Below are 65,092 nucleotides of genomic sequence, written 5' to 3'. Positions count from 1 at the left end.
GCACAAATAACAGCTCAGGGACCGCCGGGCGCAACGGAGTCTCCTGGCTCCACAGCTGGGGGAGTCGCCTCCGGATCCCGGAGCCCAGCAACTGTGCAGATGCCGAGGGCTGTGCCCACTGCTCAGGCTGCCTCAGCTCTTCTTGGCTCTATACTTGAATATTACTGTAAGTGTTTTTCTCTCTTCCTTCCTTCCTTCCTTCCTTCCTTCCTTCCTTCCTTCCTTCCTTCCTTCCTTCCTTCCTTCCTTTGTTGTTGTGTTTTTTTTTTCTTTTTGAGAAACAGAGAAAGGTCAATTTGTTGTCCCATTTATTTGTGCATTCATTAGTTGATTCTTGTATGTTCCCTGACCAGGGATCAAACCCACAACCAGGGAGTATCCGCATGCTACATTCCCACCAACCGAGCCCCTAGGCTAGGGCTGTAAGTCTTTTCGTTTAAATGGGCAGCCTGAGTCCCAGCTGATGTAGCTCAGTGGATTGAGTCCTGGCCTGGGAACCAAGGTATCCTGGGTTCAATTCCCAGTCTGGGCATATGCCTGGGTGGTGGGCCAGCTCCTCAGTGGGAGCCACCTGAGAGGCAACCACACACTGGTATTTTACTCCTTCTGTTTCTCCTCCCTTCCTCTCTAAATAAGACTTTTAAGAAAATAAAATAATGGACTTTAGTGGATGATCTGTACTACTCTATGGTTATGACATGCCAGGGCACTACATTTACTGTAACTGGGGTGTGCCTAATAGTTTTAAATGTCTTAGATTTTTTTTTAAATCACAGTTTATTAGGCCAGCAGGCATTGTTTTCTTATTAAACTGATGGAAGTAGCAAAATTTAGAGAAAGTGAATAGGAAACTTAGATGGTTTTATGATGTTAAGAATTAAGCATCCTCTTTAAGATAAGCAGCCTATTGATTTAATCATTGATGTTTTACAAGAGAAAATACCTTTTCTAAGACCCTAAGTATGTGCAGGTCTTAAAACTATCTGTGGGTTTCCTTAAAAGTTGCTTTTGAGGTCAGTTTTCCCTCTTAGATGTTCTCAGGAGTCGTGGGATAAAGGCATTTCTGGCTCTTGGCAGGGGAGATAGTGCTTGTTAACTATTTGTCAACTGTGTCAGTAGTTATAACCAAACCGTGTGCACCGGCCTGGCTTCCGCTCCCTTGTCCACACGCCTCACAGTGCCGACGGAACGCACTTCTTTGCCCTCAGAAGCCGAGCTGGAAGAGCCTCAGATTAAGGAGGTACAAATTCATAATTTTAAGTTCTTTATAATTACGTACAGCATCCAAGATTTATGAAAATAATTCTCCACACTTATTGTCTCTCTAGGATGGCATACATTATTAGCAGTATTTCTTTCTGAAAACATAGTGAAAGAACATCAAATAAGTGGGGGCTGACTTTTAAACTGAACACGACAGGCCGCATGGACTAGTTTTGGATGTACATATACGCAACTGCTTTGGAATGGTTCACAGGCTTTGCAGCATATTATCTTACTGATCTTTAAAGTAGCCGTAAAGTTTTGCCATGTTCCAACTCCAGCTCACGCAGGGAATGGAAGCTTTTCATTATGAAATACCAACAGCAATAACGAAAATAACAACAACAACAGACTATTTTCTGAAGATTTCCGGAAACCAGTCCAGATTCCTAACAAAGTCGGCCAAGACTTTTTAAAAAGTACGTAAGTGCTGCCACCCTGTGGATTCATTTGGTATTGCAGGACGGAGAACGAAACCAGTGGGACAGCTGTAGCTCACATCAGGGTTAGGTGTGTCCTGCTTCCCTCTCAGACTTAACAGAACCTGCAGAGGTAACTGAGTTCAGTGTTTCCTGGGCCGGCTGCATTGCCAGGTCCTCTAGGAATGAGCCACTCTAGAGACAGCGTTAAGTAAACAACCATACAAAGAGCATGAAGGGGGAGGCAGTACTAAACAACAGGTTGGCCGAATATTGGTATTTTTTCCCTTGGGATGGCTCTAGTTGGGTTTAGCTGTTTTTAACTTCATTGAAACAATTTTGTTAGATTATAGTGTACATGCGGTCATATCAGTGTGCATTAAAAAAAACTTATCAAAATTGGTAAATTTGCCCTGGCTGGCGTGGCTCAGTGGATTGAGCACGGGCTTGGGAACCAAAGTGTAACAGGTTCGAATCACAGCCAGGGTACATTCCTGGGTTGCAGGCCATAAGCCCCACCAACCGCACATTGATGTTTCTCTCTCTCTCTGTCTTTCTCCCTCCCTTCCCTCTCTAAAAATAATTAAAATCTTTAATAAAAATTGGTAAATTTTTGTGTACCTATTTTAGAAGTCAAGGTGGTAGAAAATATGCCACACTATCAGCATATTGTGCTGTATTATTTCAATAAAGCCAAACATATACTGAAACGAAAAAAAAAAAAAAAGATTTGTGCAGTGCCCGGCGGAGGTGCTGTGCGACTTTTCGAACGTGGGAAAAGTGGTTTGCATACTTTCATGTTGGAGATTTTACACTGGATGATGCTCCACGATTGGATAGACCAGCTGAAGATGATAGCGATCAAAGCGAGACATTAATTGAGAATAATCAACGTTATACCCCACAGGAGATAGCTCATATACTCAAAATGCCCAAATCAATAAAGTTATGGGTGAAAATGAAAAATCTTTTATTTTACAAAAAAAAAAAAAGAGCTTTTTGGCCACAGCAATTAAAGAGCATGAAAAGATGTAGTTGGGCTAGTTTTCAAGACCATTCCACCCATAAGTTATGCACTACTTTCCTAGACTCTTGCAAAGCCATTTGGGCCCGCAGCTAGGTCGACAGGATTTAGGTTATTTTTTTTCCCCCACACAGTCCAAACTTTTGAAAAGTAGGTAAGTGGTGCCGCCTTGTGGACACCGTTGGTATTGCAGTAGGCACCACAGGGACAAAAGGGACCGCTCTCTGTCTTCAGGTCGAGGGCTAGGTGTCTCCTGCTTCCCTCTCAAACCTAACAGAACTCGCACAGGTAACTGAGTTCAGTCTTTCTCGGCCCGGTTGTATTGCCAGGTCCTCCAGGAATGAGCCATTCCAGAGACGCCTTAAGGAAACAGCCACACAGAGAGCATTAATGGGGAGGAAATGCTAAGTACAAAGGGCAGAGCAGATGCAGGTGGGCAACTTTTCAAGACCCTCCCACCCATAAGTTACCCACTACTTTCCTTGACTGCTGCGAAGCCATCAAGGCCCGCAGCAAAGTCTACAGCTATTTAGGTTATTTTTTCGGTATTTTTGAAAAGTAGGTAAGTGGTGCCGCCTTGTGGACGCCGTTGGTATTGCAGTCGGCAGGACCGCGACAAATGCGAGTTGTCTGTACCGTGAAATCTCCGTTCTGTTCCGAACGTGAACAATTCGGTTCTTGACCCAAGTTATTAACAGCAAAAAAAATGTGTCATTTGTCGACCAAAACATCACTTCTCTGCCCGACAACATTTTCATGCTGATAGCTGGGGGAAATGATTCGGTTTTCGAACAAAGCCCTTCTCCAACAACTGTGCAGGAGGAAATCAGTTGGAGAACCGAGGTTCCACTGCACAGCGGCCCCGAGGAGGGGTAGGCCGGGAATCTTTCCAGACCCTCAGGCACAAATAGCAGCAGCTCAGGGACCACCGGGCGCAACGGAGTCTCCTGACTCCACAGCTGGGGGTGTCGCCTCCGGAGCCCGGAGCCCAGCAACTGTGCAGCTGCCGAGGGCTGTGCCCGCTGCTCAGGCTGCCTCAGCTCTTCTTGGCGCTGTACTTGAATATTAGTGTGTGTCTCTCTGTTTCGTTTCCTTCCTTCCTTCCTTCCTTCCTGCTTGCCTGCCTGCCATGGTTTGTTCTATGGTGTTTTCTGTTATTGTTTTTGAGAAACAGAGAAAGGTCAATTTATTGTCCCACTTATTTGTGCATTCATTAGTTGATTCTTGTATGTGTCCTGACCAGGGATCAAACTCGCAACCTTGGAGTATCCGCATACCACATTCCCAACAACCGAGCCCCTAGGCTAGGGCTGTAAGTCTTTTCGTTTAAATGGACAACCTAAGTCCCAGCTGGTGTAGCTCAGTGGATTGACTGCTGGCCTGGGAACCAAGGTATCCTGGGTTCAATTCCCAGTCAGGGCATATGCCTGGGTGGTGGGCCAGCTCCTCAGTGGGAGCCACCTGAGAGGCAACCACACACTGATGTTTCCCTCCCTCTGTTTCTTCTCCCTTCTTCTCTCTAAATAAGATCTTTAAAAAAGTAAAATGAGGTGGATTTAGTGGATGATCTGTAACACTCCATGGGTATGACATGCCAGGGTACTACATGAGCTGTGACTGGGGTTTGCCTAATAGTTTCAAATGTCTTAGGTTATTAAAAAAAAAACAATCTAAGTTTATTAGGCCAGCAGGCATTGTTTTCTTATTAAACTGATGGAAGTAGCAAAATTTAGAGAAAGTGAATAGGAAAGTTAGATGGTTTTATGATGTTAAGAATGAAGCATCCTCTTTAAGATAAGCAGCCTATTGATTTAATCATTGATGTTTTACAAGAGAAAATACCTTTTCTAAGACCCTAAGTATGTGCAGGTCTTAAAATTATCTGTGGATTTCCTTAAAATTGTTTTTGAGGTCAGTTTTCCCTCTTAGATGTTCTCAGGAGTCGTGGGGTAAAGGCATTTCTGGCTCTTGGCAGGTGAGATAGTGCTTGTTAACTATTTGTCAACTGTCAGTAGTTATAACCGAACCGTGTGCCCCGGCCCGGCTTCAGCTCCCCCATCGACACGCCTCACAGTGCAGACGGAACACAGTTCTCTGCAGTCAGAAGCCGAGCTGGAAGAGCTTCAGATTAAGGAGGAACAAATAAAAAGTTTTAAGACCTTAATAATTACCTCCAACATCCAAGAGTTATGAAAATAATTCTTCATACCTATTGTCTCTCTAGGATGGCATTCATTATTAGCAGTACTTCTTTCTGAAAACAAAGTGAAAGAACAACAAATAAGTGGAGGCTGACTTTTAAACTGAACGGGACGGGCTGCATAGACTAGTTTTGGATGTAGGTATACCCAGGTGCTTTGGAATGGTTCAGAGGCTTTGCAGCGTATTATCTTACTGTCCTTTAAAGAGCCTGTAAAGTTTTGCCATTTTCCAAAGCAAGCTCAAGCCGGGAATGGAAGCTTTTCATTACAAAATAACAACAACAGCAATAACGAAAATAACAACAACAACAGACTATTTTCTGAAGATTTCCGGAAACCAGTCCAGATTTCTGGCAAAGTCGGCCAAGATTTTTTAAACGGTAAGTGCTGCCACCCTGTGGACTCACTTGGTATTGCATGACGCAGAACAAAAGCAATGGGACAGTTGTAGCTCAGAACAGGGCTAGGTGTATCCTGCTTTCCTCCCAGACTTAACAGAACCTGCAGAGGTAACTGAGTTCAGGGTTGCCTTCGCCGGCTGCATCGCCAGGTCCTCTAGGAATGAGCCACTCCAGTGACACCGTTAAGGAAACAACCATATAAAGAGCATTAAGGGGGAGGCAGTACTAAATATCGGGTTGGCCAAATATTTAGGGTTTTTTCTTTTTTCCCTTGGGATGGCTCTAGCTGGGTTTACCTGTTTTTAACTTCATTTGAAACAATTTTCTTAGATTATAGTGTATAGCTGTCATATCAGTTTGCATTAAAAAAACTTATCAAAATTGGTAAATTTGCCCTGGCTGGCATAACTCAGTGGATTGAGCGCGGGCTGGGAACCAAAGCATTGCAGGTTCAATTCCCAATCTGGGCACATGCCTGGGTTGCAGGCTACGGCCCCCAGCAACCACACATTGATGTTTCTCTCTGTCTGTCTTTCTCCCTCCATTCCCTCTCTAAAAATAAATAAATAAAATCTTTAAAAAAGAAAACTCTAAAAAATTGGTAATTTTTTGTGTAGCCATTTTAATATTGAAGGTGGAAGAAAATATGCCACACTTTCAGCATATTATGCAGTATTTTTCAATAAAACCAAAAATACTACTGAAAAGGAAAAAAAAAAAAGATTTGTGTAGTGTCCAGAGGAGGTGCCATGTGACTGATCGAACGTGGGAAAAGTGGTTTGCATACTTTCATGTTGGAGATTTTTCACTGGATGATGCTCCACGATTGGATAGACCAGTTGAAGTTGATAGCGATCAAAGCGAGACATTAACTGAGAATAATCAATGTTATACCCCACAGGAGATAGCTGACATACTCAAAATACGCAAATCAATAACGTTATGGTTGAAAATGAAAATTTTTTTTGCAAAAAGAAAATGAGCTTTTTGGCCACGCCAATATAAAGAGCCTGAGAAGATGTAGTTGGGCTAGTTTTCAAGACCCTCCCACCCATAAGTTACCCACTACTTTCCTAGACTCCTGCGGAGCCTTCAAGGCCCATAGCAAAATTTATAAGCGTATTGTCCTTTTTCCCATAGAGGATGTTTTTGAAAAGTAGGTCAAGGTTGCCACCTCGTGGAAACAGGTGGTATTGCAGCCAGAGCAACAGGGACAGGTTAAGACAGTTGAACATTTCGGTTGTGGACAAAGTTTTTCACAGAAAAAAAAAAAGTCTCGGTTATGAAACTACCGTTTGGTTCCTGACCCGACAATCTTTTCATACTGCTACCTGGGGGGAAATTATTTGGTTTCCGACCAAATAGATTCTGGAAGAGCCTTGCGGAACGAATTAAGTTTAGAACCGAGGTTCCAGTCTATTCTCAGATTAGCGGTTAGGTCCGTCCTGCTTCCCTCGTGGACGTAGCAGCACCTACAGAACTAACTGAAGTCGGTCGTTCCTGTGCGGGTCGCATTGCCAGGTCCTCCGACCTCAACCTCTTCCAGAGCCAAGACTCAGGGAACAATGATAGAAGAGGACTCAGGGTGAGGATACAGCAAGGACAAAGGCCCGGAGCAGGAGGCTGTTTTTGCAGAGCCACACTAAAAAATAACAGACTGCCCTCGAAAGCCTCCTGGAAACCAATTAAGATTCTTAACCAAGGCGACCGCTCCCCCCCGCCCGCCCCCGGAAGGGTATATTTTTTAGAAAGCAAGTAAATGCTGCCGCCTTGTGGACACTAGTGGTATTGCAGGTGCAGAACAGGAACAAAAGGCACAATGGTCTGGAGCTCAAGATGACAAAGTAGCGGTGTCGAGCTTTCCTCCCAGACTTAACAGAATCCACAGAATTAACTGAAGTCGGTCTTCCCTGAGCCAAATGCATTGCCAGGTGCTCCAGCAATAAGCAAGGTCAAAGGGGCTCGGAGTCAGCATCCCCAGCCACTGGCTTCAGGAACTCTGGGTCACTCCATCAGGAGTTCCCAGCGGCACCCACGTGCCGGGCTGGCTGCAGAGGGTCTTCCGGGGCGGTTAGGACTGCGGGTGCCCTTCCACCGCACTGGGCCCCCGTGTGCTCAGCTCCAAGCACACAGATTCTGCAGCTGCGTGTTCGGTGCCACAAATCGGCAGGCAGGAATTCTGAGTCAGGTGTGTCCAGGGGACGTCGGGGTAGGCAGGACCCACCTGTGTCTGCGTGGGGGAACGCTGGGGTCTCTCACGCACGCAGCGTGGTCTCCTCGTGGAGCAGACACGGGGTGCTTGCTCTGCTCTGGACCGACATCCAGGCCACGCAGGGGCTGTGGTCCCCGCCCCGCCTCAGGCAGCAGCCTCGGACTGAAGGTGTCAGTGAGGAGTGTGAATATCATCTGGTGCTTTTCTGTGGCCAAGATGGGGCTGCACCCCACTCCTTCATGAGGGGGGCGGGCAGGAGGGGGCTCTGAGAGCTGAAGGACACGGGCTGGTCTTGTGGCCCTGGTCCCCGCTCCCAGCCCGTCAGCTGAGCTGAGCTGCAGGCAGGACTTGATCAGCCCCCACTGAGGGCTGTGTCCAGGCCTCTCCTTCTGCCTCACGTGTTCTAGAAGGTACTCTGGGAACTCGGCATTTAAAGTGCCTTTCTGGCCTTTTACCTCCCTGCAGGAGGACCCTGTGGGTGGGAGTCAGGCCTCTCTTAGGGCCGGGGGGTTTAAGTAGAAGGTGTGTGTGTTCTGACTTATGTGCCCCTCCCGTCCCCAGAACCCCAGGACCCGTCCCAACGGAACCAGGCTGTTCCCTGACAGAGACGGGAGTCCTGGGGACGTGCCTGTTCCGTCACAGCCCTTCCTGGGGTTTCTGTGGGTATCAGCGCCTTGGTCCCTACAGAATGCGGGGGGGGGGGGGCGCAAGGGAGCCCCCTTTACTGTTAGAGGAGTCAGCTCCTGTTGTGACCCCCAGAGATGGTGGGTGGCGTCGGATCGGCGCCGGAAACCCAGCCCAGCCTGGGGTTCGTGTCACTTAGGTTCTCATTAAAGCGCCGGCCAGCAGGGGGGTGGGGGCCGGTCGCCGTGATTGGACGGTAACCTGTGCGCTGTACTCGCAGCAGCCCCGGCCCGCGGGTGCGGTGACAGGCAGGAAGGACACAGGCCCCCGAGACCGCCGCGATGCTCCCGCGGGAGGTGGGTCTGTGGCCAGGTGGGTGCAGGCGTCCCCTCGAGCCCTCCAGGCTGCTCAGAGCCCGTCCGGCGCCGGCGGCGGCGGAGGACCGAGGCCTGACCTCGGAGCCACTGCCGGATGCCGACCAGCCCCCCGGCGCGAGGACAGGCGCCCTCCTCCCACCGTCTGCGACCTGCCCTGCCTGAGTCACGGCTTGTTTGCCTCTTGCTGGGAGGACAGCTCAGGCCCAGCTGCCCCTGGGGACACCAGCCCCCCCCCCACCCCCCGTGGTCGAAAAACACACCAGAGTGATTAAGGGCAAAGTTGTTTTCACGGTGTGGGGGAGGGGGCTCGGGGAGGATCCGCAGACAGTCGGAGGCGGCGAGGACCTGGCGAGGCTGCAGGTCCCTGAGCTCCCGGGCACCACCGCAGGGGCCCAGCGGGGCTGGCACCCCGCCCCCCCCCCCGCCCCCGCTCTTCGTGGGTTCGGACCCCCAAGTAGAAGCCCAGCTGCCGGCCTCTCCTGAGGGGCGGGAAGCCATTGCTCGGAGCAGGTCCCGGGGCCTCCTTGGGCCAGCCGGGCGTCAGGAGACAGGGGCAGGGAGCGAGCCTGTCGCCCTCCACCCTCGCCGAGGCGGTGATTCTTGGACTCCCGCGGCCCCAGCGACTCGCCTCTCTGCCCGCTGTCGGAGCCGCCCTGGGGCCCGCTCAGGGTCATCTTCCTGCCTGGCCTGGCCGCCCAGAGCTCAGCAGCGGGTGGGGCTCCAGGCCCCGGTGGCCTGGTCGGGCGTGTGCCCTGGGCCGGTCCCCTCCCTCAGAGCCTTGGGCTTCTGGTCGGAAATGGGGTGAGGGGCGCTCAGAGAGCACCAGGGCCCCGCCGAACCCGGGGTTACTGCTGGGGGCGGCCAGGCTCCCTGTCCTTCTACGGAAGGGCCAGTTCTGATGCCTCAGCCTCTGGTCTTGACCCCCAAGGAGTGGTTTTCAGTGTCCCCTCTGTGCCCAACACACACTGGCCAGGAGTGGCCACAGGGCTCAGGACACCTCGAAGCATCCCGGCCCATGGGCTCCTGCTCTGTGCGCCAGGTGGGCTTTGGGGGCGGGTCAGCAGGAAGGGGCTGTGGGGGGCAGGGCAGGTGCCAGGTGGTGGGACCCGGGGCCAGCCCCACACACCCACCCTGGGCCCTGAGCTCGGAGATGCTGGGGATGGACCCTCCGGGTCCCCCCTCCTCCCTCCCTCCCTCCCACCGGGGGCTAACAGAGCCCAGCTGAGCCGCCTGGGCCCAGGTGCAGGTGGGCGGAGGACACAGGGCCACCATCGCCTTGGGGACAGTCCCTGTGAAAATGGGTCTGCGGACCTCGCAGGGCAGGGGGGCGGGGGGGGGGGGCTGGCCGCCTGAGCAGGGGCCTGGACACACCTCCCCCAGGAGCCCTACTGGACCCGTCTCCCGTGGGAAGAGGGGGCAGGGTTCCAACCCTGAAATTCCCCCCACCCAAGAGGAAGCCAGGCTGCACTCTGACACGGTAGATACTTGTTTATATAATAATAATAATTAATAATAATAATAGTGTGTTATACAAACTGTTAGAATAAAAAAATACCTTTTCTGAGAGGGGGTCCCCAGCCTGCCACTGGCAGGGGCCGGGGTAGCACCATGAGGGCGCGAACGGGGGTGGGGTGGGGGTGGGGGTGGTGGGCACTGAGGTCTGTGCGGCTGTCAGTGGTCCGTCTGTCAGTTCGCCCGGCCAGGCGGGGGGTCAGCTGCGGGCGGCCCGCCGGTGGCGGCTGCGGCCGGGTGCAGGGCAGGACAGGCAGCACTGGGCGCGGATGGAGGGCAGCTGGCAGCGGCCCAGGAGACGCAGGGTCTCGCAGAAGGCGAAGGATAGGCGGTCCCGCTCGCAGCCTGGGGGGTGGGAGGGGCCTGGTGGGTTTGGCCTGTGCTCTGGGCTATTCTGGGAAGTGGCTGGCTTCCAAGCCCCGCCCCTAACTCCCCCCCCCCCCGCCCCCGCCGACCTTGCCCCCACTGCCGGCTGGGTGTGCTCAGCTGCCGCCAGGCCCTGCTTGGCCAGCAGACATCCCCAGGGCCTGGCCATCCGCGTGTGGCAGGCACCCGGCTCAGACAGCAGCTCCCAGCCACACATCTGCCCTGTCCCTTTTTTAACCCCAGGGGGCGCTTCCCTCCTTGGTCCCTGCCCCTCTCTGTGCTGTCAGCTGCCTCGGCTGCTGGTGACCTCACACCCCGGAGTTTCCGGGACTCCCAGAGGCCCCCCCACAAACCATCACAATATCCTGGGGACTCCGGGGTCTCAGCGTCTGAGTCACCTCCCGGCTGGCCCCAGCACTGACCTCCTCTGCTGGGACAGCTCAGGGCTCAGCCACCTGACCGACCCTCGAAAGCCACCCAGCCCTCCTGGCAAGGCCTGTCCTTGGTCTAACCCCTCGGGGACCTCGGCTCCCACCCTGCCCCCCGCTGACCCGACCTCAGCCCGAGGGGCCCAGAGTGGCAGTGACCCAACTGTTCCCCCAAGTCAAGTACCGCCACCAGCAGCCACCCGACCGGTGTGCACGGGGGCTGGGGTTGCTGAATGCAGAGGGCAGGGTCGGGGTGGGGGACTTGTCTGCAGGGATTCCCGGCAGACTGGGGCGAGTCCCAAGGTCCTGAGGCCCCCCCTCCACTGTCCCGGGGGCGGGGGGCAAACAGCTGACTCCCTGAAGCGACAGGCAGCCCTGAACTCGCTTCCCGGCATCACCTCAGGCTCTGGGGGAACACCCACACTTCCTGAGCACCCCCGGGGGCCCTTTGCTCACCCCCCGAGTCCTCATGGGTGCCCCTCCCCCACCCCCACAGAGGGGAGCTGTCAGCCCTTAGAGACAAGCAAGTGCAGCCCCAGGCCACACAGCTGCAGGGCAGCCCAGGTGGCCCCCAGGCCAGTTTCCTGTGTGGGCAGCGCTGGGGTCCCGGCCGCAGGAAGCGTGTGGGGTGTGTGTGGTGTGCGTGTGTGTGGTGTGCGTGCGTGTGTCCACAAGTGCTTGTGGCCTAGGCCCTTCCTCCAGGATCCTGGAAGGGCGGCACTGCTCACTGGGGCCAGCTGTCCTCTGGCCGGGGCAGGGCGTGGGGCCCTCAGGGGTGAGCCAGCCCACCTCGGAGACCCACAGGGAGGCAGCTGGCCCCACCTCACACAGGGACTTGGGGCCGAGGCCACTGTCCCGATCCCTGGGCCAGAGGAGGCCGGGCCCCCGCCCGCGCCCCTGTCCAGGCCTGGCACAGGCCCCTGCTGTAGGGGCCGCAGCCGGCTGACTCCCCACCCCCCACTCCCAGCTCTCCTGCGGGGGCGGGGGGGGGGCGGGCACACTCACGCAGCGGCTCCGCCGGCTCGCAGTTCTCGGTGCCGCAGGGCTGGGAGCCCTCGGGCCAGGGCTCGTGGGCACACTGGTCGCTGTCTTCCTCCGGCAGGCCCGTCTGGGTGTTGACGCACTTGACCAGACGCCGCCGGACGCCACCCCCGCAGGACAACGAGCACTGGCGGGGGGGGGGGGTGACAAGGAGGGACCTGAGCTCCCCCTGACCGGCTGCACCCGACTGCCAGTGGACTGACTGGCCCACCAGGCTCCGTTCTTCCCAGTTGGGGTCTGATGTTTTTAAAAAGCCCTAAAACACGTTTCATCAGGGCCCACCTGAGCTGGGCCCTGTGCTGAGGGCCTCACTGTTCCCTTAGAAAATCCCCACGACCTCCTTTTACCGCGGGAGACTCAGAGCCCAGCGCCACTCCGCAGCCGGGGGACGAGGACCAGAGCCCGGAACCTCCCAGCAGCGGAGGCCTGCCACCCGCCCGAGGCCCCGCCGTGGCCACGGGGCCCTCACCTGGCTCCAGGGCCCCACCACCCACTGCGTGCAGGGGTGAGTGTTGCAGGGCTGCGTGCTGTTGGGTCTCAGCGCCTCCTCGCACAGCCCCGGCTCCGGGCAGGTCACCAGGCGCTGCTGCTCTCCGCCGCCGCAGGCCTCGGAGCACTGGGGGCAGGATGCGCGGCGCGGGGGCGTCAGGGCAGGGCTGGGTCCCGCGTCACCCCGCTCTCCACCCCGCCCCCCGCCACCCCACAGGCCTCACCTCTCTCCAGGAAGAGGTATACCAGGTGAGGCAGGGCTGCACCCCACAGGGCTGGCGGGCAGGCGGCTGGGCAGGCCCGGCCTGGCAGTGGAAGGGACGGAGCGGCCGGAGGTCCTGCGTGTCCACACACTGCACGTCCCGCACGGAGAAGCCTCCGCCGCAGCTGCGGGAGCACTGGGGGCCGAGGGACAGGCGTGTGGGCACGCTGCGAAGCCACGGCCCGACCACGGTGGCATAAGGCCCGCATCGGGCCGCCCCTCACCGGGGTCTGGCTCTCCAAGTTCCAGGGAAAGGCCGGGGCTGCCCACCCACGATGGGCTGGAGGGAGACTCAGTGAGACTCAGGTCCCGGGGGTGGGGAGTACAGGGGAAAGGACGCGGCCAGCAAGGGCCGGGTCTGGGGAGGGTGGCACCAGCAAAGATGCGAGCACAGGACAGCCCGGGAACTCCCAGGGAGGTGGAGGCCCGCGGCTCTGGCACCCCCACTGCGGTCACTCACACACCTTGCTCCAGGTGCCGACGTGCCAGGTGGCGCAGGGCCGCAGGTGGCAGTGGCGGGCGGGCTGGGGCCGACCAGCAGGGGCGCAGTCGTCCTCCCGGCCCGAGCTGCAGCGCACGGACCTCCAGACCGCGCCCAGGCCGCAGGTGGTGGAGCACTGGAGGCGGGGCCAGAGGCCGTGAGGGCGGGGCAGCTCCCATCGCCCCACCCCGCCCGTCCAGGTGGGCGAGGAGATAGCGTCTGCTCAGCCGGGGGCTCGGTTTCCTCATCTGCAAAACGGGCTCCTCCACCCACCTCCCGAGGAGACAGCGAGTCCCCTGGGCGCCACGGCCCCGGCCCACGGGAATCACAGCTGAGGGGCCCAGCTGTCCCGACAGAACCGCCTGGGCAGGGAGTCTGTCCCTCCTGCCCACACACCGGGGACCTGAACAGAGCTCACTTCCGCTGCAGTGACAACTGGGGACCCTGTGTGTGCTCGTGGGGGACAGCTTGGTTCCTTGCCACTCAGACCCCTGCAGGCCCAGAGAGCCGGGTGCAGCCGGGAGGGGAGAGCCAGGTGGAAGGGCCACAGCGGCACACGGAGGAGCCAGGTGAGTCTCAGGAGCCCTGCTGGGCCCGGCTATGAGGGAGAGGCCTGGGCGGGGGAGGGCTGCCCCGGAACCCCAGCTCTCTGGGGTGAGCACCCGGTCCTGGGGGCATTTGAGCCCAAGGTGGGGAGAGGAAGGCTTCTGTCTGCCCCTCTCGGGTGCTGCTCTGCCTCCTCAGGGGCCCCGAGCTGCCCAGGGGAGGGCCTCTGGGGACTCCAGGGACACAACGAGACGGCCTCCCCGCCCACCCCCACCGTTCACAAGGGAAACTGAGGCAGCAAGGCCCTCGACAGCCCTGGTACTTGCCTCGCTCCAGTTCCCCACCTCCCAGCTGGCGTTCCTGGTCAGGGGCGGGTCCGAAGGGGGCCCCTCCCCGGCCAGGCCGGGGTCCAGGGTCTGGGCCTTGGGCACTCTGCTGCCGCTGGCGGGACTGTCCGAGGCTGGTGTGGGTGGCAGTGCCGAGCGTGGGGGCTCCTCAGGGCTGGGGGGCTGGGGCTGGCCCGAGGGTCCTGGACTCAGGGTGGCCCCCCAAAGCCTGTGCCCTGGGCCCGTGGGGGCGGTCTCAGGGAAGGTCTCAGGTGGGGCCAGGCTGGGCAGGCCTGGTAGAGCCAAGCCTGGGGCCGGGGACGTGGGTGTCCCAGGCCCCAGGGCGTGGTCCCAGCCCCGAGCCTCTGGCTGAGAGGCAGTGGGGCTCTGGGGCAGGGGCGGCGCCGGGCGGCCCTCGGGGTCCTCCTCATCTTCAGAAACCTCGTTGGTCACCTCCCACCGCGGGGGTGGCGGCTGGCTCGGGCCCTGCTCACTGACCGGGAACTCGTCGTGGCTCCCAGGGGCAGTGGGCGTCTCACTGACCAAAGTGGGGGGCCTGGGTAAGCTGGGGGGCTCCACCTCAGGGGCCAGCACAGGGGTGTCTTCCTCAGGCAACAAGTTGCCCAGGGGGCTCCAGGGTATCTGCTCCGAAGGTGGCGGCGTGGAGTGACCAGCCTGGCTGGGCCAAGGGGACGGATCTCCCGCTGCCCTCTGGTCCTCGTCCCTAGGAAGTTCTGTGGCCGGCTCGGGGGCCCTGGCGGGGGGCTCGGCGGGGGGCTCGGCGGGGGGCTCGGCAGGGCCACTCAGGGGTGGGGGCGTCCAGTCCCCTGTGCCCCCTGGGTCTGGGCCGGGCTCTTCGAAGCGCTCGTAGGACAGGTCCTCGTGGAACCTGATGAAGTTGTAGTCGTAGTAGAAGTCGTCCACGAAGACGGGCCCTGGGGGGCCCAGCTGCGAGGCGTCCTCCTCTTCCTCCTCCTCTTCCTCGATGATGTTGCTGAGTGGGGAAGGGGGTGGAGTGTGGGGGGCCAGGTGGTGGTGGGTGAAGCTGACCTCGGTGTACAGATTCTGGCTAAAGGAGCCACTGCCGGAGCCTTCAGGGTCCGGGGTCCGTGGGCAGGGCGGCAGGGAGCAGGCGGCCTCGCTGGCTGGCCGCTGGGCCTCATCGCAGGGGACGCTGGTGTCGTGGGTGCAGGTGACCGTTCGGCGCTGAGTGCCTGGCCCGCACGTCGCCGAACACTGCAGGGGAGGCCCGGGGGGGGGGCGGGGTGTCATGCCACGGGAGTGGGGGAGGGCTGGACTGGGAGGGCCCCAGCCTCCCACCATCAGGGCCCTCCCGAGGCGGTGCTGCCTCCCTGCAGCCCCCCAGGACTGACAGCGGTGCTGGGGGCAGGGCCCTCCCGTCCCGATGCTGACCTGAGACCAGTTCCCCACGGCCCAGGAGGCTGGACAGGGCACATGGTCGTTGCAGGGGCTCTCAGCGGGGGGCCGGGGCAGGTGCTCACAGTCGGGCGGCTCCAGGGCCCTCTGCTCCTCCGGCCCCACGCTCTGGATGCAGAGCACGGCCCGGCGGGAGAGGCCCCCGGGCCCACAGGAGCGGGAACACGGCTGCCACTCTCCGGCCCACCAGCTGCAGGGTGCAGGGTGCAGGGGGTGCTCGCGTGTGGCTGGCCGGACTCCCAGCGTGTCCAGTCTGGGCTGGCCCCCCACAGCCTAGTGCCCCTTTGCTCCCGCCACCCTTAACCCAGGGGACCTGCGCCCCCACAGGTCCCCAAACACAAGTGACCAGGGACGTCCAGCCCAGGTGGGGGCAGCCCCGGGGTGGGGATGCAGCCCTGGGAAGAGAGCCCAAGAACCCCTCCCTCTGCGCCCCTGACGTGGGGCCTGGTCCTGAGGGTCGGAAGCCCTGGGGGACTGTGATGTGGGGGGGGGGCTCACCGGGCGGGGCAGGGCTCCTCGCTGCACTTCCTCTGGCGGTCATCTGGCCGGCCCACGGGGTCACAGTACCTGTCGTCCACAGGCCCTGCCTGCCATTTGGTGCAGTATGCACTCTGCCTCTGCATGCCTGGGGGGTCACAGAGCTCGGTGGCACCCAGAGACAGGGCCACGGCCTCTCTGCCCAGGGCCCTCTCAGAACGGGACCCCCCACCCCAACCCCAGGCACCCACCCTGGGAGGAGCAGAGTGTGGGGTTCGACGGGCTGGGGCTTCCTAGCTGGGAGGCCTTGGGCGGCGGCCTCTCTGGCCCTCAGAGTCTCCATCTGTAAATGGGAGTGACTGTCACCCCTGCCTGGAAGCCTGGCGTGAAGATGACAGGCAGTCACATGCGTGTCTGGCACGTGGCCAGAGCTCCACAGGTGATGGCTGCTGCTGTCATCCTGCAAGTCCGAGGGACCCAGGAGATGGGCTGTTGGTGGCCCCACTTTACAGATGGGGAGACTGAGGCTCGGAGCAGCAAAACTCCAGGCTGACGGCGGCCCCAGCGATTAGCAGTGAGCTGGAGGCTGAAGCCAGGGTCCCTGCCCCAGAGGCGAGGGCCACCTCCTCACCTGTGCCACAGGTGACCGTGCACTTGGTCCAGGGCCCGTAGGTCCAAGAGAACTCGGGCGACAGGCCCAGCCCGTGGGGATCGGCAGCTCGGTGGATGGTGTACTCGTAGCTCACACCGGGGTTGCTCTCCTGGATCAGCAGCTGGGAGGCGAGGCGGAGGGGCCCGTGAGCACGAGACACCCATCCTAAGGGAGCCCACCCAGCCACCCCTAGGACCCAGGGCCAGTTTAGAAGTGGGAAACTGAGGCAGAGGCCCCAGCATAGGGGTGGGCCGGAGCCAGGCTCTGTGGCTGCCCCAGACCTTCTCTGGCCCGGAGGTCCCTGGGACTCCACCTCCGCTCCCCCACCCTGGCCTCGGGGTGCAGGCACCTGGACCCAGACGGGCTCCTCGGTGGGCCCGGGGGACGTGAGTCTCTCCAGCTCGCCCGTGCGTGCGTAGGTGAAGGTGGTGCCCGCCACCTCATAGTCCCCGTTCCACTGGATGGTCCAGTGGCCGTTGAGGAAGTACTTCTCGGGGTCCTCGCTCCGCAGGGCCAGGAAGCTGGTGCTCTCGGCCAGCTCCTCGACGCGGATGTCCCGGGCGCCAGCCGGGATCAGCGCCACGTCCACGTAGCCTGGTGGCCAGGGTGGTGTGGACGGACGTGAGCCGGCTGCTGCCCCCACCTCTGGCTCCCCCCCCAACAACTTCCTGCCAGCCCTGCTGGCCGACGCCAAGGATCCCACCGTGAGCTGAAGACTCTGAGCTTCCCCAGAAGCAGAGGGTTCCATCTGTCCCAGGTTGCCAACACCTCAAAGGGGTCGTCAGATGCTGCCCCCAAGACCCAGGTCCCATCACCCTGTCCCAGAGACCATGGTTGGTCTTCACCACACTGCTGGCCCATGCCCTGCTCTCAGGGCTGGCGTGACCGTTCTAAACAACAGTGTCGCCCTGGCTGGTGTGGCTCAGTGGACTGAGCGCCAGCCTGTGAACCAAAGGGTTGCAGGTTCCATTCCCAGTCAGGGCACCTGCCTGGGTTGCCGGCCAGCTCCCCAGCAGGGGGCGCAGGAGAGACAACCACACATTGATGTTTCTTTCCCTCTCTTTCTCCCTCCCTTCCTCTCTCTCTAAAAATAAATAAAAATCTTTAAAACACAACGACAAATGGACAGGGCCTGTCCCTACGACACCCTGCTCACTCCACGCAGACCACGTGTCCTCTCACTTCATAGTGTCCATCCCTCGCCTGGGACAGCTCCTCCTAGCACTTCACGTGTGAAACCACCCTGTGAGGTAAGTGCCGTGGTCATGACCCCATGGCACAGGTGGGGAGGCTGAGGCACAGCGCAGTGGAGCATCTGCTGGGCTGTGCATTGGGCTGGCGGGGGGTGGGGGTTCTGAACTCTGACCACCGTGCCGGGCGGCTCCTCCGGAATGAGGCCTCAGTGGCCTGGCCCAGCACAGACGGCCCCAGGGCAGCCCTGTCTTCCTCACACACCCCAGAGGGAGCCAGCACTTCCTGCCTCTGGGCTTTGTTTGGTGCAAGCACTTTCCACCGCCAAGCCACGGGTCCTGTCTCTGCCTTCTGAGTCTTCTATGACTCAGCTCAGCTGCCACCTCCTACAGGAAGTCTTCCCTGATCTCTCGAGGTCAAAGACTTCTTTCCCGGGGCTCTCACAGACCTCTGGGCCTCTCTCCGTGGCATCTGTGAGGCTAAAAGATTCTGTCCCCGTCTGACTGTGAGCACATCACCTCCTGTCCCTCTTGATATATAATTGGCACTTAAATAATGTATGCAAATCACCCTGAGGTAAGGGAGTGGAGCTGAGGGTCCTCTGAACCTGATGGGCCCAGCCTGGGCTCCCTGGGGCAGGAAGACGCCTGGGGAGGACAGGCCACGCCCCAGGGCCAAGTGTCCTGACTCCTGCTTGGATCCTGGGCCAAGCCCGGCGGCTTCCCTGCTCCCCCTCTCCAGCCTGGGTGGGGACACGAGGAAGAGCCAGTGGTCCCCCCACCAGGGGTCCCGCCCCGTACCCTTGTCACCGTCAGCCTCCCGGAAGGTCTCTCTCACAGTGTGACAGGTGGAGCCGTCACCGTGACACACGCCACAGCGGTCCTCCAGGGCGCCCGAGTCGATCTCGAAGTCGCAGCCCACGTTCTGTAACGCACAGAGGGGAGGCCCTGGTGCTGGGGTGTGGAGCTCCGGAGGGCGCCCCGGTCCACCCCGCTGCCTCTCCCAGCCCCAGTTTCCTGGGCTGTGAAGTGGGAGGTGGACCCCAGTGGCACAGGCAGATGGTGAGGTTGTGTGAGACAGACAGGGGGCAGGCTCCACGGAAGGGGTGGCGGGCAGGGGAGCTGGCACTCTGTGGGTGGCCAGTGTGGACAGGAATCAGCGTCCCAGGCCCTCCTGTTTCCCTGCCTCGGAGCCCAGGCCTCAAGGCCTCCGTGGCTTCCCCTCCCGGAAGCAGCTGGAACGTGTCACGGAGGTGAAGCCGCAGCTGGCGTGACTAAGAACCGCCAGCAGATGGTGGTGCCCAGTGCCAGGCGCCGAGCCCTGACTGTCCCAGATGGTAACCACCTGTGAGTGACCTCATGTGACCTGCTGATGTGGACACGGCCCCCTTTCCATTTCACAGGAAACCTTGCCTGGGGGCCATCCAGCCAAGAGGAGGTCCAGCTCCCGCCTGGGCTCTCATGTCCAGGCGGGGATGTGCCACAACGAGGTGAGGTGCCTTCATCAGAACCCAGGGCAGGCAGAGGGGACCGGGAGGCTGAGGCGCAAAGGCAGAGGTAGCGGGTGTGGCCTGATCCAGACGGCGCCAGGAGTGAGGGGCTTTGCTGAGAAGTGAGGGGGGAGCAGCAGAGGTGTCGCCAGCACAGCTGGAAAACCCAACGGGTGCGGCCTGGGGAGAATGCCCAGGGGACCAGGAGAGACTAGCGAAGCTGAAGCTGCTGTAGGAGGCACAGGATAAGCCCCTCCCGGGGGCGTGGCATAGTATGGCCTGGGGCGGGGCTTGCAGAGGAGCCCCTCCCAGGGGCGGGGCAGGTGGAGAAGCCTCCCTGTGGCTCACCTTGCAGATGCCATTGATGCACAGGTCGCGGCTGGCCCTGGCCCGGCCCTGGTAGCAGGGTGTGCCGTCCACCACAGCGTCCCGCAGCTTCTCGGCAAAGGACTCGTTCTCGGGCCGGCAGTGCAGCTCACAGGGGCTCTCTGGGGGCCCAAGTGCAGGAGCCATGAAGGGCAACAGGTAAGGAGTCACAGGCCACCACGAAGCCCACCTCCAGGATGGGCAGGGAGGGCCGCCTGGGGCGAGCAGCACAGAAATGCCGCAGGCGCAGCAAGGGGGGCCCCCTAGTGGCCAGGGCGCAGCAGCCCGGGCCTGAGTCCGCGGGAGCCTGCAGCACTCACCGTTGTTGACCACCGGCACCCACGTGTGCAGCTGGCCCTTGTAGAACTTGGTGTCGAAGTGGCTGCACTGGATGTGGCGGAAGGAGGGCTGGCCAGCCGGACATTTCTTCAGGTTGCAGAGACGCAGGCGCTTCCGTTCGCCCACACAGTATTTGCCCTTGTACTTGGGCCTGCGGGCAGAGCCGGGTGGGGCTGAGTGCGGGCGCAGATGCCTGCCCCCACCTCTGTGGACGCTGCCCCCTGCTGGCCGCCCACCCCTCTGGCTGTTCAAGCAGCTGTGGCAGCAGGGAGCCTGGCCCTGCCCCCAACCTGCTGTGTGACCCTGGGCAAACAGCTGACCTCTCTGGACTGGCTTCTTCATCTACAACCTACAACATGGGGCTGGGGCTGCCTCTGCGGAGGGCTATTGAGACGCTGCAGACGTGACCAGCACTGGCTGCTCGAGTCTCCCGCTGACGGGACCCGGGGTCCTGGGTGGCCCATGTGCTGGTGAGCATACCCACCCAGCTGAGACTGGGGGGCCAAGGCGAGGCAGGGGTCCCGGCCACAGTCCATGACACACACAGGGACCTGGATGGGGCCAGCTCTGAACCCCACGCCTGGGGGCAGCCCCAAGGGGAGGCTGCAGAATCTTCACGTCACTGTCTTTGATGGGGAGCCTGAGGCCCATGTCACCCGGTGGCCCTCCTGCTGACCACTCCTCTCAGCTGCCCCTGCTTTCCTCTCAGATCCACTGTGATACAACCAAGCGGCTCCTGTCTTCTGAGTGTGAGGTGGACTAGCTGTGTTGACCCCGCCCACGGCTCCACGGGGACCCTGTCGTGCAGCTTCCCCCGAAACTGAGGCCCCGAGAAGGGGTGAGCCGTGGAGGGGAGGCTGGAACCCTGCTCCATTGAGGGCCAGGGTCTAAGTTCTTGGCCCCTGTCCCCTCCTGCCTCCCTCCAGCCAGCTGTTGCTTTGTCCTGGGTGCTCTGCTGAGTCCCTCCAGTCTCTGGGCTTGGCCTGGGGTGGCTGGACACTCAAGCTTGGCCTCTGTGGGGACACTTCCGACAGCTGGAGACAGGGACAGAGCCAGGCTCCCTCAGTCAACTGCCTCTGCTCAGCACCCTTGACACCCTGGCCCCCAAGCCGGGCCCCACACTCACACGGGCTGGGTGCACTGCCGCTCTGTGCTCTGTACGCCCACCCCACAGCTCCGCGAGCAGGTGGACCAGGCGCTCCAGCCAGACCAGCCGCCATCCACTGCCTTGGGCTGGAAGCTCACGGGAACACACTCCCCGTTCAGACACCACTGCCGAGACAGAGGGAGGTAGGGCAGCCACCCCAAACCTATCAGTCATGCTCACCCTAGTAAGAAACGAGTGTGGGTGGGAGGCCTGGAAAAGCAGAGAGGGGGAGGACAGAAGGGGTAGGGGAGGTCCCCTCCCAGGAACACGGGACCCAGGGGCTGACTCGGAGCTGAAGACGCTGGGGAGAGTCACGGACTGAGGCCCCTATGCCTCCATTCTGCAGGCGGGCAGGAGGGCTAGAGAGGGCAGACACAGCGGGAAGTTGGCCCCTCCCACCAGCACAGATGGCCGAGGCCCCTGTACCTTGCTCTCTCCACAGGCGGTGCCATCCACGGCCGCGTCCAGCTTGGAGTGACAGGTGAGCCCCACAGAGCACCACAGCGTGTGACAGACATTCTGTGGGAATGTGGGAGAAGGACTCGGGCCACACTGTCACCCTCACCAGCGCCTGCTTGCCACCCCACGAGTCCCCGGGGCCCCGTCTGCCTTCTCTGCACCCTCTGCACCGCGAGGTGCCGCAGGGGACCCAAGGCTCAGCTCTGCCGGCAGGAACAGCCTCCGGCCCGTGTCGGATGACACGAGGGTGGGGTGACAAGCCCGGGGCCATCGCTTCAAGTGACCTTCCCCAGGACCCTGGAGCGTCTGTTTGGTTTAATCTTTTAGAATCAGCTCTGGGAGTGGGGCTTGCCCACAGTCCCCCAGTGGCTGACAGTCCCGCCAGCATTCAGGACGGCCCAACCTGTGGCCTCTCCCAGGGGTCTGCAGGCTGGTGCGCCCCGTTCCCACCCCGGTGCCCCACACTCACGTCCATGTCCTTGCAGAACACGGAGGAGGCCCCGTACTGGAGGCGGCACTGGTGGTCCATGTCATAGAGGACACCGGGCAGCACCGAGGGGAGCTCGATGACATCCTTGGGGGGTGGGTCATCCAGGCAGTGGCCCCAACCTCGGCTGCAGAGATGGGACAGGAGGATGGGGTGAGGGGAACAGCCTGAGGGACCAACCCGGGAGGCCCCCTGCGGGCCAGAGGGCAGAAGAGACAGGAAGGGCAAGAAGCCCATGCTTGCAGGAGCACTCAGCATCCTCGCCCACCCCGGCCTGTCCTGCGACCCCAGCACAGCCCGCAGGCCCCCAGCCGCACAACCTGCACCCACGCTCCAGGGCCAGGCCTCGGCACAGCAGTTCCGTCCCCTACAGCACTTCTCTCTCTCTACCTGCAGCTCCTCTCCTCCAGATCCAGCCTGAAGGCTCCTCCCCAGAAACCTGTGCCCACTGAGCCCTGCATGAGCCCTCCCACGGCCCCCACCCCTCTGCCCAGGGCCTGCAGGTCCCACGGGCATCTGGACAGCATCACGGCGCAGCCAATGCCCCAGGAGGGTTGTCCTGGGTGAGGGCCCAGGCCGTGGAGAGCCTGTTCCTCCTGCAACAAGACCTGGAGCCGTGGGGGCCATGATGGGCAGGGTGGGAGGCCAGGCCCAGGCCGCTGGTGCTCCTACGTGTCCACTCACTGGGCTGTCCCCAGTGCCACTCCCCCAACCCTGCTGGGAGCCCAGCCTCAAATGTTTCACCCCAAATGTAAGTTCAGGACCATGGCACTGAGGCCTGGCAGGGAGAAACAAGGGTTCTGGGGGTTCCCTGGCCTGCATGCTGGGACAGAGTGTCAGCTGGGGGGTTGGTGGGTCGGCTTGGCATAGGGCTCCTTTTCTTCAAGAAGGGGGCTGGCGGGCTCCCCCACCCCCAACTCAGACCCAGGCTGGGGGCTCCCAGGCCACAGGCAGCCCCTTTCCTGGCTGGGACCCAGAGCTGGCCGGGGGTCAGAAGGCTGATTCTCACTCTATACCCGACTGTGGATGCTGTGTGGCATCTGGCCATCCCTCTCCCTCTCTGGGCCTTTGTGCCCTCGCCCACAAGGGGCTGATGCTGCCTGCAGGACCTCCAGCCACAGAGGTGGAAACAGCAGCATCTGCTGGGGAGAGGTGCACCGGCGGCCGGCGGCCGGCACTTCCTTCCTCTGATCGGCTCCCCGCCAGCCAGGCTGGCTCCTCGTGGGGGGCCGACACGCCCGGAACCCCAGGCCTGTCAGCCCTTCCCCTCAGGCCCCTTCTTGCTCTAATTATAGCAGGCCGGTGGGCCCCCAAGGGGACAGAGCAGGCAGGGCTTGGCTCCGGCCTTGAGGACACGGCACAGAGCTGCCCACCACCTGTGGAGGGGCCTCTCCCCGCTGCTCCTAGTCCCAGTCAGCGAGCTGACGGTCAGTGAGGACACGGGACGCAGTGGAGGATGGGATGGGACACACTCCTGCAGGAACCCTGGCTCCAAGGGCGGGAGAGAGCAGGCCTGTCCCCCCCGACTCCCCGGCCACGCCCCGAGCTCTGCCTGGAGTGCCCTCTTCCTCCGGATGAGCCGTAAGTGTGGAGGGCGGCTTCGAGGCTCCTTCTCAGAGACGACCTCTCTGACCCCAGGAGGGGTTGGCGCCCTTCTCCAGATTCCTCCACACCCGCGGGGCCCTCTGCCCCCTGTCTGCCCCCCGGGGTGGGACGGGCCTCCTCTGTATCCTTTACTGCTGTTCCCGGAGCACAGGGAGTGACTCTGAGATCATGCGGGCATCGCTCGCACCAGCAGCTCCAAGGGCAGTAACCACCTACGTGCAGGGTCCGAGGAGAGTGCAGGAGGGATGGCCACGGCGGGCCGCCTTGTCCCAGTGCCTCAGAGCCTCCCTGGAGACCCAGGAACACTGCCTGCCTGACTCCACTTGGCACCGTCTGAATCTCGCTCATTCTGCCCCCGACCCGTTTGGGTGGGGTGGGGTGGGTCCTCTGCCTGCCATCCCACCCCCGGCTGAAAGACAGAGGGCACAGGGCCTAAGGGGAGGCCGGTGTCACGATCTCTGTCCACACACCCCACTCCTCCCACCTGCCCTGGGCCTTGTGACTCTCCCCTGCCTGCCTGGCCCTCTGGATGGTGAGGAGGGCGTGGGCTGACCGAGGTGGGTGAGGCTCCCCCTCCACTGGCCGCACGTGTCTGCATCGTTGGCCGGGGCCCTGGGACGCCAGGGGGCTCGGGCGTCCACCCTCTCCTCCCACCCTCGCCCAGGCCCCCAGCCAAGTGCCTCACACATTCCTGCTGCTGAAGGGAGACAGAGACTCGTCTGTCTGTCTGTCCAGGACCCAGGGTGCTGGGCGGCGCCCTGGGTGGAAACAACTGGAAGAAGCCCTGGGGCGCCGCTGTTCCCCTCTGCAGCTCCCGCTCTGCCCCCATGGGGGAAGGCGGCCCACGCTCCCTGGGGATTTTCAGGCCTGCTAGCTCCCTGCCCGGGCCCATCCCCGGCTCAGTTCCTCTCATCGCTGGCCTTTAGCGGCGATAACCACACGCGGTCCCCATTGCCTAACGCGCGTCACACGTTTGCTCAGTGAATCCTGACATTCCCCCGAGAGCCGGGGAGGGCGTGATCCCGTGCTTGAGGCGCCTGGGCACTGGTAACTCCTCTGCTCACAGGGCTGGAATTCTGGGCCACAGCCAGGTTCTGAACCACGCGGCTCAGGCCTCCTCTGCGTCCAGTCCCGCTCTCAGCCCAGCCCCCCGCCCGGCTGCCGGAGGGCCAAACCCCACAAGGAGCGGACCTCTAGAAAAGCATGGCGCTGTGAGATTTCCCCCCACCGCCTCCTGGAACCCCGCCATGCTGGCAGTGAAGGCAAAAACCCACGAGGACCAAGGGGAAGGAAGAGGCGATGCGGGGAACAGGTGAAAGAGAGACCCCGTGGCGAGCAGGGAAGAAACTCCGTGTAAGTAACAATCTCGGAAGACGAGAGAAAACACTGCTCCCGTGGAGGTCGCAGTGCAGTGGGAAGCCTGCTGCCTCCTGCGCGCCCCCTGCCGGGCTGTCCCAGGCCAGGGCAGGGCTCCCGCAAGGGGGTGGGGTGGGGGGGGGTGCTCACTCGAGAAACCTGGTGATGTACTCGCGGCTGCAGCGGGACCAGGTGAGGGGCACGGTGTCGTACAGGAGCTGTGGAGACATGATGAAAGGCCGTTTCCCAACCGCCTCGCAGTCATTGCCGCTTCCGTCGTGCTGAATGCCAAAGCTGCGTGAGAGCACAGGCCCCGGGGCCAGTGAGCGGGGGCGCGCTGGAGGCACCCATCCCCCAGGCCCGCAAGGTGCCCGCTCCCCCATCCGGGGGCTGGCTCATCCGCCCAACAGCTGTGTGGCCCTGGGAAAGGCACTTTCCCTCTCGGAGTCTCCATTTCCTTAGTCTAGAAAGTGGGCGTGATGGGGCTATTCTCCCACGGGGCCCCCAGGCGCAGCAGCCTGGCTGTGGCTGCCGACTGTGGCCCCTGCCGCCATGAACAGTGTGACGGGTCCTCCCACTCCCAGGGCCTCGTCCCAAGGCTGTGCCCCTGAGTTAAGGGCATCTGAGCGGCTGCCTCACAGAAAATGGGTCTCCCTTCTCCAGAGACCGTCCTTAGGAAGGACGTGAGGAGAACCTACTATGTGTCGGGCATCCTATGGAGGACTTTCAGAACCCCTACCTCGTTCAGTCCTCAAAAGCCCCGGGGAGGCTGAGGCCACACAGCCAGGAGGTGGCAGATTTGGGGGCAAGCATCCTCTCTACCGTCAGGGGCAGCTTTTCAAGGCCCTGCCTAGGTGGCTGTGAGCCAGGGAGCCCACAGCATCTGGGTGGTGACCCCCACTCCTTGACCAGTGGGACTGGCTGGGCCCAAATAGTCAGAGATGCTGCCACATTCACCCGCTAAGCGGCCGGCACAGGCCACGTTTAGGCACGAGCCTCAAGCAGATCTGTCACACGGAGGAGCCTTAGTCACCACCGCTCAACCCGCAGGGCCAGAGGGGGCAGGGTGCTGGCCTCGGGCCACACAGCAGGAAGTACGGATGTGTGGGGAGCCCCTCAAGCCAAATATGCGGCACCGGAGGGCAAGGTGGGAGGGGTGGCCAGTGCCTCTGACCCACAGGTCAAAGGAGACCTTTTCCGGCTGCCCGAGGGCCTCTCTCCTGTTCCCCAGGGAAGTAGCTGGGTTGTGGATGGGGACACGAGGGGACAGGGGATGGCCAGGGCACCCCTTCCTTAGCATTCTGATGCCTATGGGCCCAGCTGCCCAGTGCCCCCCGGTCGGGAGCTGGCCGAGGGGCTGTGGGTACCTGTGCCCGAGCTCGTGGGCCACGGTGAAGGCCAGTGGCAGGCCCGTGTCCTCGTTGACGCTGCAGCTGCGGAAGGGCTGGCACATGCCCCCCACGTGGGACAGGCCCAGGGTTTCGCAGGGCTGGTTCATGGAGGCGCACAGGTCTTTCCTGCACCGGCAGAGAGAAGGGCACTCAGGCTGACCTGGCCTGGTGCCAGGCCCGCGTGAGCCAGGGGCCCCAGGGAGGGAGCGAGAGGGACGCCCGCCCGCCACTCCGAGGCACTGGGCCTGCACGGCAGCCATGGGGATGTGGGTGCCCTCGTTTGCCGAGGCCCCACTGAACACCCTGTGGGCCTGGGGAGCGGACCCTGCACAGGTCTGCCACAGCCTGGCTGAGGGAAAAGAACCCCATGTGGAAATCACAAACGCTGCCTCTGCATAGACTGGCAGCCGAACACCCGGGACAGAAGCGCCTGGAATTAAACACACACGCAGGTGCGCGCAACCCTGGTGAAATCCGAGTGAGACCTGTGCCCGGCTCCGTGCCCGGCTCCGTGCCCATTCCTGGCTGGGCTAGCGCACCACGGAGACGCCAGACGCTACAACGTGTCTCGCTGTACCATTTCTGACACCGGCACAAGAATCCGCAATTGTTTCCGAACAGAAAGACCGGCCCGCACGCTGACCAGCGGACTCCCGGCAGAACGAGCCCCAGGGAGCAGGGCTGGGCTCCCTGAGCGGCGGTGCCCCCAGCTGGCGGCACCTGGTGAGCAAGATGGCGGTGTCGTGGTGCAGCGGGTGGGAGTCCCCCTTCATGTTGATGCTTTTCTGCCACTTGCAGAAGCTCCTCAGGGTGTTGTCTGCATGGTGTGTGACCTTTAGGTCCTCCTGTGGGTGGACAGCGAGGCCACTCATGCCTGCCCCAGCGCTCCGAAGGCCCGGCTCAGTCTCCTCCTCCCAGAGGCAGGACTTCGACGCTCAGAGAAGGCAGTGGGAGGACAGCATGGCACCCCTTCCTCCAGCAGGGACCGGGGGACAGGTGACACCTCCCGGGGCCGTGGAGACCCTCACTCCGCCTTCTGCACGCAGGCAGTGCGCGTGCGCATACGCATGCGCAGCCCCTCACCTCGTCGTCTTCCAGGAGGACCAAGCGCACCACGGTGAGGTGGATCGGGTTCCCGATGCTGGGGTCGTGGAAGATGCCGGCCACCTGCCCGAGAGCGGTCAGGCTGTCACCCTGGTCCTAGGACATGGGCAGCTGCTCCTCACCCCCAGCCCACATCCAGGCTCACAGGGTGGGGAGCTCCCCGGTGCACATGGGCCTCCCCCAGTTACCCGGGGGGTTTCAGGTCAGCCTAGGACAGAAGGCCACCCCCAAAGACAGAAGAGGTGCAAGGTGCCGGGAACAGGCCAGGGAAAGCAGTCTGCTCTTCTAAAGCTCCCGCGGAGCAAGAACAGCCAGCCCACAGCTGGGGACAGGCCTCAGGCTTCCCGGAGACAGGGATGGCAGGCTAGGCCAGCTGTGACCTGGCTTCTAGGGATTCCATCCACACAAACACAATTCCAATAGGAGTGACCCAAACACACTGTGTTCCGAGGACACGAGAGCCCCTGATAATGGGGATGACAGGTCAACACTGCTTCCCAAATGCCAGCAGCCTCCCAAAGCCTCACTAGTGCCCAGCTCCCTCCCAGGGACTCCCTGGACCCAAGAGGTTGGAGACTGTCCCCCCGCCTTGCTGGGGGCCTGGGCCTGGGGACCAGCCTACCAACCTTCCTGCCACGACCCCCGCCCCGCCCACTATTTGCACCGGCCAGTGCCACCCCTCCCCATGGCCACACCCACCGCCACTCACTATGTTCATAATGGTCAGCACGTAGCTCTCCACCTGAGGCTGTCCGTGGTACTCCACCATCTTGGCATCGGCCACCACCAGGGTCTCCACCCACTTCTCTTTGCTGACTGAGGGCTGGTGCAGATGCCTGAGCCGCCGGCGCCGCTGCTGCTCCGAGTGCTCCCGCCACCGCCACCAGGATGCCTGCTCCGGGGACTCTGCGGGTGCACGAGCAGCGCAGGGGAAGCTGTCAGGCAGGCCAGCGCCCAGGGCACCAGGGCCTCTGCTAAGTGAGCCCCTCTCAGGGACCGCGCTGGGGTCAGAAGCAAGAGGCCTGGATGCCCAGGGTGGCTCTGCCCCTGAGCTGTACCCTGTGACCATGACTTTGTTACTTCTGGTCTGGGACCCTGGGGGTCACCAACTGGACGTAGGAATACTCCAGTCAGCCTCAGAAGGTGAGCCCAGGGGCCAATGACATGGTGGACATAACACAGTAAAGCACTGTGCCCAGGAGACAGGAGGTCCTGGGCTTGTCTCCCCACGTGGCCACCCTCTGGGGGGTCAGTGCATCCTAGCACATGCAGGCCCAGGCCTATCCCCCAGCTACCCCCCCCACCGAGACCTGCTTCTCTGCACCAGGCTGAGGATCAGGGAGGAATCACTCTGTGTAGCCGGGGAAACCAAGGCCAAGAAGCGTTTATCTGTTCCAGTAGAATCCCTGAGCTGTGGCAGCTTCTGAGGTCGGCGCGCTGGCAAGTGGCCTCCAAGCCCTGAGAGCCCTTGGCGGGCAGCTCCGTACCCGCCCTGGCCCTTGCGCTGGGTCTCGGGTACCAGAGGTCAGTTACTCTCGGGTGGGACCCATATGGGGAGGGGAGGGAGGAGGCTCCTGGCTAGCTGCCCTGATGGGGTGCGCGTGGCCCAGCCTGGCCCGGCTTGGAGACTCCAGGAATAATGGCGGGCAGTGAGGGGCGGGGGCACAGAGAGACCACGCCCCCGAGCTGGGCGGGGCCAGGGAGGCCGAAGTGAGAGGGGTTGGTGTAGGAGCTGAACTGAGTAGGCCTGAGAGGCAGAGGCCTCAGGCCGGGGGCACACTTGGAGGGAACATGCTTGTAAGATGTGTCTGTCGGTCTCTCTGTGTCCCTTTGGCCCCAGGGGAGCCAGGCATTAGGATGGGGACAGAGACTTCTGCAAAGGCCCTCCATGAGCCTGCCCTGCAGCCACAAGCACCGTACCTTGTACCCCGCAGGTGCCTGGAGCCCCGGGGTTGCCCTGCTCTGCCTGCCCCCTGGGAGCTTGACGTTTGTACACCACGTGGGGCTGGGCGCGGTTGGGCCGGGCCGAGACACCTTCCAGGGGCTCGATGAAGTAGTCCTCGTTGGAGAGCTGGAACACACCTTTCTGGGGAGAAGTTCCCGGTCACACCGGGGAGAGCAGGCCCTGGCTGCTCTTCCCCGTCCCCACTCCCGGCTGGCCGCGGACGCACCGGGCCTGTGTTCACTCTGTGCCCTCTGTCTGGAATGTCCTTCTTGCCCTGTCAGGCAGCCAGAGGCTTTGGGCTGAAGCTGCTCTCCACGAACCCGCCTGCCCGCCCCTCACCCCGTTCGGAGGGTTAGGGTTAGTTCTGGTCCCAATGGAGCAACACGGTGTCTCCCACGCAGTCCCAGGCAGCCGTGCTGGCTGGGCAGCCAGGAACCTCCTCTGGAGATGCTCACGGCCAGCCGGACATGCTCTTCCCTGGTCCCAGGGCCTGCCAGAGGAGGGAAAGCCACACTCCAAAGGAAGAGGAGCTCTGCTGCTTTCTGAGCTACCTCGTCTGCATGAACCACATGTTGTGGTTCTGAAAGTGGGTCCCTGGGCCTGCATCGCCAGCACCGTCTGGAAGGCTGTCACAAATGTCCTGCAGTCCTAGCCTGTGGGACATTGTTTCAAGATGGCCCGCGGGAGATTCTGACTAAAGCTTGGGAACCCAATCCTCCTGGAACAAAAAGACCTGCGCTCTCACTCTCAAGATGGCTACTGAGGCTTGGGGACCGGAAGTGAATTGGCCAAAGCCACCAGTTGAGCCCGAGGCAAGGCGGGGGGCACTCACCAGGCCGTCGCAGGCGCTGATGGCTGCCATGCCACCCTCCAGCTCAGGGTCCTGCACCTCACCCAGAAGGTGGCAGGTGGGCATGCGCGTGCGGATGTGCGTGCGCCCCAGGCCGCCACGCCGGCGCGTCTCGCTCACGAAGCCGGGTGCCAGCAGGCGCGTGTTGGTGGCCAGCTGGAAGCGCAGCGCGCGCCCGCGGAACTGCAGCTCATAGAAGGCGTGCACGGTCGGCTGCGCAGACAGGGCGCGCTTGCGCAGTACACGTGGCCACAGCTCATAGGACAGGAAGACGCCCTCCGCATCCACGCGTACCGGGTGCACAATGTCCAGCGCCTCCAGGCCCTCGGCCGCCAGCCCTGCGGGGAGAAAACCGTGAGGTCTCCAGGGACCAGAAACCACCCTGTGCTCACAGCCCAGCCCAAAGCTCCATCTAGGCCAGGCTGCAGAAACACAGCTGGCCTGCAGTCTGCGTCCTGCCAGACCTCCTGCCCAATGCCCTGGACATACGGGTGGGGTGCCCCTGCTGAGGACACACCCCCCTGCCCCCGTTGCCTACCACAACCCTAGGCCAGCCCTCTGGTACACTGCTCCAAGAGAACGGCCCTGGACACAGGAGGCAGGGTTGGTTTTGGTGACTTACTTACTGAGTGATTGAACCACCACCCCTATCTCTGATTTCAGGACAGCAGTGCAAGGATTTTCCAGGCTTCTCAGATAAGAATTCCCAACAAACAAATTTCCATGCCCTGTCCCAGAGGAACTACTGAATCAGCATCTCCAGGAAACCCTGTAGGAAGCTGTGTTTTGACCAAGAGCCTCAGGGAAGTTGGGAAATCCCCACTAGAAGTTTATCCGCTGAACATAAGCAACACCTGGAGAGCTCTGCAAGCCTGTAGGTGCCCAGGGCTCTCCAGAATGGTGTTTCGGGTACTTTCCCAAGCCCTCAGGGGGTCCTGATGTAACTGTGGGAGCCTGGCATTTGGAAGCCACTGGGCTGGATAATCTAAGGAAACTGTAGCTCGGATGTCCTGAGGGCACTTAGAATTGAATCCTACAACTGCTGCCTGCAGACTTGTTTTTTGTCAGTTCATTGATTTTTTTTTTTTTTTTGCGGGGGTGTTTGTTTTGGCTGACACAAATATTGGAAAATATTTAATCAGTCATCAATGTTAAAAAATCCCATGTTCTCGCCCTGGCCAGGTGGTTCAGTTATTCAGAGTGTTGTCTTATACACCAAAAAGTTTTGGGTTTGATTCCCAGTCAGGCATGTATGGGGGTGTGATCAATGATTCCCTCCCCTGCCCCCTGTCCTATCTTTCTAAAATCAATAAACCTATTCTCAGGAGAGGGTTGTTTTGTTTTTTTTTTTTAATTGCATGTCCTTATACACCCAAAATCTCAATTTTTCAAATCTCCTTGAAAATACTCATCTCTCTGGGTCAGGCCTCCATGCCCACTTCTCAGAAGCATTTCCAAGGTTGAAACAGCAGCATTTGCAGGCTGCTGTTCCCCCAGCTGCCTCAGTCCCCACCAGTCCCTATTGTATTCCCACGACACTGCAGCTGAGTACAGGTCACCCTCTGGCTTCACACTTGTATTTCATTCAGTAAAGAACTGAATCTCTAACAACAACGGGAAAACAAGAGGTGGGTCAAGAGACCCCCATTTCAAGAAAAATGTCTCCCTGCCAGTCTTGTCTTTGTCTACATTTGCTACTTGCCCAGTCATGGCATTTAGGTTGTGAAGGAGTGTGAGGTGCCCCGACGCCCAGGAAAATGTACGAGACACCATCCTTGCCCTCAAAATAGAGGGTGCAGAGCCCTTGGCAACATCACCCCCGGCACGGTGCTGAGAAGGTGCAAGTGAGCGGAGGGAACACCCACAGATAGACGGGAGGGAGAAAAGCTTCATCACAGACACCTCGCAGAGACGTGGGAGATGTCTCTTGGCATGTTTAACCACGAAAATGAGGAGGACACCTTGGTGGTAGACCCCCAGAAAAGACAAAAAAGCCAGCAGTACAGGTACGAGGGGCCAGAAGGTAAGTGTGGGCCACACGCATGTCCTGGAAAATGAGGGGCCGGAGGGACAGCGTCTTGTCAGAGATGTGAGCTTTGAACAGAGGAAGACCTGGCTGGGCCCCAACTCAACCACTTAACAGTGTGTGGCCTGAGGGCTGAGGACAGTCCCAGGGGTGGGGGACTGTTGCCGTCAGGCCTGCAGCTCTCAGTGTCCTCAGGGGGCAGGAGCTACGTGACACACTGCAGGTAACAGCCGTGTCCCCAAATGCACATTGGTGGGGCAGGGAGGTCCATTTGCCACTGGAGAATCTGAATCACCGGGGAAAAATGGGCCCCAGAGCTGCAAAAAACTGTCCCTGGGGAAGGACTCATGTCCCTGGGGACATACATTCCCATTGAAAATTCCTGCTCTAGGCCCTGGGCCAACACTGCCGGACAGATTCAAGGTGAGCTATACGGAGGTAGCCAGTTAGGTTCAGAAATGTGTCAGAGGTCAAGGACAGAAAAGCTGCAGGTCCAAGGCATTCGGATTACTGTGTGGGGGAGCCAGTCTGCCAGCTGGGACACCCAGCTCTCACAGCCTCAGTTTCTCCAGCTATACAATGGGTATGATAGTAATACCCACTCTCTGAGGCTACGGAAATTAAAAGAGTTAATATGTAAGGGATGAGAACAGCAGGTGGCCCAGAGCAAGAGTGAGCTAAGTATGATCGAAAGTTAGCAAGAGAAGTTCTCCAGCACACTTGGCCATTTTTCTAAAAACCTGTTTTAGATTGGCACTCGGTGTATCTGAGGGGCGGGCAGAGCTGATGAGAGCAGGGGCCACTCAGAGAGACTACCAGTGGCCTGTGGCCACATCTGCTCTGATTGGCGGGTGTTAAATACTTTGACTATCACCCTTAGGTGACAGAATTGTCACGTGGGAGCTTCTACCAGGGAAACACCAACCGGGTGTGTACCCCCACCCCCATCAAGAACCTGCAGTACACACGGTCCAGCCCTTTAAACGACCCAGAGCTCCTGCCAAAGAGAAAAAATAACCAGGGTGAGTGTGCGTGTGTGTTTGTGTGTGGGCGCAGGTGTGAGACCCACAGGGCTCCTGTGTGGGCTTCAGCCTTTTGGTGGGGACATGGCTGGGTGCCAGTCCTGGCAGCTCCAAGTCCCTTCGACTGTCACATGTCCCTAAAAGTGACCCTAAGTTGTGCACTTTGTCCCCAAAGAAGTCTTTGCATTCAGTGGGCAGAGCACTGGACAGGTCTCCTGTGGCATCTGCAAAGACAGTAGCAAAGAGCTCAGGGCCTCAGGGTCAGGGGTCCTGAGTGTAAGCAGAATGGGAGGGCCCCACCACCCACCCCACTACATACACTCTACCATGGCGGGCTGCCTGCCCTGCCTGCTCCCCCAAATGGCAGCTCCCAAGGACTCCCTAATCTTCCTGGGCCTGCCTGGTGGATTCATACAAATAACGGCCACCACGTGGAGGTCATTCAGGCTGTCACTCAATCCTCACCAGAGCCCTATGACCCTCATTGGACAAATGGGCGAATGGCAGCCCCTGTAGGCAGCAGGGTGGCCATGCTCACCCAAGGTCAGCTGGCCTGCAGTGGATGTGGGGAAGTCCCTGACCACAGGGGACCCCCTCCTCTGCATTCTTCCCACAGCTGATACCGGAGCTGGACCCAAGTTTAGGTTCACCACGTTCCTGCTCCCACACCCTACCACCTGCTTCACCCTCAGCCAACCCTCGGCTGCCCAGGAGCGGGCTAGCAGGTCACTCTTAGCCTGCCCCCTCATCCATAAAGGACATTCCAGCACCTGCCTGGTGGGGTGGCACCGAGTAAACGCCCAGTGATTGCTTGCTCCTCCTCCACGTCCCACACTCTGCTGCCCACAAAACCCCTACCACACTGCTCCCCTCAGCTACTCCGCTCGCTCACCGGCTCCCCAAAGCACTGCCTCCCTAGTAGGGAGCAGGTCTCCCTACCCCCAGCATGCAGGCCTAAACCAGCCCCTACCCCTGGACACCTTTCCAGTCCCCACCCAAAGGTCATCGTCCTCCGGCCTCTCCTGCTCAGCTCTCCCAACTGCCCCGCCCAATCAGACCAGAAGCTCCCCAGGCGAGCGGGAGCAGGGGATCCCATGCCCCAGGCTCCTAAATCCCCAGGCCAGCTCCTCGGCTGCTCCGGACGCGGACGCGCCAGGCGCTCCGCGGCCAGAGGCTCGTCGGAGGCCGGCCAGGCGAGGCAGAGGCAGGAAGTGCAGGGCGGTGCAAGACCGGACCCCACCGAGGGCCGCGGGGCCGTCCTGAGGCGGGGGTGGAAGGGGGGGGGAGCCAGAGGATCCGAGGACCGCAGCGCCTTGCAGCCCGCTTTCCACACAGGCGCATAGAGGAAGGTGAGAAACCGACTCTTTTGCGTGTAGACCGTGCTCCGTGCAGCCCCTGGGACGAGAGACTCCGGGAGAGACGCACGCTGCAGCACCCAAGCTGGGGGCGCTGGAGCCGAAGGAGCAGAGAGACTTCTTCCCGCACCCGCAGGGCCGCTGGCGGAGTCGGATTTGGAAGGCCCCCACCCTACCCTGTCCCTCCTCATACCCGGGGACGGGGAGGGGCGAGCCAGGAGTCGGTGGAGGAGAGAAGGGCCGGGTCGAGGCGGGGATCCGGGCGCCCACCCACCTGGTGTGGGTCCGGGCGCGCTGGGCGCCAGCGCGTACAGCAGCAGGAGGAGGGCGCGTAGGGGCGCGGAGCTGTGGGGGGCGCGGGGGCCCGGACGGGGCATGCCGGCCTCCCCTCAGGCTCCTCTGCGCGTTCGCTCCGCTCCTGCGAGTCCCGGGTCCAGCTCAGGACACGCACCACCGGCCGCGCTCCTGCAGCTCTGGTCCTCCCGCGTGCAACAAAGGCTGCAAGACCCGCCCTCCACGGAGGAGAAGAAAAGACAAGGGAGCAGAAGGGGCCACAGAAGGAAGAAAGAGAAGAAAGAAAGAAAGAAAAGAAAGGAGGTGGGAGGGAGGCAGGGCGGTAGGGAGGGGCGGCCGCTGGCCCCCGCCCCGCTCTGGGCTCCTGCCCCCGCCCCGTTCCTCCCCACCGGCCTACCCAGGGGCAGCGCGGGGTCAGCACCACAGACTTACACCCACCGCCCATGAGCCGAGGGCGCCCTCTGCTGGTGGAGCTGAGCCGGCTCTCCCAGCCTGGGCACTCAGAGACCCCCAAAGAATCTGGAATTTCTGGAATTCCTGCCTGGTCCCCAAGCTGTGCTTGAGTAGGCGCCCCTCGGTGTGTGTCCCCGCCAGGCAGCCCTACCCCTCCTAGGAAAAGGACACGGAGGCCTCCTGGGAGTCTGGGGGGCTCACAGGGAGGCAGCAGGGTCCCTGGGGTCCCAAGGTGATTCTGCTCCAAGGCCAACTCAGGAGAGAGGCCTTGGCTGCCTCCAGTGGGCAGCCTTTTCCCACGCGAGGTGGGGTCCCCAATTCCTCGACTCCAAGTGTATGTCTGCATGTGGCTAGGCCGGTGCCCCCAGGAGCCTAGAGTCCTGCCAACCCCAGCGTGACATTCCGGGCCTGCCTCTGCCTCCACCCCTCTGCCAACTGTCCTGTGGTTGCCCCTGCTGGGCCTCTGGCTGCCTGCTCCCTCTCTGCTCCGCTCCTAGGACGCTCACCCTCCACCTCCTGGGACCTCCCCTTCTGTTCTTCACCTGGGCTGCCCTGACCCTTGGCCAGCCTCTGTGAAGCCTCTGCCCTCTGAGGCCCACAGACTAACCGTCACTCTGCCAAGCTCCACCCAGAGCCCCTCTGCCCTCCCCCGGGGGGCCTGTGGAGCAGCCTGCCACTTGGTTCCTTGACCTCCTCTAGGGTGGCCTTTCACTCCATCTCAGCCACCAGCTCTCAGGGCCATGGCCTAGGTGGTGCCTGATGCCGCTGCCCCACTTCTGACAATTGAAGATCAGATGCCTGATCTCAGACCAGAGCCGGCTCTCTTTCCCCTGGAGTCCTGACAGTCACTCGGCGTATTTTTCTCCCTCCGGACCCTTGTCCCCTTTGTCTGCTCTTCACCCACTTCCCTCCCTGGTTGCATCCATGGCTCCATCCCTGGCCCTTCAGCAAAACCGGGCTCAGCCTGGCTTCTCAATAATAGCAACAGTAATAAGAACAAAAAGAAAGAAGGAGGAGGAGGAGGCAGAGGAGAAGAGGAAGAAGAAGAAGAAGAAGAAGGAGAAGAAGGAGAAGAAGCAGCAGCAAGTCTCCAGAGCAGGCAGAGCTGAGGGCTCCTCCTTTCTTGGTGAATTCCCCCCTGGGACCCTGTTATCACAGGTTAGCATTATCTTCCTCAGTCGATCAGCCCCAGTCCACACAGCTGGGAAGGGATGTAAAGGGGACTGTAGTCTCTTCCTCCCCTGGACCCTCTCACCCTTCAACCGACCCCCTCTTCCTTGAGCTTCCTGACTTGTCACTCACTCTGTCTCATTTCTGTCAGCCTCATTGTAAAGTAGTATGTATGTGAAGGTCCCATTTTAAAGTCCAACCCTTGATTTACTTTATTTTTCCTTTTTCATGTGTTTTTTTAAAATAATCTTTTTTTATGATTATGCAAGTATTCACATGTATTATAGGAAGTTAGAAAATCAAGACAAGCAAACATTTTCAAAGTATCAAACATTATTACCTTAGTAGATGGTCTTATTTTTGCTAAGTGAGAGATTACTTGGATCTGCAATCTGCTTTTTCCAATTATTTCTACTTTTTTTTGTACTTTCTTTTTATTTTAGAGAGAGAGAGAAACATCAACTTTGTTGTTCCACTTTATATGCACTCATTGGTTGCTCCTTGTATGTGTCCTCACTGGGGATTGAACCCATAACCTTGGTATATTGGGACACTGCCCTAATCAGCAGAGCTACCCCACCAGGGCCTCACCTCGACTTTTTCATTACAGTCAATCTTCATCTCATCGAATATTCAAACTATATTCAGATTTCCCCACTTTACTCCAAAGTCTCTTTTATACCTGGTTTACTCAGAATGAAATCCAATCCAGAATCACCTGTAGCATCTGGTTATTATGGCAAAAATCATTTCTGAAAAAGAGGATACTTGTAAACAAACAAACACAAATAAAAAGACAGTCCTTATTTAAGACACTAGGCCTGTCATCCTACAAAATTTCTCTCCTGATTTTGTCATTCATCCACTTCCTCATCCCTCTCTACTTCCTGTGAAACATTTTTTGTGTAGAATAAAATAATAGATCTTGTGCACTTCATAAAACTTCACTGAAGAGTTGATAGTCTTCACTTATAAGGGTTATGCTTTTGCTAATCCTACATGTCTTTGTTTTTATCTTTTTTTCCCCTCCAAAGTAGAGTGCTCCCTCATGAACTGGGGCTGTTTGGTGATTGGGAACGACAGAGCCTCTTAGAAACACAGAATAAATCTCTGGTTTTCCGTTTTAGCGGGGAGACTTTTAATAATGTCCCTGCCCACACCGAGGTGCTAACTAACAGTCGGCGGGATAAATGTCTTCCCTTTCAGTTTTGCGTGTAGCAAAAGCTATATGGTATTTTCAATGATTTCAGAGCCTGCGTTGGTTTATAAATCCTCTTCTCTTGTGTGAACGGTAGGGCGTGGATGAGGTGAACCACCGCGGGGATGGGGGTTGGGGCAGGGGGTCCTAGAAAAACCCTGGGAACCTCAAAGTCACACACACAGGGCAGAGAGCCCAGCTCCATAGCCACGCTCTGGACTCGGGCCTTTTCGGGAACCACGACGGACTTTCCCGGTTGTGCACCGGGCGCCCCCCACCCCCCTTTCCCCGCCGCGGGTGCGCACCGTGCCGTATCTCAGCGTGCACCCGCACCTCGGGGCTCCTCAGGGGGCCGAGGCCACCTGCGCCCACCGCTTGCCCACTGACCGCTAGAGGGCCGCTTGTGGGTTTTGCGGAACAGTTAAGTTCGTACGAACAGAACCAGTCATGAGACAGACATTTAAAAGTAGTGAAAAAACTTTATCCACCCAAACATTAGGGAAAAAACAATGTAATGCAGAACATCCGGCCCAGCGGAAGTGAAAATAGTCTGTTTCCTTTGAAGGGACCTAGATGAGACACTGATTTCCAACTGCCCGGCTAGCTCAGTCGGTAGAGCATGGGACTCTTAATCCCAGGGTCGTGGGTTCGAGCCCCACGTTGGGCGGCTTGACTTTTAATTCTTCCTCAAATTCAACTTCAGGTTTCATTCAGAGTTTCTCATTTTGAAACAATTCAGGACGTAAAAACTATGAACACTAAACTGGTTCCAACAGGGAAATGTGAAACTAAGGAGCAATTTTGCCTGATGAATACATAATAAGATTATCTGGTATGGAAAAATATTTGTTATGAGTGACGTATTGAAGGGCAGTGTTAAAGCCAAAGAGAATACAGACATGAAAATTTATGAAATTGTGGAATTCATAAATATTGCTGAGGTGATCTTTGTCCAAACTTTTGAAATGTATGTTTTTAACTTAATGCTATGTGATATTCAAGATTAGTTTGGAGATCAGCTCTGCTTCACAGGGTGTACTATGCTTGTATATATTTTTAAAGGTTTTATTGTTTTATTTATTTATTTATTTATTTATTTATTTATTTATCGGGCAGTGTTTAGACACAGGGGAGGTACAGAGAAAGAGGGAGAGAAACATGGACGGATCGTTGGCCTCTCGTTCGCCCCCAACTGGGGACCAGGACTGCAACCCAGGAATGTGCCCTGACCTGAACCGACCCGTTAACCTTTTGCTTTGCCGGATGACACTCAACCACCCGAGCCAAGCATATCTGTAAATATCTGTGAATTCCTTTAAATTCATGTACTTTCTGCCTGTGGGAAGGGCTCATGATTGTTGTGGGCTGGGCTCATGATTGTTGTGGGCTGTTTAAACTGTGGTCAGCAGTTACACACGGGCAGAGCAATGATGGGGCAGGAAAGCCCCGAGTGCCTAGCAACAGGCAAATCTGGCAAAACAAGGACCTCCCCGCAGGCTGATTTTTCCTCCCCAGGCGTGTTGTTGCTAGTCTTGCAGGTTAGCCCCCCTTAGAGGGGAAAGGAAGAAAGGGGCAGAAGGATATCCCTTTAAACATTAAGCCCCTAGGACAATGAGGTTCTGACCTACATCAAATATTCAGTACACCTAGGCCCCCATCATGTTTCTGCTCCAGGGCCAGAAAAGCAGCAAAACCAGACATGCCACACCAAGGCTGACATCAGGCCCAGCACACTGACCAGTGAGTGACCTCTGGCCTGGCACTGACCAATCAGTGGAGAACACGACTCTGAAAGTGCCCACCTGGAGAGCTGATGAATTGTCTCTAGATCTTCTCAGGGCACCTCCCAGAAAACCTCCATCCCTGAAAGCCGGTAGGACTGAGGACCCAACACCCCCTAAAAAACACTGTAAGGCTTGGTTTAGTGATTTTAGTTAATCAGGTGGATCTTGTGAACACTCCCTTAGGAACTTTTTATCCTTTGTCTTCCCTAAATTAGTGATTCAAGCTGAAAATTTTCCTTCGGCCATTTTAGTCTCCAAGCATATCTCAAAGCAAACAATTATATTTTCCTAAAATAACTCAATGTCTGTGGGCAACACTTTTTGTGTTGACATCTGCAAATTCTTTTCTTGTTTTGCATATTTTCCATCCTTCCCAGTGATTCTCAAGCATCGTTCACAATTACCATATGTTTTTATCATCAGTTCAACCCACAGTTTCAGACTTTGGAAGAAACACCTGGAAATTTCCAGGATCAGAAATGAAGGTCCCTAAATGCCCCCTTTTGAAGTACTCATATCAGAGATGAGCACTGAATCTCTAGGTGATGGGAGGTGAAGGAAGCAGCTTTCAAAAGGCAGACCCCAGCCGAGAAAAGCAACCTGGTAAATTAATGAGAAGTCAATGGAGATATCATACATTCATTTCAAATCAAAGATTGGTGTCAGGGGTGGAATTGTTTCCATAAAATTCATAGGTAGAAGTCCTCACTTCTAGGGCCTCAGAATGAGACCTTCTTCGAAACTAAGGTTGTTATACATGTAATTTGTTAAGATGTGGTCATACTGGAGAGGAATGGGCTCTTAATCCAGTGTGCCTGGTGTCTTTATAGAAAGGGGACATTTGGAGACACACACACACACACACTCACAGGCAGAAAACTGGGTAATACAACGGATGCCCCCAAAGGGGATAGCACCCACAACCTTGGCATAGCAGGACAATGCTCTAGCCAACTGAGCTACGCAGCCAGACACAAAAACTCCGTTTTAGATGGAAAAATAATCCTCCAGAGAACGGCAGTTTTGCATTTTATTTTAAACATCAGAATCAAAGGAGACTTAAGGGGGTTACACGAAATCCATTGGTGATAGATTAGGGAGGTGGAAGAAAGCAAAGGGGGAATCTCCAGGGTTGGACAAAAAGTAAAAACGAATAGATACACATTTCTTTTAAATTGGTGAGCATAGGACAGTTGACACTTAACAGGATAACAACAATGAGGGGATCTGTAGCCTCTGCTCTGGTGCAGTGATTGTGCCCTGGGGGGTCTGGAAAAAGGAAATTACCCGGACGTCCCCCCCGGAGGCGTGTTATAGATGAAAAAGAAGGTGAAGGTTGACCTGAATCAGGGAAGACACCTTCCCAAGATGGGACTACCCGCCATGACTCGCTTTTACTAGAAAGTTTTAATTTCAGACTATCCCGTGTGGTTCCTTTGGGCCCCTGAGTTTGTGAGGCCGGCACAGAGCTGGTCAGGGTAAGTGGCCCCTTTCTTCCGTCCAAGGGCTTTTTTTCTCCTTCCCGCTGCAGAGCACGTATTCACCGCCTTTCCGGGCGATCCTCGCAGTACACCGGTTTTGCAGCTGAGCAAAAAAAGGCCTTTCGAACAGGAGAATGATGTGAGGACATTCACGCTGGGTGTACATTAGGTAACAGCTTGTGGAGACGGGTGACAAAGGCTGCATGCAAGCGCAAGGTGGTGGGGCCCCGGCCTGGGTGTTACGTGGCGGGGTTCTCCTAAACCTCCTTCAGCGGCTGGTCGAGCGCTCCCTGAGCTCCAAGGCCCAGCTCGCTCCTGCATCCCGAGGGTCCGCTCTCACCCCTGGGGGTTGGCGGGCCACGTGGCCTCGCAGGGCGCGCGCAGATGTGTAGCCAGGCCGCGGGGCCTAACCCTGCCCCACGCGGACCCGTCCTTGCAGGACGCCTCTCGCCACACCATGGTGGCCTGTGGTGTCCACTGGGCCTTTCTCGTTTTTTTACCGCCTCCCTCCCGCGCCCCTAAGCCTCCTAGGATCAATCCGGGCTTCACCGACCCCAAGAGATGGGGGATGGGAAGGGATGAGCGGGGAGGAGAGAGTGGCGCGGGTCTCCTCCCCGGAGCGGTTTGGAACTACCGCTCCCGGTGTGCCCTGGGAGGCGTGGCGCAGGGCGCGTGCGCGGCGTGGGGGACGGTTGGCCGTTGCGGTTGCGCAGTCGCGGTGCCGTGAGTTGTTTGGACGCCGGCAAATCGCGCCGGGGATGTAGAGCTAGTGCTGCCCACGGCGTCTGACGCGGAGCTGGGTGGGGTGGCGAGTGGGGGGCGGTAGTCGGGGTGGTGGGAGAAGGAGGAGGCGGCGGCGAATCCCTATAAATGGCGCCGAAGCAGGACCCGAAACCTAAATTCCAGGAGGGTGAGTCTGGGCTTTGGGCGAGGCAGCTAACGGCGGGGAGGCGGACGGGCGGGCGGCGCTTTGTGTAGAAGCGCATTGCGGCTCAGGTCTGGGCGCGGCCCGGGAGACCGCTTTGTGCGGCGAGGGCGCTGGGCGGCGGCGGGGGCCAAGCGGCGAGGGCGCGGCGAGCCTCCCTCAGCGTTTGTTGTTCTGAGGCGGCGGCGCGGGCGAGGGAGCGGTGGTGGGAGGGCCGGGCGCCATGGCGGCGCTGGGGCGGCGGGGAGCGGCGCGGGCCTGCAGTGGGTGGACAACAGCTAGCGCTCGAGGCTGCCGCGAGCCTGGGGCGGCGGTAAGGGGTGGGGGCGGCGGGACGGGCGCGGGGCCCGGGCGGGCGAGCGGCGGCGTGAAATGGCCGCCGCAAGATGGCCGCCGGCGGCTCCCCGCGCCCATCTCAGCCTCGCGGGCGGCGGCGCCGGCTTTGTGCTGCCTGCGGGCACCGCTCTGCGCTCCAGACGCCGAGCGCGCGCTCGCGCTGCGGCCGCTCGTAAAAAGACGAATAAAGCCGCATGAATGCAGTGTTATAAGCCCTCGGTTTACAAGTCTCGTGGCTTCCAACGCCATCCTTTAAATGCCGCCGTTGATGGACTCATTGCGGTAACGTTTTGTTAACAGAGGTTTGGAAGCTCAGCAAGCTTCTGTTAATTTGTGGTTTTGGCGGACAAGGCTTTTGGCCGACGGTAGAGCCTGACCCCCAGTGGGAGACAGTTCTTTAATGTCACAATGAACGCATCCGTCACCGGGTATTAAAGGGGAGGTCCAGTCGTCGGCTAAAATGGACGCAGAACCCTGGAACCAACGCTTTAAAATTCCTTCGTTGCTGGGAGTTTACGTGCTACTTAACTGTAGATGTCCAGACGGCTGCAGGAAATTTTTGTGGTAGGGATTTTCGCATTTTGTGCTTTAGAATTCCTTGGAGAGACATACCTCTGAAACCCAAGTGCATTGTAGATTTTGTTTTAAAGGGTATTTTTGATGATCAGTGACCCTTAATAGCTTTCTTCCATCTCGAGAAGCAGTGACTACTTACTGTGGATTCATTTTTTTTTTTTTTACTAGGCATTTTCGAGCAGGGATTCTTCAACTAGAGTCACAAGATTCATGAACTTGTGGAAAATTTTTTATGTAGCACCTGCCCACCGGGAAGAAAAACCCCAGTGATATTAGCAGTATGTTTTCATCTTCCAGCATTACAGTCGTGGAGGGAACGTGCTCCTCATTACTCCATAATTGTGGTAGCTACTGGGTCAGCAGCTAAATGTGTGAGTCAGTTGAACTCACGTTATGTCATAAAACATGGTATTTAAAATGCTTCCCTAAGTATTTGAAGACAGTTGGTTTCCATTGTTTTACCATTTATGAAAGCATTCTAGGAAAAGGCCTGTAGGCTTCCGGAGACTGTCAGGGTGACTGGAAAAGTTAATCCCTCCTGCAGGTCGTCAGCGGAGGAAAGTCACAGGTTTGGGACAGCTTTCTGGGGACAGCGCTTTAATCCCAAACGGGAAGGTGGTGGGTGGAGCCTCGTGGGGTGTCGTGGTGAACTAGCGGAGACTGGGAGCCAGGTGCCCTTCCTTAGAGCCACGATGAGGGCACTCTCCAAATGTGCTTTCTGCTCTTGTGGCAAAGCCGAACAAGAGTAGAATCATTAACAAATGAGAGTTATTTACATGACGTGTTTAGGGAGTACCTTGTAAGGAAAGAGGAGTATTTTAACAGAATTGTAATAAAACACTGCAGAAGAATTGAGCTTGTGTAGTGGTGGAGATATGAATGCTCAGAAGTATTTTTTCATAATTTTTTAAACTTGAAAGTTTTTATCATTTGGCATTGGTACATCATATGCTATATATAAGCAGTTTGAATCACAGTGACTATTCCACACTGCACTTGGCCTTCTACCTGACATTCTGTTAAAACCTAGTACAGAGAAAACTTGGGCCTGCACTCCATTGTCAGAGGGAGGGCCCTTTGCCTTGCTGGGGATGGGGAGCCTGGCCGATGCTGGCATTTGAGTGATATTCCAAGTAAGGGAGGATTTGAGAGCATTGGGTGGAATTACCTTTGTAGTTTCATGAGAACTAAGAGTGGAGAAAGCTTTTAAGAAAACATCTAAACAGTGGTTTGCTCTGTCCCCGATCGCCAGTCTTTCCCCTGCCATGGAAATTAGGCATCTGTTACCCTGGCTTACCTTTTCCCAACAACAGGTTAGGGCCATGCAGCTAGAAGGGAGGGCCCCTTCGCCTCCTTGCAGTAGTCTGCAGCCGCAGCAGCCAAAAGGAGGGGGAGTAAGGCCATTTCAGGGTGCCTTTAAAGTTTACCTGGAGAGAAATAAGAGATGTGGGTCTGACCTTTGGTGCTGCTGTTGATCAGCTCTGCTCCGAGTCTGTCCCCAGGGTTTCTCTGCCCACAGCATTCAGCTCTGGCTCTCGCCCAGGTCTCTCTTGCCTCCAGATGGGTACTCAGCTGCTTCCGGGATGGCTCCGTTTTATGTGCTGTAATCACCAACATGTTCCAAGATGGATCTGAGCCCCCCCTCCTTTTCCTGTTCTGTTCAATGCTCCCAGAAGCCAGTCTGAACACTTTGTACTTTTGCTTAGCTGTCTTTTACTTAAATTTGGTTTGGGCCTTGTTAGCTCACTCCTGGTTGTTGATAGAAGTCTTTGACCAGTCTCCCTAGTTTCAGTCTCCAGGCTCCGCTTAGGCCCCACACCCTCAGGCAGCGAGCGGTTCCTTGGGGGAAGGACTCTGATTGGAGGATCAAGTTCCTGGGTCTACTTGAAGTGATTCTAATGCAGTTCCCTGGCGAGGCTTGAAATCTGTGGTGTTAAAAACTGCTCCTAGATATTCTTGGTCACCTTTTGGAATCTTTATGTACAGAATAAAGTCCAGATTTCATAACATGACATGTAAAGCATTCCGTGATCTGTGTGATTTGCACTTCTACCTTTATATGTTTCCCCTGTGCTGCTCCAGGGGTTGAGCACTGTTTATATTTAAACAGGAATGTTACCCTAGCATGTGTTTCTGCTTTTGTACCAGTTCTTTCCCCTCAGTCGTTCCTGCCCCGTGACCTGCACAGCAGCTCATCTGTCACTTTTAAAATGTGAAATCCAGGGGATTGTACAAAACTGTTTGCTTACATATCAATGCCCTCCATTAAGTTCACAGTGCTCAGCACAGGCAGGCACATGAAAGACACTGGGTAAATATGTCGAAAGTGAATATACAGACTTGCTGTGTGATAGCAGTATTTCACGTTGAAGGTTTATAAGTTGTCAGTTTTGAAAACTATGTTTTCAAAGCAGCAGTAATTAAAAAAAAGTTCAGCCATTTCTGATGCACATTGAAATTTTAATGTATACGTTATGTTACTTAGTTTACTGAGTAAGAGTTGGAAGCAGAGCTATAGATAGAGCATATGCTTCTAAACTTGGGATGTAACTTTAACACAGTTTTTGCAGATGTGCACTGAAAAACATCAACCCTGCCAGTAGGTAGACAGTGCATTGTACTTGCTTAGCAGGTAGTAGCCGGTTTGATGATCTAAGTGGTTTGACATGATAATGGATCGTTTCTGTTGTTTACTTGAGACACTGAGGGGTTTCACTGTAGGGCCCTGTTGAAGTCTGATCTGAAGCGTCCATCCACACGTGGCCTTCCCCACCTTCCTGACTGAGGAGTGCCACTGGACACATGTGACGGCTCTCAGGTGTGAGTCTTCTGTGGGAAGAAACTTTGCAGCTAACCCATACCTTTGTCACTTTTGCAGGAGAGCGAGTGCTGTGCTTCCATGGGCCTCTTCTTTATGAAGCAAAGGTATGAAACCGTTTTCTTTGGGAAGTTACCTGAAACTGCTGGTTAGATCTGACTTTGTAAGTTACCTTTTCATGGGTTTGTGGGGTTCCTCACCATCTCTCACTGGGAGTTTTACGCTTGCGTAGTCGATCGAATATAGCGTTCTTGACTTGGTGTTCATTTGGCCCCTTTCATCCATTACTTGGAAGGAGCATGTGAGGGGAAAAAGATTGATTATTGATGGGAACAATCGCACTGTGTAATGAATGACTTGTGAGAAAACACTACCAAGGTCAATTTTACAAAGTGCAATTGCAGTATGCCGAGTAAATGCCAAGCTGATTATGTTACAGATACAGGTTACTATTAAAAATGAGTATACATAACTTTTATTTGTTGGTTTATTTGGCAGAGTTTGGATACTGGAGGCTCCCTTTCCTCTCTGAGTGTGTGCTCAGGTCATAAAGAAAACAGGTTTTATATTTAGCCAAAGATGAATGGGATAATACATTCCAAACTCAGAATTGTTTGTAGTATTTTCTTTCTGTTGACTTTTTTAGGACAAATACTAGGGTGTGACTGTTTTTAACAGTTACAGTTTTTTAACAAAACGAATTTATACAAAACTAATTTTCTTATAAACAATTTCTACATACATTCTTGGTGAATAGTTTGTGTCTGTGAAAGTGTCATAGTGTATGAGTACATAATAACCATTTTCACGACTTTTTACCTGTTTTGTAAACATGGATGGATGTTTTTAAAGCCCTAAAATGACTGACTTTGGATTTGTGGAGATGGCCAGGAACTTTCTGTGTGTGCACACATCTCAGCGCTGCCGTGCTAGCACGGCTCAGAAGTACGTTGTGAACCCTGCTGGTCATTTGTGTCCCCAGATCCTTTTTCTGTGGTGTCTGCTCCCAGCAGACTACTAAACTGGCAGGTTTTTCTTTTCTCCTGGCAGCAGAAACACTCCAGTGAGCAAATTTAAATGGCTGTTGGAATAGCTTAAATTTTTGTGGTTCTCTTGGTAAAGACTTCAGAATGTAAAACGATAATTATCACTTATCATAGCTTACGACCTCCGCTGCTCATACTGATTTGTTTGGCTGCTGTTAAGAACAGAAAACGTTTTTAATTTGTGTCTTTGCTAGTTGCTGGCACTCTGCAGCAAAACAGTTTATTGCCTTTCATAGCTAATAAAACTTTCAGATATGTTGTAAATATTTTTCTTTGGTCGAATTTGTTTCTGAAATTATAGCTTCTGACTAGTTAGACCTTGAGAAAGCATGAAGCAGCATGCACTTGCTCTGCTTGGAGGGCCTGTCCAGCCTGTTGCTTTCAGGTGGATGGTGCCCCATCATGCTTACCTTTTCAGGTAAGTTCTCTGACTTGTTGGACCGACTCCAACAAATTGTGACAATTCAGTTTTACAACTCATAGTACTTACAAAAGTTTAAATAACGTTCTTGTGGAGAATCGCTTTTTTGGAGGATCATTTTGGCTACCAAAGAGTTTAAGTGTAGAGAGTGTCGTTGAAAGATTGGATAGTTCAAAATCATTCAGGTAGTCTCTCTTCTGTCTTCTTTAATATTTCTAAGTGAAAATCTCTATTTTTTATTTCAGTGTGTAAAGGTGGCCATAAAGGACAAACAAGTGAAATACTTTATACATTACAGTGGCTGGAATAAAAAGTGAGTATTCAATCTTAAAAGAAATCTTTTATAACTGACAAAGTAAGTTGTGTCATAGACAGGCACAAAAGTGCCTCCTGTTTCTTGTGTAGCTGTAATGTTGAGCATTTGCAGCACGGGTGGGCCTTCTGAGTGCGGTGGGGCTGCGACAGGCCTCAGGGTGTGCAGCCTCTCCCCCTGGATGTCTGCCCAGTGTTTCTGTGCCCCAGCGTAGTGCCTGGTAACCATCAGCCAGCCAGCTCCTATTTCTTCTCTTTTCTTCTTCCTCTTTTTTTTTTTTTTTTTTTGCCTTAGCACAAACTCATTAACTATGTACATTATTCCATGCAGTTATACTCAAAGCTAGTTGTATTTTTCTTTCTTTTTTTAAATTTATTTTTGCAATCCTTACCTGAGGACATGCCCACTGACTTCAGAGAGCGGGGAAGGGAGGGTGAGAGAGGGAGAGAGACGTTGACTGCTTTGGTTGCCCCTCTTGCACACCCTGACCGGGGACTGAACTCACCATGTGGGCATGTGCTCTGATAGGGAATTGAACCCGAGACCTTTTGGTTTACGGGATGACACTCCAACCAACTGAGACCACTGGCCAGGGCATTAGTTGAATTTTTTACATAGAGGAGAGAAAAAGGTAAAGGTTGTCTGATTTGGAAGTAATGACCAGCTTATGTTCTGAACTTTGGGAAAATAATTGAATGTTGACAAAGTGGTTTCATGTGATTCAGTTTTTACTGTACGGTTTAATACAGATAACGGGAATTTAATTACAAAACTTAGTTTTCCACTCTGAAGAGTTAGACCGTTTCTGAAGCGGTGGTGCACTGACCTGCGCCGGATGTGGACAAGGCACAGACTGGACACTTTCTAGCAAGTCCGGCCAGTGGGGCTCTGTTTTCGGGGACAGGTCTGACAGCATCTGGCCACAAACACCACGTGTGATGATTTACTCATTTGTCCAGGCTTGTAACTGAACAGCCTGTGGTTTTTACCATGAGAGGTTTTTTAAAAATTACTTTTAGTAGTGGTGTTTTATTTTTCGAAGATTGTGCTGCCAGAAAGAGTGTAGTTCCTCAGGAGTTGTTTCTGCTGCTCCGTGTACCTGGAGCCGAGCCTGAGGCCGGCTGCATTGTGGCGTGCTGCTTGCTCCGGAATGGGTTCTTTTTGGGGCGACCACTGCCTGGGCTTGCTTCACACAGTTCATCCAGTCTGAGAAAAAAGTTTTCACAAACTAATGCTTTCAGCTGAAAAGAAATACCAGACCCTTAACATTTCTTTCATTAGTATAGTTGTACAAAGATAGAAGTCTAAATGTGTAAAAAGTGTGTTCTGACAATCTAGGAATTTTCCCCCCAGTTAGTGATAGTCGAAATATTTCTAATATGATAGGTAGGTAATGCTAGTGACCGTACTACTAGCTGCGAATGTAGGTTTTGAGCTTAACTCTTTGGTGTGTAATAGATATTTTACATAAAATTACATGGTGATGTGTATAGCTTAAAGACTGGGTTTTAAGTGGCATTGTAGTTTAAAAGAAATTGTGAAAAACCACATTCTTCTTAGTTTCTCATTTCACTGCTTCAAAATAAATTAATAATTTTCCTTTTGTTATATTATAGTCCAGTAAGATAGATAAATGGTAGGCAACATAGATTTTGTTTTGTTTCAGCTAATTTAAGAACCAAATATTCATTTGGTTCTTAGAAAAAAATGGCATTAAATATTAGAGAGCTTTATTAATATCTTTGTAGCTATACTGAGAAATACTAATATATCAAGATGTATGATTTACTGATTTGGTATGTAGATAAATGCATGTAATTTTGAAAATAATTCATCTTTAGTATTTAAGAAACTAAATAAACCCATTTTGAAAGGGGGAGGAGTTACTAAAAAAATAACCAGTGTGTGTGTTGTGTTTTCATTTAGTGCTGTATAAGAAGTGCTGTGGATCTGTGGGCTTGGGAGTTCGTCACCTTTAGAAAGTCGTGCAGTTCCTTTATGGTTAATCTCCATGTAAACATTTCTGCATGTCTGGCCTGTAGTTACTACCCTAGAAGTGATGTTCCTCAGAGTAAAAGATGTCATTCCATGTCCCTGTGGTACAGCAAGGGCTTTCAGCTCCTGGCATATGAAGAAACTCTAGAATGGGTTTGGGTTTTAGCTCAAAGTACCGGTTTAGATACCTTTTATATTGAGGGGAGGGATTTGCGAGGCTCTAAAATAGAACTTTGTGATAAGTAAAAATTGACCAGCTCCCTTGAATTGAGAGAGAATTGAACTAGATGTAAGTAGATATATAAATAAAAATAAAATCCTTGTTTTGACAATGGTTTGAAGGTTTGACAATAATTTCCTAACTTTTAGGAAATACACAACAAAAGTCCAATCTGAAAATTGAAATTTTTCTTAAACTTCAGTAAATATTACAGTTTTTTAAAAGCACGATAGGTAAGATGTTTCTAAATTTTCTACAGCCTTACTGGAATTTGTTGACACAGACATTTAAATAATTCATTTGTGAATAAATCTTAACACTTGAGCTAAATTCTGCACCTGGTTACTGAGATCACTTTGTGCTGTGCTGTCTGTATCAGAAGTGCTGTGAGGCCCAGGCGCTCTGAAAAAGCTTTGAAGACACGTGAGGATATTGTAGCCCTTTTTCCTGTTCCTGAAGGAGCTCCCTCAGTACACCACCCCCTCCTGACCTCTAGGTAAATGCATGTTTTAAAGTTTTCTCTAGGAAATCATTGTGAGGATTTCTTTTTATTTGATTCACCTCTCGGCTATCATATGTACGAGGTCGAAGGTGGGAAATTCAGGACATACCTCGTTGTGTCACTAGAGGAGCTCCGTCAGCAGGAGGAAAGGGGCCCTGGCACGGGAAGTGGAGCGTTCCCTGAGAAGTGCCTTGTTTTGTTTCCCCCCCTGGAAAACATCAGAAACCGTGTTTTCAGGGCGCTGTTTCTAAGTGCCACAATGCCTTAGCAGTTACATATTTTAAGAGAGTGGGTGCTTTGGATGTTCAGAAGCCATCTTGTTTTGCGTGGAAGTTGATGTACTCATTTGTGAGTTGGTGACGGTTACGGATGGTGTAGTCTGATCAGCCGCTGTAAGGCTTCGATCTGCAGTCACAGCTGAGTCTGTCTAGATGGGACGTGAGCAGTGTGGACCGCCTCATGTTTCTGACATGCCTCGAGTGTGTGTTTTTTTGTGTTACATTCTCAAGTGTTTTATGTGGATTACATAGTTCTCGTAACAGTCCTATGGCATCGGTACTGTTCCCCATTTCACAGGTGATAAAACGAAGGCACAGAGAGCTCTGCGACTTTGTTACTATACGTAGCTGAGTAACCAGTTAGTTCTAGTTACTCAAAAGTCAGCTTATTATGGTCTCCAGTGCTGCTTTTTTTTTTTTTGAAATTAAAAATTGTTAAGGTGATTTTATTCTGTAAGGATAATTGTTGAGGGACTCTTTTGCTGTTTTTTCAAACTTTATTTCGAGAGGGGGAGAGGGAGAGAAACATCAATGTGAGAGAGAAACATCTATCAGTTGCCTTTGGTACTTTGTCCTGACCAGAAACTGAACCAGCAGCAACCCAGGCGTGTGCTCTGATTGGGATTCGAACCAGTGACCTTTCATTTTGCAGGGTGGCGCTCCAGCCAACTGAGCCACACCAGCCTGGGCTCTCCTGCTCTTTTGAAAAATGATTGGAATGATTTGCTTTTGGACCCTGACAGTTCAGAGTTGGAATGCTGCTTTTGGGAATATGAAGTTGACATCCTGTACAGAACAGAGATTTTTCACTTCAGTTGATAATGGATTTGTAGTCCCCATTCATTGGATTATTTAAGAAAAATCCAAAGTCTTGCCTCATGGATCTCTAAAAAATAATGGGGGAACAGAATTTGAATAAAAATGAAAATATTTTTGAGTGACATTTTAACTTTTCTTTTCCAGTTGGGATGAATGGGTCCCAGAAAGCAGAGTACTCAAATACGTGGATACCAATCTGCAGAAACAGCGAGAACTTCAAAAAGCCAATCAGTAAGTTTGTTTTGCAACAAGACTGTAAGAAGAAATGCCTGCAAATTAATTTTGGGGAATGGAATGAACAGTAGAAATCATGTGGGCTGCCTGGCTGTAAAATGGTTCTTGGTACTTGGGATCCACTGTGCTATGGCTTTGTCTCAGAGATGCTTTCCCAGGAGAATAGGGAGTGCCCGTGCTTTTTCTAGAGTCTGTCCTTAGAGGTGGGCAGGAAAGAGCAGGATGCTGTTGGAAACATCTGTAGCTGGCAAACGCACTGTGATCTCCTCCTTCGGGCTCTGAAAGTTGCAGTGGTGGGGGGAACAAGGAGAAGGGCATCCCCACTGTTCTTCATCTTCGGAAGCACGTGGAGAGGAGGAGGAAAAGGTGGTCTGTAGGGGGATGGTTTCCTTTTTGGATTTCAAAGCTGAAATGTGTGTCAACATTGAAATGATAAAAGAGACTAAATAAGAGAAAACATTGGGGTTATTGAATTCCAAAACAAATGGAATTTTCAATTATGTGAGAAACAGTCGTTGTAGTTACTTTTACTACATTTATTGTAATTTTGGTAGATAGAGCAAAATCATGGACGTTACTCTTCTTAAGTTGTTAAAAAGTTTGTATCAGAGTATGTATAGACTTGCTCCCTGACCGGTGTGGCTCATTTGGTTGGAGCATCATCCTGTAAAGCAAGAGGTTGAGGGTTTGACTCCCAGTTGGGACACTTGCCTAGGTAGCAGGCTCCATCCCTGTTCCGGGCATGTGTGCCGGGGACTGATCAGTGTTTCTCTCTCCTACACTCTCAAGAAGCGCAGGGCCGTGGGAGGGGATTGAAATAATACATCTGAGAAGAAAAAGAATATGTATAGGCTTGGGACCTCAATTTGAATATAAATTTCAAAATGGAATCAAGTTGTCAGAATTTATTTTTCTATGTAAGTACTTACTTTGTGATGACCTAATTGAAATTATTTTTGAAGGGAGCAGTATGCAGAGGGGAAGATGAGAGGGGCTGCCCCAGGAAAGAAGACAGCGGGTCTGCAACAGAAAAACGTTGAAGTGTAAGAAACTGTCTTTGTTTTAATTTTGTGTACTGTTTTATAAGTGAGATTCAAACTCGATACCTGTTACCTTGTATTAGGATTTATTGAAAGTGGAAAATGGGTCCCAGCTGGTGTGGCTCAGTGGGTTGAGCACTGGCTTGTGAACTGAAAGGTCACTGGTTCAATTCCCAGTCAGGGCACATGTGAGCCTTGCTGGCCAGGTCCCCAGTAGGGGGCATGTGAGAGGCAACAACACATCAGTGTTTCTCTCCCTCTCTTGTCCTCTCTCTAAAAACAAATAACTAAAATCTTTTAAAAAAGAAAACAAAACAGAAACTGGAATGTTGTTGTAGCTTGGAAAATGCTAATGGGAATTCCATTCTTGAATGTCAAGTTGTTTAAACTATATTTGAAAAATGTATAGTCTGTAATTTTCCTTAGCAGGTTTTTTAATCCCCTCTTTAATTGCTGTAGAATAGTCAACACTTACCACTTACTCATTATGTGAACCATTCAGTGGCATGAAGTATATTCACAACCCTTTTAAGTTTGTGTAATATGTTTTCTTTTGAAAACGAGATTGAATTATTAGAACATTTTGCGGTTTTAGAGGGAGTAGATTGCTTTTTCAGCAGTGCTAAAAAAGTTATATTAGTTTAATTCATCTCTTGAAACTCAATGTTGAAGTTTCCAGTTACCTCCCTCTCCCATAGAAAAGGAAAGTCATTTCTTGTTCATCTTAAGATCAGGTCGCCTGGGTGGGAAGCTGTGGTGTGGAAGTCCTGTGCATTTGCACACTGGGGCACGTATACAGCATCTGTGCTTTAAGGCCAGCGTAGGAATAGTAACTCACAGAAGAAAAAAAGAAAGCATTGAAAGATTGTTTTAATTCTTACCATTTGAGTATTTTTATTTATGACCAGGTAGTATTAATGATTACTGGTCATGTGCTCTTTGTTAAAGGATCAGAAGTGACAAACTAAAAGACGTTAAGGGATGTGAGCATGCTGAGTTTTGGTATCTGGTGGGGGGGCCTGGAAGCAGTCCCCCTCTGAAACCGAGAGATGACTGGAGTGAAGTTCTGGGGGCCAAAAGTTCTCTGAGGACTCTCGGCTGTGCTTGGGGGTTGGTGCCTCCAACCCGCCCCCTCCTGTTGATCAGGGTCAGCTGTTCTTGGAAATCCCGAGCCTGCCTTTACTTTGTTGACCTCTAGGTCCTTCAGCTTGGATGCTTATTCTTTCTAAAGGAACAGTGATGAATACATGTGAATTTTGTTATCATTTCGCCTGTTTCTGGTTGTTAATTATTTAGTAAAACAATTTTTCTTAAGAATGACTTAGGGCTTCAGTTCTCCTTTAGAGTAAATTGATTCTCAGAGCTTATAATTTGACTGTAATATCTAGTCGTAGGGCTTAGAAACAGAAATACAAACAGAACACCAGCAGCTTGCATGAAATCTGGTGCGCAGTGCAAACCACTAGCCTGCAGATTTCATGAGTACAAGCAGGAGGGCTGGAGGACGAATGTCCAGGCGTCTTTACTGCTGGGGTTCGCCGAAGTAGAGCGTGCACGTCTCTTCTGTAGAGTTGGGATCAGCTGTCGATGTTTCTTTAATTTTGTGCTGTGGGTGAGTAGATAAGGAATGCACGTTAATACTCTTTGTTTCCCTTGGTTCCCAGTGTTGACAAGTAAATGTCCATGGTTTACTCTGAAACCAGTGCTGTCTGTGTCACAGAAGTTAGCCCCATAGAAAAGGAAAACCTGTGCACTTGCAGATGGCCAGATTTTTGTGTGTATAATCAGACATAAGTTAAAAACATTTATACACATATTATTTAAAGCTATAGAAAAATAAGAATACTTAGATGTAATTCATCATCATGGGGTTTGCAAATCTGAATTCTAGGAATAAATGCGAATAAAATAAAAATTAGTAATTCATTGCTGGCAGCATATAAATGGACATAAGTTGCTATGAGAGATGACAACCAAGCAGGAGATGCTGCCCTGTTCTGCATGTGAGTGATGCGAGTATTTGGTGTTGAAAAGGAGAGAATCAGAATTTGGATCAGTGCGAGTTGAGTAATGAACAAATAAGACCTAGACTGGATTCTAGGTCTTACAACCTAGAAATCCAGTCAAATTATGCTGGTATTAAAGTAATTGGGGAACATATTTTAATTGGAACTTTATCTTAGGTAGAACTAGTATAAATTTTTATGAATTGTATGTGTGACTTACTATAGTAACCTTACCAACTTCATAGTATAACCTTGGATGGAAGTCTCTGGATATATTCTTGGTTGATTTTTGTATTATGTGGAGGGAGGTGTGAATTTAAATAATTATCAATAAAAACCTTGTGTCTGAGCAGGAAACTATTAATTGCCTAATTTTGATCATTCAAGGCCTATTTCTTTAGGAACGTATCCGTGATAAAAGGGAGTTGGGAGTTGAAGGGAGTTGAAACAGAGGCAATTTTACCAGCAGTAATTATTTATCTTTCTCCTTTTCCTCCCCTTTTCAGGAAAACAAAAAAGAACAAACAGAAAAGTAAGCATCTTTTGTTAAAATTATTTTACCTTTATAATGCTGAATTTTGCATTGACTTAAAATTTAAAAGTTATAAAGCTTTTAGAGTAAGCCTATGTTTATTGATGGTTTCATGAATCACATCATTATTATAAGTACATAGTGGTACCAGCCTAACTCTGGTATTTTTTTTACCATGGAGAAACTTGGAAGCATTTTTTATTTTAATGTTCTTCATTCATAGTGACTAACCCCAAAGATCACTTTTTTCAGAAATGTAAGATGGCAATACTAAATTTTGCTTCATAGTAAGTATTATGTAGAGTTCATAAAAACTGATAAAATTTTGGTTGGAATATGATTCTGTAACATAGATTCAGTAACACCTATATCATGGACAAACAAAAAGAAGGTTGTGTCATGAGAGATTATTTTTCTTAAGGATTTCTCTTTTAGTAAGTTAAGAATCTCCCTCACCCTCAAATTTTTGTAGCACCTGGAAATGGAGATGGCGGCAGTACCAGTGAGACCCCTCAGCCTCCTCGCAAGAAGAGAGCTCGAGTAGATCCCACTGTTGAAAACGTGAGTTTTTCCTTACATGTGAGTAGCGTGTTAGAAGTTTCAGTCTTACTCACGTTATATAGCACATTGAAATGGTCAGAACTGTGAGTCTCCAAAGCTTTGCTAACATGGTTAACTACTGAAATGGAAGTGTTCCCCCCCTTTTTTGGATACAGGAAACGTGTGTGTATAAATGTACATAAATGTATATACAAGTTATATGTACACACACAGATACATGACTTGTAACTGTTGCTGTGTCCTTGCTCAATCCCACACCCCTGACCCCAGCTGGTCGTCCAGTGTCTGCTGGCGTACAAGATGTACACGAACACATGGTTTTTTGGTATTGAACCATGTAGGAGGGCCTCAAATACCATCTTTTTTTCTTCACCGTTGTTTTGTTAGGATGTTGCTGAGATGTCAGAGGAACTTACGCCAGTCAGTCTTTGGTCACATTGGTTGTGTTGTACTTTGTTTTGCTTCAAGTCAGAGAATATGTTGACTGACAATGTTGAATGAGGGCTTACTCTGTAGACGTGTTAGTTCACAGTAAATGGCTTAGTGTGTCCCAGGATGACCACTAAGCCCATAAACATAATGTGAAAACCTATTCGATGCTGTGGAGGTTTAGTAATAGAGTTGAGTTGAAGTCTTACTGTGTGATGAAAAGTCTTCTAATTTATTATATTTACAGCTTCCAAAGTTAGGAATTACAACCCTGAAAGCACGGTTACAATTTTTAGCTGACATTTTACATTTTTGATGCTTGGGTTATAAAGCAGTGGTGTACTTACAAAGTGGTGTGTTCTGAAATTAGGCACCTTTGAATGGCAAATGAAGATTTCATTAGTAGTCAGTACATTTAGTTCTGTGCATATTAAAGATGTAACTTAATGTGTTTGGGACGGTCACTGAGTATCAACAGTAAAAACGAAAACACTAAAAGTACAACAAACACTAAAACAGTGCTCATTTACAGAAGAAAATGAGATTTGCTAAGGAGTTTTTGCCTTCACGCGAAACAGCCGTGAATCGCACTGATAAGATTCCTGTTTCCCAGCAGCTGGCTTCACGGTCTTTGTTTCTGCCTTGTGGGATGATAATATGGCAGCCTGTCTGTGCACTTCAGAGAATTAATACCCAGTGCTTCTAAAGGGCGGGAGGAGCCCTGTCTTTTAGAGTAGCTAGTTCAGCAAGAAAAGCCATCTTTAGGTACTTTTTATTTTCCCACATAGGAGGAAACATTCATGAACAGAGTTGAAGTCAAAGTGAAGATCCCTGAGGAACTGAAACCGTGGCTTGTGGACGACTGGGACCTCATTACCCGGCAGAAACAGGTATCTGGAGAGCGGCGCTGGTGATGATCTGTGTGTGTTCCTTCTAGTTTGGAAAAGACTTTCAAAGGAGAAAGCCGTATAGATTGGAATACTGAGGTGTGGCTGATGAGTGCTTCACTGCAGAGACTGACAGACAGTTCGGTCATCAGAAGGAGCGACTCGGAGAAGAATAAAACAAAGTACATGCATGAAAGTTTATAATGATTTTTTTAAAAGGTGGAAATAACTCATTATTAGGGGGTTGCTAGAACAGGAATCATTATTCTGAAAATTGGTAAAGACAAGCATGTATTTCCTGTCTCACTGTTATTAAAAAATGGGACATCCTCACACATGTCCCTACTAGTGGAGTGTGACAGGAAGCACCCAGTGCCGCCTGCTGGGTGTTCGTAACCTCCAGCAGAGCCGGAGCCCATTCGAGCTCCTCAGCCTCACCAGGGGTGTCCAACCTTTTGGCATCTCTGGGCCACATTGGAAGAAGAGTTGTCTTGGGCCACACATTAAATACATTGCGACACGTAATCAGAAAAACATTTTGTAATGTTTTAAGTAAATTTACAATTTTGTGTTGGGCCACATTCATAGCCATCCTGGGCTGCATGTGGCCCGAGGACCGCAGGTTGGACACCCCACTGATGTACAGGACACGGGGACATCGTGAGGTACATGTGTAACACCATGCGGGCAGTCATCAAACGCCAGAATGAGGCACTCATAGGACAGGTGAGCCTGTTTCTTACAAGAAAGCGCACGGGCAGGGTCATGGAAGGGCAGGGACTGCTTGAGGTTCGTGAGACTGAGAGACGTCGGTCCTGTGCAGACGTGGGCTCGGTGTGGAGCCCATTTCGGGTTTGGCTGACCTGCTGGGGGCTGGGAGCTTGGCTCTGCTGTTTTACAGTGTGAGGGGGTTTACAACGTGGTGGTGTAATGGCACCTACCTCATAGCCGACATGAGGATGAAAAGTAAGTGCCAGTGCTTCAGACAGGGTGTCGTGCATGCAGTGCACACAGTGAATGGCTGGTAACACGGAGGCACGTGTGTGTGGGGTGTGTCCCACATGCAGTGGTGGCGGGGTGTGTGCAGTAGGTCAGCAGTGTCCCGCCGGTGCTGTCCAGCACAGCAGTCGCCAGCCACCTGTGGCTGCTTAGTTGAAATTACATAAACTTAAAATTTCAGTTCCTTGGCCACATTAGATGTTTCAAGTGCTGAACAGTGCATTTTCCTTTTTGTAATAGTAATGAGTGATCTTTTATCATTACAGCTTTAGAAAAAGTTACATTAAAGTATTAAAACTTTACCAGAGTAATTTTTCTTTAAAAAAGAGAATACTAGTATTCGTGTGCATTTCTGTTTTCATAGCTCTTTTATCTTCCTGCCAAGAAGAACGTGGATTCCATTCTGGAGGATTATGCAAATTACAAGAAATCTCGAGGAAACACAGATAATAAGTAGGCATATACACATGTTTGGAATATAATTTATTTAGTTTGTAAAGATTTTATTTTTAGAGAGAAGGGAGGGGAGGGAGAGAAAGATCAATGTGTGGTTGCTTCTTGTGCACCCCCTACTGGGGACCTACCTGGCCCACAACCCAGGCATGTGCCCTGACTGGGAATCGAACTCCTGACCTTTCATTTTGCAGGCTGGCACTTAACCCACTGAGGCACACCAGGCAGGGCTGAAGTATATTTAAAGATGTTTTCCCTCGAATATTATTTCCAATAAATTATTGAAACATGTACCTACTTTAAAACAATACCATCAAACACTATCAAAATAGAATTTCATTGATTTGATACAGATTTATTTGGCTGGCAAACTTTTTCTTACAGGGACAGATGGTGCATTATGTAGCTAAAAATGGAAGCTATTATGTTTATGTACATGTAAACCACTTAAACAATTCTTTTAAAATGTAAAAGGCACTTTTAGCCCCAGGGCTGTTGTTTGCTTCAGCTTTGGTTTATTTGTGAAATTGGTTTTTGGGGGTCTTGTTAAATCCCGTTTTAAAAAGACCTGTTCAGTAAAGGTTTATTCTCATTAGTTCAGCCTTGAACTTAATCCCTTATGCTCCTGTTGGTTGAATGAATCTCCATCTCTGCATTCTTTTCGGTGACCTGTTTTGGAAGTAAATTATTTTTGCTCATTTGCTAGGGAGTACGCTGTCAATGAAGTCGTGGCAGGGATAAAGGAGTACTTTAACGTGATGCTGGGCACTCAGCTGCTCTACAAATTCGAGAGGCCGCAGTACGCTGAGATCCTCGCGGACCACCCTGATGCACCCATGTCCCAGGTGTATGGAGCGCCACATCTACTGAGATTGTTTGGTAATATATGTCAGTTAGAAAACAAAATTTTACTTTTTTCCTTTGGGCCTTTAATATTTTTATCTTTCCTCACTGATATCAAGGGGTCACATAAAAATAACATTCTAAAAGATTCCAATTTGAATTTTAATCTAAAATTGACAAATATTAAAGTTTTTTTTTAAACTCGTTTCTTAAGACCTTATTTAGTTTTAGAGAGAGGGAAAGGGAGGGAGAAAGAGAAACATGGATGTGTGAGAGGTGCATTGATTGCTTGCCTCTTGCATGCTCCAAGCTGGAGACCTGGCCTGCAGTCCAGGCATGTGCCCTAACTGGGAATCGAACCAGCAACATTTCAGTTTGCAGGCTGGTGCTGAATCCATTGAGCCACACCAGCCAGAGCTAAAAGTCCAGTTTCTAAAGTCATGCAGTTGGAAGGACTTGGTGATGGTGGCATTTGCTCACACAATGAAAGTAAGTATGCCTCTAGCGGTGCCTTGGATGTGACTTGGGACTACCTTATCTTGTCTACCCAGTACGAATTGGAGCGATGCTGGCCTACACACCTCTGGATGAGAAGAGCCTTGCTTTATTACTGAATTATCTTCATGATTTCCTAAAGTAAGTCTGAGGGTATGCTTGAAATCAAAAACACTAATCAGTACAGTATGCTAAAAATTACTCTGATAGATTGACACTAGGCATTAAAATATAAAACTGAAGTCCATCATGGTGTTGGTATAGGAGTAGGTGTGTTAATGGAACAAGAAGTGCGAGTGCATCACACATGTTGGGGTAGCTTATCAGCGATGGGAGAGCGATGCAGTTCTGGGAAGTGGGAACAGTGGCTCGTCTTTGGAAGGAGACCAAGCTGGATGCACACTGTGCCACGCACCAAGATTCTAGAGGAATCAAGTTTAAAACTAAAAGCTATTAAAATAATGAAGGGAAATGTAGGGAAATATTATGGTTTTTGTAGTGAGAACGGTCTTCTTGAAAATTGGACTCAACTAATACAGGAGATGATTGGTAAATTTGACTAAATATTAAAAATAAATTTATTGATATTGGAGAGAGAGATTTGTTCTACTTCCTCACAAATTCATTGGTTGAGTCTTGTATGTGTTCTGGCGGGGTATCAAACCTGCAACATTTTGGAGTATGAGACAATGCTTCAGCCAACTGAGCCACCTGGCTATGGCTTGGCTACAGATACTTAAGATCCCATGTGATGAAGATGAAGAGGTTAGATGGTGTGTGCACGATAAAGGACTCGGTACCTTTGACACACAAAGAAGAGGCCTTGCAGGTAGAGGGCGTGAGCAAAGTGGTGACGGGTAGGGCACTGGGGATCCAGTGGCGTGGAAACACAGAAATGGTCAGCATCTCGGCAGAGTGCCTCGTGTCCGGCTGGCCAGCAGGGAGGGGCTCTACCGTCTCCCACGTGGTTTGTGGGGGGGATTAAGTGCCCTTAATCTTCCACTAGAGAGTTGGGCTTCTGGAGATTCATCCTGCTGAAATGCAGAGAGATTTCCAGGCAGGTTGCGGTGGAGAGTGTGTGAGGATAAACTCGTGTGCAGAGAAGTGTTTTCAGTGTTTGGGAAAGATGAGAAGTGTGGCTCATACTTAACGGGGGTCATTTCTTGGCATAGTCCTGGGAGGAAAAGGCGGAGTTTTCCATTTCTGCTTTACAGATTTCTGTAATTGAGGTTTTTAAAAATAACAATATTTTATAATGAGTTCAGAATTGCAGCATGAGCCTGGGAATCTAAACAGGTCTTATTCTTCACTCTACCAGTGACAAATTTACCTCAATTTCTTTATGACATGAAACAGCCCTACTCCTTGACATTTCTGTTGCTTTGGTTTTTGTGTTCTCTTCAAGTTTGTCAATTTCAGAATACATTTAATAGTTTCTGAATATATTTAACATAATTGAGTTTTAAAGACCTAAACGAAACACCAATACCACCTGTTTCCTAAAAGATGACAGTTGAAGCTCTCAGGCTGGTGTTCTGAAGGCGACTGTCACTCCTGATGTGAAGTGAGAGGCGTCGTGGGCTGGACCCCCTTACACGTGTGACCTGGTGTGTGAGCCGCCACCTGAGATGTGATTGTTTCAGTACAGTGTGTGTCAGGAAGTGTTTTGTGTGGCTTGTGCACGTAATAAGTGAGAAGAGGTCTGGATCAATATATCTTTGTTTTTCATTTGTGACAGATAACATTTTATTTTCAGGTACCTGGCGAAGAACTCTGCGACTCTGTTCAGTGCCAGCGATTACGAAGTGGCCCCTCCCGAGTACCACCGGAAGGCCGTGTGAGGCGCCCACTTGGCCTGGCGTGGGTCTCTGTGACACGTTCCTGTTCTTAGTCCTCCTCTTGTACACAAGCTGTACTTCGAAATGTTAGTGTATAACTGACTTGATGTTTGTTTTCTGTTTGATCTTAAACAGAGAAAATAAAAGGGGTTATAGCTCCTTTTTTCTTTCTTTTTTTTTTTTTTTTTATCATTTTAAAGTTGCTACCAGTGTATTGATGGACAGCGGAGAGATATACTGTAGAGTGTTCTGTTGCCTAGTTGACAAAGCTGCTTTGAATGCTGGTGGTCCTCTTCCTTTGACACTACGCACTTTTGTAATACGTGTTGATGCTGTATGACAGATGCTCTGATCTAGTGCCAAAGGTTTGATTCAGTGTATATAACTGATCACACTCACCCGTTTGTGCTTTTTTTATTTTTTATTGGTGCTTAAAGTAAAGAGCTTATCCTTTGCAAGTCACCCACGTTGTTCCTTAGGCATCTTATCTTCGCTCAGATTGTGGAAGAGTGGTGGCTTGTTCATGGTTTTTGTATTTGTGTCTAATGCACGTTTTAACATGATAGACGCAATGCCTTGTGTAGCTACAGTTTTCTGGAAAAGCCAGTCTTTTAGGAATTGTTTTTCAGATCTTCAATAAATTTTTTCTTTAAATTTCAAAGAACACTGTGCCTGTGTGGATGCGTTGTGTGGGGTGTGCCCTCCCTGTGTGAGTCTGGCCCCTCAGGGGGTGTTCAGTCCTGCTTTCTGGAACGAGAAGCTTGGGTGGAGGACCTGCCTCTGACCCACCGTCGCTTGGGCGGTTTGCTCTTGAGTTCTGTTGGCGTCCTGGCCAAGAAGTCGGGATTGCCTGACTCTGAACCTGTTTATTCTAAACTGTTGCTAACTTTGAGAATTAAGGGAATTTTTACCTGTGTGACAGCTTGCTGTCAGTAATTGTTTACTGAGGGTGTTTATTGACATTCAGAATGCCTGAAATTCTGCGTTTGAATTATTCATTAAGGCTCCTCCCCATTTAAATATAGCAAAAGAATAGAATAATGGTAGGTTTGCTCCCTGATACTAACAAAGGCAATGTCTCCCATGGACATTAAATTTATAAAGTAATTTATAGTATTTTGTTTTTGTTTTTAAAAATATTTATTTTTAGAGGGGAAGGGAGGGAGGAGGGAGAGAAACTACAATGGGTGATTGCCTCTGTAGCACCACCCGCTGGGACCTGGCCTGCAACCCAGGCATGTAATGGAACTGGTGACCCTTTGGTTTGCAGGCTGGTGCTCAATCCACTGAGCCACACCAGTGAGGGCAGTATTATTTTATTTCCTACTAATTTTAAATGTTGCTCCCAAATAACATGTGCAGCAACAATAGGTGGAGTTAAATGTAGGTCAAGGTGGTTCCGAGCTGATGTTGCTTACCAGAAACTGAAACTGATTAATGTTAAGACCATTTTTTATTTGGGTGTTCACAGTTTAGTTTCAGGTGTACAGTGTGATTTGATATTCACAGCTTGTGAAATGATCAAAAAGTCTAATATCCATTACTATACATTCATTTTTAATCAATTATTAAAAGTTTTTGAACCACTTGGTGCTAATACTTTTTAAAAACATAGGTCTTTATTTCTGAATACGTGCACTTCCAGTATGTATGAAACCAGCCGGTGCAGTTGGAATCACAGCCGTGTTTGAGACTTTCTGCTTCAGCTACCTCACGTGCTGTGACCTCAACCAGGGGTGTCAAACTCATCTTCCCTGGGGGCCACATCAGCCTCGCGGTCGCCTTCCACGGGCTGGGTGTAATTTCAGGACTGTGTAAGAATACAAAATTACATCACAAAATGTAGCTGCTCCTTAACAGTTGAGAGCGCGGCACTGCCGCCAGGTAGAAACAAGGAGCTGGGCCGGATCCAGTCCGCAGGCCTTGTGTTTGCCACCTGTGGTCTAGAAGTGTAGTCTGGTTTCATTCCTTGCCCTGGTGACCCATCCAGGTCACGGGCGTGGACTGGAAGGACGGGGAGGGGCCTTGCTGATGGGGAGGCTGTGTGCAGTTTGCTCTCCGTGTCGCTCCTGCCGTGCGTCGTCGGAAGGGTCAGGGCTGCTCCCGGTGGGGCGCTGCCTTGTTGGTGCATGGACATGCAGGGTCGGCCAAGGTAGGTTTACAGGTGTTCGTAGGGAAAATTACACAGTAGTTAATAACAACGCAGAAACAAACTGTTCCACGTGCTGACCTCTGTAAGCCTGCGTTTGTCCCACCTGGTGTAGTTGACAGTTTCAGGTGTACAGTGCAGTGATTCGACGTTTATGTTCATAATGCTGTTTTCCTAAAGTTGACTTGTCCAGTCATTGGTGGAATGGCGCGCTCTGATGCTTCAGCTCTGTCTTGGGGGTGCTTGCGGCCCCCGTGGACGGAGACGCAGGCGTGTTGAGCTGTGGGCGCTCGTGCCATACGAGGGGTGAGGGGTGAGGGGTGAGGTCAGCATTGGCCACTGGCACGTCCAGCACATCAGTGGGTGTCAGTGTCCTGGGGCTTGGTTCGCTTCTTAGGCACCAGGAGACATTTCTGTCTTGTTCAGTCAGTGGTGATACTTGGAAGTTTGGAAATCATTTCCTCAAAATTGAGACACTTTGCTCTTGTTTATCCCCCACTGTCCTTTTTTGGCGTTAGCTGAGTGTGGTTTTTTGCGGCCCTTTAGCTGTTATCGGTCTCATAGGCATTTGTAAGAAATGGCCACCCCGTTTCTGCGGATGCACGTTAGGGACGAGAAGTCACACCGCCCCTCTGACCCCACACCCCCACTTCCCGGCCCCATGGACACCCATCCCTTCTCCGTCACTGAGTCTTACTAACTCTTAAATGTTTTCTGTCTTTTCTTTCTCTCGCGATTATCATGGAGTGTTTATCTTAACAGTGTTCAAGCCCTAACATTATTACATTTTCCTACCTTCCCCTGTTCGTTCATTCTTCTGCTATCACCAACATTTATTTACAACAGGTCGTGCTGCTTCCCTCCTTGAAACAATTGGTTTTCTCTTTGGTAGCGTGTGAACTGTGGGCGTGAAGTCAGGTTAGGCTAGGGCCAGACTCCTCGGTAACACAGCTTCCCCTGTCCTCACCCTCCTGTGCGTGGGGTGGTGGGGGTTTGATTTTCGTTTTTGTTTGTTTGCCTCTAGGCTTGCTTTCACATGTTGATTGAAAAACGCAAGTGGATAACGCTGTTGCAGTGTGTTAAAGAGAACGTATTTCAGGGCTTTTGTGCATGTTTTTTTTCAAGGCCTGGAAACCTGTTTCATAGCAGTGTAGTAGTTGCAAATATTTAATTGGAAACTGCCCCCACTACAGAGTGCCTAGACATGAAACATAAAACATGTCTTGGAAATACGTAGATCAGCACAAAAAGAAGAGACTAAAAATAAAAAGTTTAAACCCCGCAAAGTCTCTCTACCATAAACCTAGATAACATAGGGATATTGCAT

The 65,092-nt window shown here is 53.3% G+C and overlaps 2 protein-coding genes and 1 non-coding gene across 4 annotated transcripts; 2 read left to right on the top strand and 1 right to left on the bottom strand.

The window, feature by feature from the left end:
- Positions 1–10,162: 10,162 nt before the first annotated feature.
- ADAMTS7 (ADAM metallopeptidase with thrombospondin type 1 motif 7) lies at positions 10,163–35,216 on the bottom strand. The gene is made up of 24 exons (XM_045825120.1): positions 34,945–35,216; positions 30,250–30,605; positions 29,393–29,558; positions 28,182–28,378; positions 27,452–27,535; positions 27,089–27,213; positions 26,345–26,494; positions 25,128–25,271; positions 21,999–22,143; positions 21,497–21,589; positions 21,050–21,195; positions 19,905–20,074; positions 19,567–19,706; positions 18,530–18,653; positions 16,888–17,132; positions 16,518–16,659; positions 15,908–16,034; positions 15,386–15,599; positions 13,973–15,208; positions 13,084–13,236; positions 12,582–12,755; positions 12,338–12,484; positions 11,833–11,995; positions 10,163–10,378 (listed from the first exon to the last, which is right to left on the bottom strand). Exons 1-24 carry the CDS (start codon positions 35,045–35,047, stop codon positions 10,233–10,235), a joined length of 4,890 nt encoding a protein of 1,629 aa, XP_045681076.1. The 5' UTR covers positions 35,048–35,216; the 3' UTR covers positions 10,163–10,232.
- A 3,163-nt stretch (positions 35,217–38,379) lies between these two features.
- On the top strand, positions 38,380–38,452 carry TRNAK-CUU. The gene has a single exon. It is a non-coding gene; the product is annotated as a tRNA-Lys (tRNA).
- A 3,343-nt stretch (positions 38,453–41,795) lies between these two features.
- MORF4L1 (mortality factor 4 like 1) lies at positions 41,796–62,277 on the top strand. Of its 2 annotated transcripts, XM_045825049.1 has the most exons (13): positions 41,796–41,960; positions 45,766–45,812; positions 47,418–47,485; positions 50,080–50,196; positions 51,444–51,530; positions 52,496–52,576; positions 55,086–55,111; positions 55,584–55,672; positions 56,890–56,991; positions 58,352–58,440; positions 59,147–59,319; positions 59,835–59,919; positions 61,535–62,277. In XM_045825049.1, the coding sequence occupies exons 1-13, from the start codon at positions 41,921–41,923 to the stop codon at positions 61,617–61,619; spliced, it is 1,089 nt and encodes a 362-aa protein (XP_045681005.1). In that variant the 5' UTR covers positions 41,796–41,920; the 3' UTR covers positions 61,620–62,277. The 2 variants fall into 2 exon arrangements, with proteins under 2 accessions (XP_045681005.1, XP_045681007.1); XM_045825051.1 differs by lacking the exon at positions 50,080–50,196 and having other exon boundaries at positions 41,804–41,960.
- Positions 62,278–65,092: the final 2,815 nt, after the last annotated feature.

This window comes from Phyllostomus hastatus, unplaced genomic scaffold, assembly GCF_019186645.2.
Source record: "Phyllostomus hastatus isolate PE091 unplaced genomic scaffold, TTU_PhHast_1.1 phas_scaffold_555, whole genome shotgun sequence".
Classification (NCBI taxonomy): Eukaryota; Metazoa; Chordata; class Mammalia; order Chiroptera; family Phyllostomidae; genus Phyllostomus; species Phyllostomus hastatus.
The sequence above is the reverse complement of the archived record's forward strand: the minus strand, read 5'-3'. Positions and strand labels throughout refer to the sequence as shown.

Excerpts from the sequence above, each read along its gene's own strand:
- MORF4L1 (XM_045825049.1), top strand. The coding sequence starts at position 41,921 with ATGGCGCCGAAGCAGGACCCGAAACCTAAATTCCAGGAGG. Across the intron at positions 55,673-56,889 it reads TAGATCCCACTGTTGAAAAC|GAGGAAACATTCATGAACAG; the intron begins GTGAGTTTTTCC and ends TTTCCCACATAG. Across the intron at positions 59,320-59,834 it reads ACATCTACTGAGATTGTTTG|TACGAATTGGAGCGATGCTG; the intron begins GTAATATATGTC and ends TTGTCTACCCAG.
- ADAMTS7 (XM_045825120.1), bottom strand. The coding sequence starts at position 35,047 with ATGCCCCGTCCGGGCCCCCGCGCCCCCCACAGCTCCGCGCCCCTACGC. Across the intron at positions 20,075-21,049 it reads CGGCAGTGCACCCAGCCCGT|GCCCAAGTACAAGGGCAAAT; the intron begins GTGAGTGTGGGG and ends CTCTGCCCGCAG. Across the intron at positions 16,035-16,517 it reads CACGGTCACCTGTGGCACAG|GCATGCAGAGGCAGAGTGCA; the intron begins GTGAGGAGGTGG and ends GTGACCCCCCAG.